General features: G+C 36.9%; 3 protein-coding genes and 2 long non-coding RNA genes across 7 annotated transcripts in view; 4 read left to right on the top strand and 1 right to left on the bottom strand.

Annotated features, from left to right (window-relative positions):
* LOC103406134 (ankyrin repeat-containing protein BDA1-like) overlaps nt 1-4285 on the bottom strand; it is a 9482-nt gene extending 5197 nt beyond the window's left edge. The window contains exon 1 of the mRNA XM_029089988.2: nt 3482-4285. Within this exon, the coding sequence (XP_028945821.2) occupies nt 3482-4129 (648 nt within the window). The 5' untranslated portion in view covers nt 4130-4285. The remainder of the gene's footprint in view (nt 1-3481) is intronic.
* A 10810-nt stretch (nt 4286-15095) lies between these two features.
* On the top strand, nt 15096-20652 carry LOC139190219 (uncharacterized). Its single transcript, XR_011574302.1, has 2 exons — nt 15096-15160; nt 20397-20652. It is a non-coding gene; the product is annotated as an uncharacterized lncRNA (long non-coding RNA).
* Nucleotides 20653-43252: 22600 nt separating this feature from the next.
* LOC114820237 (uncharacterized) lies at nt 43253-44305 on the top strand. Of its 3 annotated transcripts, none has more exons than XR_003767715.2 (4): nt 43253-43637; nt 43846-43927; nt 44022-44069; nt 44176-44305. It is a non-coding gene; the product is annotated as an uncharacterized lncRNA (long non-coding RNA). The 3 variants fall into 3 exon arrangements; XR_011574125.1 differs by having other exon boundaries at nt 44158-44299; XR_011574124.1 differs by having other exon boundaries at nt 44022-44299.
* A 13772-nt stretch (nt 44306-58077) lies between these two features.
* On the top strand, nt 58078-60636 carry LOC103450909 (heavy metal-associated isoprenylated plant protein 36-like). The gene is made up of 3 exons (XM_008390316.4): nt 58078-58889; nt 58980-59055; nt 59297-60636. The coding sequence occupies exons 1-3, from the start codon at nt 58815-58817 to the stop codon at nt 60448-60450; spliced, it is 1305 nt and encodes a 434-aa protein (XP_008388538.2). The 5' UTR covers nt 58078-58814; the 3' UTR covers nt 60451-60636.
* An 8860-nt stretch (nt 60637-69496) lies between these two features.
* On the top strand, nt 69497-70282 carry LOC103423549 (rapid alkalinization factor-like). The gene has a single exon (XM_008361636.4). The coding sequence runs from the start codon at nt 69720-69722 to the stop codon at nt 70080-70082; it is 363 nt and encodes a 120-aa protein (XP_008359858.1). The 5' UTR covers nt 69497-69719; the 3' UTR covers nt 70083-70282.
* Nucleotides 70283-72089: the final 1807 nt, after the last annotated feature.

The following is a 72089-nucleotide window of genomic DNA, read 5'->3' as shown; positions in this document are numbered from 1 at the left end:
ATAGAAATTCATAATAATTTGTCAAAATCCATATGGAATTGTAGAATCTATTAAAATCATTTGAAATTTGTTACTTAAATTTGAATTTTTTTAATATTCACGTGTGCCATATTGACATGTAGCGCTAAATCAATATCCACGTGAGTGCCGAGTCATCAGTTAACAGAGGTTCTTACGAAAAACTTAACGGATGTGTTAAAGTATCATAGAATTATGATTTTAGATATCAAATTGAAATGAAAAATACTTGATGTATCAAATGTTGAAAATTAAAAAACTTCAAAGTAGTAAACTAAGATTATTCCCATAAACTATGTAAAAAGGGAAACAAACAAAAGAAAATTTACATGTGAACATACCTAAACTACCTATTAATAGAACCCTAGTTGTCAACCAAAACTTTATGAAATTATTATTTTAACCCACTTATAAAAACTAAACAAAAATAAAAGGGTTAATCTCAATTTACTACTCTGAAATTTATTGGTTTCAACATTTGGTACATCAAGTTTTTTTCGTCTCAAAGTAGTACATGAAGTCATAATTTAGGAATATTTTCATATATCCGTTAAGGTTGTTGTTAAATCAGTTGCTAACTAGTGACGTGACATCCATGTAGACAATGACTAGGCACCATGTGTCAATGGGGCTCACATGAAAATTAAAAAATTAATAAAAAGTAGAAATTTTTTTTTTTAAAAAACCCATCGTCTTCTACCTTCCCTGATCCTACTCAACTATTCCTCCATTCTCTCATCTGCACTCATCCAAGCCTCTCTCCCTAAAACGTGCACGATCTAGAACCCTCATGGACCAGCGAAGATGAACAGGATCGCGGTGAGATCAGTGGTCGGCGGTCTGCGCGAAGCCGGGAACTACGCCGCTGCATTTCCATAGTTGTCGTTGTCACATCCCGACTCGGACCCTCACCACATCCTAGGCTAGACTCCACCGTAGCACGATATTGTCCGCTTTGGGCCCTAACCACACCCGTGCCCAGGCCCCCACCACATCCCGGGCTCGACTCCACCGTAGCACGATATCACATCCTGGGCTCGACTCTACCGTAGCATGATATTGTCCGCTTTGGGCCCCAACCACGCTTGTGCCCAGGCCCCCACCACATCCCGGACTCTACTCCACCGTAGCACGATATTGTCCACTTTGGGCCCCGACCACGCCCTCACGGTTTTGTTTCTGGGAACTCAGACGAGAAATTCCCAGTAGGTCACCTATCATAGGATTGCTCTTGCCCGAACCCACTTAACTTCGGAGTTCCGATGGAACCCGAAGCCAGTGAGCTCCCAAAAAACCTCGTGCTAGGTAGAGATGAGAAAATACATATAAGGCTTACAAGATCCACTCCCCTGGGCGATGTGGGATGTTACAGGCGTTGCTAGGCTGTTGGACAGCGCCGAGTTCCTGAACCACCGAAGCAACGACGGTTTTAGCAAATTTGGGGCTAGCTTTGAAGTTTCTGGGTTTTGTCTTCTTAAAACCAAATTGTGAAGGTTTTAGCTTCAATTGAAGCTCTGTCAACGACATGGCTAGGTTTTGTATTAGAGAAATTGAAGGTTTGGTTTGTTGATTAAGGGATGTGTGGCTATGATTCTCACGAAGGGAAGGGGTAAGGTAGGAGAGAATGAAGGATGGTTGGATGGGATTGCGGTGGGGGTGGGGGAAAGAGGAAAGGGATCCTCTCCGGATCCCTTCTTCCTAATCCACCAAATCAAGGAATCTATGTTGTTGAAATTTGATTCAACGGTTACAAAAATGGGCCCACTTTAAAAGTTATAATAACTTCAACTGTTGGATCAAATTTCAATGGTCCGGATCCCTTGATTTGATGGATAGAGCATCTCCAAAGGAGATGTCAAATATAGTATGTCAAAATGTTATTTGATGGTTGATGTGGCAAATTGAATACAAGTGCTAAATTCTCTTCTTTTCCGATAGATGTGTTAAATATTTATTTTATTATTTTATTGGGCCTAGAGTTACATTAACAATTAAAAAATAATCAAAATTACTTTTAGTTTTTATTCTATTGGTTGTTAATGGGATCCATGCATTAAAAATTACATTAAATATATTTGACTCCTTCTTTGTTTGTTGTAAAAAAAGGCAGCTAGAAAGCAAGGAGTCAAATAACTCACATGCCACATCATATATGTCATATTCACTGGAGAGCACTTAAATGCCTTTTAATCCTATTTGGTATATTTGACATCTCCTTTGGAGATGGTCTTAAGAGGAAGGGATCTGGAGATGATCCCGTTTTTGGGGAAAGAGATAGGAGACGGTGGTTTTTTTTAAAATTCCACGTGGGCGCATTTTGACACGTGACACTCTGTTATTGTCCACGTATGCACCACGTCACCAATTAACAGCTGATTTAACACTAACCTTAATGGATGTATGAAAGTGTCATAAAACTATGATTTCAGATAACACTTTGGCGGTGATGGAGTTAGAAATTTATGTCGGAGGGGCCTTTAAACTAAATGAAAGAAATTAAAAAAAAAAACATATAGTAATATAGTTAATTGGAGAACAATTAAAAGTTAATTTTTCTAGCCTTTTAGTTAAGGCCAGAGCTTTAAAATTTAGATAAAATTTAGTATTGAGATGATTATGTTATAAAAATAGAGCTTGTTTACAAGTTTTGGTAAAAAAGGATTTCAAGTAAAAATTAAGGTTATGACTAGCTCAAAAATATTGTAAGATATTTCTTTCAACATAACGTAAAAATTTAAGGTTTGGCTAGCTCAAAAATGTTACAAGATATTTCTTTCAACATAACTAAATCTTATTCTCGAATGTATAAACCTTATTTTATATGAATTGATAAAAAAGGTAGAAGGTTTTTGGCTGTGGACATCTATTATTGGGAGTTTTAAAAATCATTGGCGTCAGGAAGTTTCGACCAGCGGACCTCGTGTACAACCAAACTCTACTTAAACCATTACACCACATGCTTCAATTGTTATATTAAGTAGACAACACATATACGACTGCAAATTCCAGGATGGGCCTCGCCTTCTTGTGGCTCTGCCACTACACTTTGGGATGAAAAAACTTGATATACCAAATTTTAAAACTAAGAAATTTCAGGTTAATAAACTGAGATTAACTGAATATAATAAATTTGGGCAATTTAATAATTACATAAACATAAATTTTGCTATTTTTTACCGCAACCTCACATCCAAGTTAGTATAGCATGATGTATTTAAAACTCAAAAAAAAAATTGTTAAATAAAAAACTTACAAATAAAATAAAATAATAATAAAAAATTGCTCATCATTATACCAATTTTCGTAACTAATTTTTTTTTAAATTTTAAAAACTAGTTACACTTCATAATAAAAAACAAAACAAAAGAAAATTGTTCACACAGCGTGGGCATCTGCTAGTGTTAATTAATATAGTAAAAAACTAAGAATATCCAGTATAGAAAATGGAAATATATATACGTACCTTAATTTGCCTTAGCATCAAAGCTAAGTGCAGGATGGTCACACCACCATCACAGCCAGCTCTTGAGTTGAGGAACTCACCATTTCTGTCGTCTCTTTCAACCAACAGTCTATCAACCAACAGTTTCAAGCACTCGAACTGGTTGTGTATAATACACAAGTGCAAAACTGTTTCTTTCGATCTGTTTTTAACTTTGTCATAAATGGACTCAGGATTTTTACCAATCAACTTCTGGAGCACCTCAACTCCTCCTCTCATGGCTGCATAGTGAAGAGGGATTCTTCCATTTTCATCAAAATCCGAGCACGCACCAGCATACACAGATAACAAAGCTTCGACGGTCTCCTTGTGGCCCTTAGCAGAAGCCAAATGCAGGGGTGTGCGTCTATCGGCGTCCACCCCCTCTGCAAGTTTGGGATTGTTAGTGCAAAGGGCTTTGGTAAACTCAGTGTGGCCGTGCAAAGCTGAAACATGCAAGGGGGTTCCGGTTATGCCGGTCTGCAGGGATATTCTCCATAGAATGTCTGGGTCTTTTTCTATCAACCTATTTAGGGATTCTACACTCCCGGTCCGTGATGCCTTGTACACTTCATCTTCATCGTGTGATGCCTTGTACCCTTCATCTTCATCGTGCGGTCTGATCTCCATTATTTTCTCTCTCTCTTTGAACTTTGCTTCACTTAGAAGAAATTAAATGCCAAAACAAACGTAGACTACATGTAGCAATTGGAGTTGCCAAACCATGCAATTTTATAGATGAGAAACACCAGGGAGTCTCTCAAAAGTGAAATGCATAAACTTTCTATTATATCACAATTTAACATTGATTTCTGTGTCAACATTATAAAATATTATGCTAAAATATGAGGTGACACCGAGTTCATAAATTTAGTTTAAAAAAAATTGGTTTGCAACTTGATTTAAAAAAATTTGGTCTTTCTAGCATTATCTATAAATTTAGTCTCCTCAACATTACCATATCAAAAGAATTAGGGAGATTATATTAACACACTTCAAATTACTTCTCTCACATCTTTTTAATTTTGTTTGTACAATACTTGACCAATCCCGAAACTACTGAGCACCGGTCAACGTTATATCATCAAGGACCCAGAAGAGTTTCCCTCCAACCTAGAGGCCAATCACAGCGCGACACGTGTTGAAGTCTCAGCAGAACAAAACGCCTTTCTGGTTGTTAGAAGAGTACTTCTAAAAGTATCTCCAATAATGCTAGTTATATTTTTGTTATTGTAGCAAACTAAATGACTCAAATGTTAATTTGGCTAGCCACCACTTTCAACAATATTAGCTATTTTAGCTTAAGGTAAAATATTTTTAAATTTTAGGGTAATGCTAGGGTGTCCAACTATTTAGACCAAATTGTATAAATCATGTGACATGGTTGTTAATTATTGGATTATTATTTAAGTGTTAATTAACATGCTTATTTTCTATTTGTGGCATATCACATTATTTACAAATTTGATCTAAAAAGTTGGCCTACCTAACATTACCCCGAAACTTAACAACCCAATTAAGTCCATATTCTCCTCTAGCTAAATTTTGCTAGCTATGTTTTTTTAAAGTAGCCAAAAAAATCTCATTTAGTTAGGATGTTGGAGATGCTCTAACCTTTCCTAAAGAAATATTTTTTTTTAAACACTCAACCTAAGGTGATATGTGCATGCTCGCATGATTTAATACGTGTAGCTTTTTCAGAGGCAATTACAAAAAGACACTTTAAAGTGATTCGTGTATATCCGCACATGAACTTATGCTAAATTTCTAACCACTGAAGCTCATGCGGAGCTTTCAAATTATGGAGGACCAAGACCAGTCCCCATCCTGCATGCAAGTTGCCAAAATCTGATACGTACACGCAGCAAAATTATTTGTGTTTTCCGAGAAATTTGTATAGAATACAATAATGGTAACCGTATGTAGGGCAGGAGCGTCATCTCTTGAAGTCTTCCCAAGTCTTGGTTCGTAATGGCCCGCGACAGGTTACCCGAGCTGGTAGCACTGAGAGCACTGAGAGCACAGAGCATCTCCAATGATTTTCTATATTTTGTCCCTACAATCATATAAATGTCCGAAGCCTTCCAATGGGTTAGGAAAACGATCAGACATGGTATAAAAAAAATTCCCACAAATAAGGATCGGTTTTAGTGACTCAAAATGGAGTGGAGCCCAGATGAATTTTTGAGTGGGAAACAAGATCACCACGTGAAAACATGCGCTGATAAAGTTTTTTTTAGGGAAAATAGTTTTGAAATTCATATAACTCATTACTTTGATCTCTGGTCTCTGAATTTGCCCACCATTAATTATTTTAGTTCTTTCGTGAAAAATCTCTGGAAGTGGAAGCATCGGCGACGTTGTTATCGGATCGAAGAAAGAGCAGCGAGAGAGATAGAGAGAGAGAGCGGGCAACTCCATTTAGAAGATTTGATTTTGCTGTAAATTTCACTTCTTTAGGCTTCCACGAACACCATAATGCTTAGTAAAACGCAATCCTTAGTAAAACGCAAGTGAATTTTAGAAAAGCACATGAAGTACTTCCTGGAATAAGTATATGAAGCATTTCAAGTACTTTTGGAATTCAAAAATATTTTCTCTAAAAGCCATCTCATTCAATTTAAAAATATTTTCAAGTAACATTTTGATTAAAAAGTCCAATTCCAGAGATCATATGTGATAAAAACCGTACACACAAAAAAAAAAGAAAAAAAAGAGAAATTAGGTTTTAATATATCATTTTTCCAGCTTAGTAATGGAAACCTTAATCCTTTTTACACTTTTGGTCAAGGTCCTTTAGTTTTTATTGTGTCCTAATTTGAATAACAATAGATTACATGTTAGCATATTTAAATTTTATAATTAAAATTTCTTAAACATTTCCAAAATGTTACATTTGGTATATTTACTTGGTTAAATTTTGTATCATGTATTTGTATTTTTAATTTGCAACTATTTTTTAATCTTTACCGATTTTCTTGTTAATTTTAATTTGTACTCATATATTTAAACTTTTATTTATGCCCTTAATTATTTTAAATCTTTTATTTGTACTCATAGTTTATAATTCAAAATTTTCAAACATTTTTCATTAGTTTTCCTAAAAAAATATTTTTTTGGAAAGATCAGAGCATCTCCAACATCCTAGCTAAATGAGATTTTTTTTGGCTACTTTAACAAAACAATGCAGAAAACATAGCTAGCTAAATTTAGCTAGAGGAGAATATGGACTTAATTGGGTTGTTAAGTTTCAGGGTAATGTTAGGTAGATCAATTTTTTAGACCAAATTTGTAAATAATGTGATATGTCACAAATAGGAAATAAGCATGTTAATTAACGCTTAAATAGTAATCCAATAATTAACAACCACGTCACATGATTTATACAATTTAGTCTAAATAGTTGGACACCCTAGCATTACCCTAAGATTTAAAAATATTTTACCTTAAGCTAAAATAGCTAATATTGTTGGAAGTGGTGGCTAGCCAAATTAACATTTGAGTCATTTAGTTTGCTACAATAACAAAAATATAACTAGCATTATTGGAGATACTTTTAGAAGTGCTATTCTAACAACCAGAAAGGCATTTTGTTCGCTATTATAAATAATCGCTCTCTCAAATTTTTTTCTAAGTGAAGCAAACTTTTCACAGAGAGAAAACCGGAACTATTCAGTCCGGTATTTAAATCTTAGTTGATTTTTTTTTTCAACACGATTTTTTACGGTTTATTTTATCGCCGTTCAATTCGGTTCCACGATATTTACTCACACCTTAAAAGCCAGTAAAAGTAAGGAAACTTCAAGTTTGTTTTTAGCACTACCAGCTTGGGTAACCAATCGTGGGGTATCACGAACGGAAGATGATCATCTCCTGTGCTCAGGATGGGAATCCTCCTGACCCAATTGTTGGTTCAGTAATGGAAATGATGGTTTGTGTAGTGTGCTAGGGAGTGTCGGTGGGAAGGATCTCACTAAACCCAATTTAAAACTTTACAGAAACTTAACCAAAAACGGGTTCTCAAATCAATCATGGTCATTTCATTGATCTCTGTCTTTTATATTATTTAGTAAATTAGATCTACAATAAATTTTAATTGGCTTATTATATTAACACCCCACAAATTGTTGAATAAACTCCACATACTTAATACACCCACATTTATTTTTTCAATTAAAAATTATCTTAATACACCATACTTCCTTCCCCATAATACTCTCACACCTCACATTTTCAATATACACCTTATATTTTCTACATACACCTCACATTTCTCAAATCTTATAACACTCATTTTTAATTTTTCCGAATGATTTCAAACCTTCTGAACGTTAGTTTGCCGAATGAATTCAAATTGAATGATTTGAAAATAATCAATACACGTCAATTATTTGCTAAAAATCATCATACAACTCAATATCAATATTAGTCTAATACTTTAATTGATAAAGGGGGCGTAGTCTTATGCTCTGTTAGTCTTATGCAAATAATCAATAAAGCTTTTTATTTGGACAAAAAATGCCGACTGGATTTTTGGCAAAAGATGCCGCCTGGGATTTAAGCATATGTGGGCTTGTTTTCAATTCCACCATTAAAACCCATGTCATCTATTTTTAATATTATGTGGTAATTTTAGATGTTTAATTCTTCATGTAACTCATCGCTAAAAGATTAATACGAACATAGAAGCTTAAATAACACAGTAAAACCAAGATTAAATAATTATCGATGTCGTCAAAATCACTAAAACAATGAAAAATATGAAGTCTTACCTCATGTGAAGCTTTCGAAACACCGATTTCATATTCTATTTGTCAAAAATAATTTTTCTCAAACAACGTGTTTGTAGTTTCATTGGTTAGGGTTTTATTCAACAATGGAGGGTGGAAGAAGATAAGTAATACATTAAAAGTGATACGGGTTACACACCCTGACCGAGATCAAGGCATGTTGGCCATCACGTGAGAGTGATGTAGCCATGTGCACAGTGCGGAAGCAATAAAGATAAGAGTTATACGAATAATTAAAAACCAAATTAATTAAGTGCACTACAAAACAGGAAGTGATATGAGTTAGTTATAACGGTAAACACTCCTAATCAGAGCATAATAGTCTAAATGTTTTACAAAACCATTTCATTTATCAACATATCTAACCCCTCGTTGTAAAACATGTATAATTTTTCCCAGAATCAAAATATAAGCATATACATAAATGAATATGAAAATATATCAATTCAAATCATACTTCACATAATCATATGCCTATGTATGCCATTCCAAAATATAACAAAGTAAACAATCCAGGTAAGAATGATTTCATAGAAATATGATATGTTAGCCGGAACCTCTGTGGTAGTCTGTACGGCTGAATTCATAGCTCAAAAGTTAATCTAGCCGGAGTCACTACAACAACCTATACGGCAATATAATGCACATAAGTTGGAACCACTAAAAAGGGGTCTGTACGATAAGATTGGGTGTAATATAATTATGCTCAATTTTACTCTCTCATAATAGTCGGGCGATAAATCGTTAGTCACCTATGAGTCGGAACCATAAATAAGGTCTATACGACAAGACTGTGCACTTAAGTTGGATCCAATATGAGCATATAGTGCGGGAGGTGATATAAATAAACAGGCATGTACTTCATATCTCTGGCTAAATCACAATCACCCTAGGTGCAGTTTTATGAGCTCTCAACATTATTCAATCACATATCACATCATCGATGATTCACATAACCAAACATAACTTACATGAACTTACCTGTGCCTCCACAGCCCCACATTTATATATTTAAGGTATCACTAGGGGTGGAAAAAATTCCCAAAAATCCCGAACCGAACCGAAAAAATCCCGATCCCAAACCAAAAATTTCCCAAACCGAAATTCCCGAAATTTTTGGGATGCTATCCCGAACCGATCCAAAAATTTTGGTATGGGATTAGGGATTGGCTTCTCGAGATTTCGGGAATCCCATACCAAACCGAAAATATATATTATTAATTATTATATATATATATTTATACATATATATTATTCTTTTATAATTGATTATGGACTTTATGGTTTGAACTCATTACAGAGAATGAAATATGTTATGAATTATGATATGACGTAAGCAATGTTGTTTTATTTATGTTGAAACCAAGAATGTTGGATCAACTAGTTACTATGCTTGAGTCTCTTTACTGTTTACACCAATACATGGAGCTTGTTGGCATTGTAAATATGTATTTTACATATGCAGATTACTGGTAAATGGACAACAAAGCAGCACAAGGTAGCAATGCTTGTCAATTAGGTTAAGAGCCTTTAAGCAAAGTTTACAATTTGCAATTGAATGCTTGTGTCCCGATATGAGATTATATTTGCATTTAAACTAGCAAGAGATGTAATAGATTCTCAGTCTCAGACTAACCAGCCTACACAATCTATCACTTCCAAGAATGTGAATGAGACTTGCTTGATATGTTTGCACAATCTAACAATTCATTCAATGAGTTACATAAGCATAATATGTCAAATTTTAGTCCAAAAGCCCCAAACCATTTCGGGATTCCCGATTTGTCCCGAAATCCAGAAACTATTTCGGGATTCCCGAAAATTTGATTTGGGATCGGTATTCAAATTAGGATTCCCAAAAAATTTGGTTTGGGAATCGGGACAAGGGTTTCGGTATGGGATCCCATATTGAACCACCCCTAGGTATCACACACCAATTCATACATGAAACATAATTGTATATGCATGGCATTTATGGCATATTATCATTTAAACATATTTTTCTGGGAAAATATCAAGTATATAAATATATATTGAAAACCAAAAGCCCACTCATGGTATGTCAAAGGGTCGTAGCCCCCGAGTCGCTCGTGGATACGCTCGTCCTCGGGATAAGCCTCAACTATATGCGAATTAACTATAAAACGTTATTTTAAGCACATAGGCAAAAACTAGCTAATAACTTCTCATACAATGCTCAATTTGGGTATATAAATATACCACAATGACCTACACAACCTCAGGATCATCCCCAAATTTTCAAAATAATTTTCTGACCCCGCACGCGCCGGCTAAGGCACGGCAATACGCGCGGCCACGCGCAGGGGATCCTGACGGATTCTACAAACGGCGTCAGGAATATTCTGTTAAAACCTAACAATAACCGTCAATCCTAACTGACGGCGTCAGAATATTCCGTCCAAACTGACGGAATATTCTGTCTTCGTCTTCGGCGAGTTGCCGGTCGTCGAAAGGCTGGAAAAAATTTCTAATCGTCTATTCTTATTCGTTTTTCAACCATTTTCTTCGAAATTTGAACCAAATGAAAGCTTAGAGTGAGAAGAATGGTGTTATACATATTTGAAGCTTCAAATATCACGAAATCACGGTGGGGAAGCTTCGAAATTCCGACCAAACCTGCAACTCTTCATTTCTCGTGATCCCGATGTCCAAATTATTCAAATGAACTACCCCGAGACTCGTGAGGACCTCATTAAGCTTCCTATGAGCTTAGATTCCCCTAAAACACAAGGTTTTACGTGAGTATGAACAGTGCATGAAAATTGGGTTACGGGTTCACGAGTTTTTGAAGGATTCCTTACCTGAAATGGGTACAATCAACTCGTAGCACCACGAGGAACACAATGGTGCACTCAAAACGTTCGATCTGTGAAGTTTGAGATGATTTTGGTGCTTGTCCATACATATAGCAAAGAGAGAGAGAGAGTACGAGAGTGAGAGAGAGAAGGTGATGTGGATGTGTGTGTTGTCCTATTTGCACACCCACTAATTAAACCGATTATTTTCCTTACTTGCAATTGGGTCCAACATTCAAGGGACTCATCAAATTGGTCCTTAAACCAAAACTTAGTCACACAACGCCACCAACGTTCAAGGGCAATTCCGTCTTTTCACATCATCATGAATAAAATAATGTACATCTCCAGGACGGGCTGTGACATGGGGTGTATTTAGAATTTTTTTATTTTTTTTAAACCTAATAAGGTCAAAATTACCATTGCATAATAGGATAAATAAGTTATTAATATTAAATTTTAATGTGGGGTGCATTCAACATTTTGTAGGGGTGTTAATATAAAAAACCTTTTTAATTTTTTTTATGTTTTTTAATTTTGTACATCTCAACATATTAATATTAATGTTATGAAAGTTACAAATTATGAAATTCATAACTCCCTATTTTATGGGATATCCTTCCTTCTCTTTTTCTTTAGTTAAAAATATGAGATATATTATTTAAAATCCGCAATTAATTTCTGGGATATTAAAAACTAAAAGAAATTAATGTCACCCATATAGTTTTTATTGTCACTGACACACCCCGACCGAAGTCAAGACGTGTTGGCCGTCACGTGAGCGTGACGTAGCCTTGTGCGCAAAGCGGAAGCAATAAAGAGTAAGGAAATACGAACAATTTAAAACCAAGCGACTAGCAATCCCAGTTAAGACAGGATACTAGTGCTAGTCTAAGTGTATAAATACACTTTCAGAGCATTAAGAAAGTCTAGTTGCAGTCAAGTAGGACAATTACTAAGATATCACACCCGAAGGTGAATCCTACTTTTTCGGATTCTGTCATAACACCGTTGGATTCCTTGTGGCCACCAAACTCTGCTACCTAAAACCTGGAGGGGCGAAAAACAAAGTTGAGTGGGCCAGTAAAACATACTTACACGAAAACCTTATTTTCCTTTTAATATACTAACCCCTTGCCGTAAAACAAGTATATAGATACTTTCCCAGAAAATAGTATACATAAATATGTATATATCTCAAATCATGCTCAATAAATCAAGATTCATATTTGTATGTATGCCATGCGTATGCCATGCCCAATAACATAAAAATACTGAAAGTAAGCGAGGTGATGCAATTCACAATAACCATCTGCTAGCCGAAGTCACCTGACGTGATTTATACGGTGGAATTTAGAGCTCAACTCAATCACAACATCAATCTCATATCTCATCGTATAAATCATCATGTATATACATCACATATCTCATCATATCTCATCATGTATACACATATCTGCACACGAGTCGGAACCATCTTAAGTGGTTTGATCGACAAGACTGGGTGTAAAATAATAATACGCTCTAGTGCTACGATCATGTGAAGACTGTGCGATAAATCATGGGTCACCTATGAGTCGGAACCACTTATAGTGGTCTATATAACAGGACTGTGCACCTAACTTGGATCCAAGATGAGCGTGTGGTGTGGGAGGTGAACATCACGTGAAGGATTGTGCCCCTAACTCTGGGCTGAAACACTAACATTGGGGTGCAAGTTAATGAGCTCAATATGCATCACAACATCACTATCTAACTCATAAACATTACCAACATAAAATACTCACTTGTAGCTTACCTGGGCCTCCGCAGCACCATGCAACAATATGCATAATTATGATAATGCATATGCTAAAATAAAATGTAGGCATAGCATGGCATTTAAATCACATTTCCTTTATATATATATATATATACTGAAAATAACTGCCCACTCACTGATAAATCGAAGGGTCGTAGCCCCTGAACCTCCCTTGACTGCGCTCGTCCTCGGGATAGGTTTCGCCTATAAGAAAAACAACTAAATAAACGTCCCTTTAATGCACATATACCAAACTATGTAATAACTTTTCATACATAGCTTAAATTGGGTATATGAATATACCACAATGATCTACACAAACTCAGGATCGTCCCCATATTTTTAAAATAATTTTTCATCCACCCACGCGCCACCACGCGCCGGTAAGTGCAAGGCAAGACGCCCGGCCATGCGCAGGGAACCCTAATGGAAATAGTAATGGCAGTTAGGGAATATTCCATTAAATCCTAATAGATTCCGTTAAACTTAACTGACGGCGTCATAATATTCCGTTAGAATTGACGGAATATTCCGTCGTCTTCAACCTCAGACTCCGGCGACCGTCGCCATCGTCGGAAAATTGGGAATTTTTCAAATTGCTATAACTCACTCATTTTTCATCCATTTCCTACGAAATTTGCACCAAAATGAAGCTTACAACTTGAAGAAAATTTCCTTACCAATTTGAAGCTCCAAAAGTCATGGAATCTCGCCGGAGAAATTCCACAAAATCCGGCCAAGCTTGAAACTCACGATCCTGACGTCCAATTTCACCCAATGAACCACTCCGAGCTTCCTTAGGACCTCCTAAACCATGTCCTTAAAATTCCCTAAAAATCAATATTTTATGGGAGCATGAATAGTACCTCAAATCGGGGTTCGGATTTCACGAGTTTTAAAAGGAGTTCTTACCTGAAAATGGTACCTTTGAACTCGTATGGTCCTCACGAACACAATGGTGATCTTAAAACCTTCGATCTGTCATGTTTCAATGGGTTTTGGGTGTTGTCCGTACGAAGAAGGAAGAGAGAGAGAGTTTGCGAGAGAGAGAAAGAATACGGGAGAGAGGAGAGAGAAAATGATACTTTTGTGTGTGTGTGGTTTACAAACAACCAACCAATCACCACCAATTTCCTTTGGTTCCAATTGGTCCCCAAAACTTAGGAATTTAACATATTAGTCCACTTCTAATAGCATATCACACATAACACATCTCAACGCCCAAGGGCATTTTAATCTTTTCACATCAACAATAATTATTTCTCGAGACGGGCTGTCACAGTCACCCACACCACGGTCTTGTAGTTTTCTTCATCACTTGTAAGTGGGAGGTCTTGAGTTTCATTCTTGCCAAAAACGAATTTGAACCGCATTATTGCTAACTCATTTTGAGGATAAGTTCACCCTTCCCCTCAGCGTAAAATATCTTTTGTTAAAAAAAAAAGAATAGAATGTAGGCTGGAAAAAAATCCCAAAAATCCCAAACCAAACCGAAAAAATCCTGATCCCAAACCAAAAAAATCCCAAACCAAAATTCCCAAAATTTTTGAAATGACATCCCGAACCAAACCGAAATTTTCGGTATGGGATTCGGTTTTGCATCTCCATATTTTCAGTATTCCCATACCGAATCGAAAATAAATAATATATATATGTATATAGCATTTTTTAATTATAAGAGAATTATTTCAACAGTTCATTGTTTTGGATTTAATCTGTGCCGTTCATTTGTTTTTAGGTCAGATCTCCCATTTCACTTCCGTTCCATTGATTCAATCGAACTTGAAGCGTATCAGCCTCCCTCACTGATCCCTCATCTCATCTCTCTATATCGAATTCCGGCTAGCCACCGGCCCACCACCACACCATACTATCTCTTCTGACTCTCCAGCCTTCCTTCACCACACAGCCACCTCTCTCTCTCGCGATCTCTCTCTTTCAAGCGATTTTCTCTCACATCACAGAACTCTCGATCCAGCACCAGCACCAGCAACGAATAGTGCAGCTACATGTAATGTTACCCATTCTTTTTGTTACTTGACCACTAAGAAATTTTATAAGAATCGGATTACCATATTTTTGTTTTGGCTATAGAATCTTAGATACGTGGTCTTGCTTTAATGTTTGATAGCAAATCAAGTTTTGTAATTCTGTTTTCTTTGCAATTCTATATTTATTTTTTGGGTTGAGGTTACTTTTTATTGCTTGGAGGTCATCAGATTCTAAATCTTCCCAGAAGAAAGAAATTGAAGAAGTAAGTTTATTATATGTTTTCACTTTTTAGCCTTTATTTGATTTGTATTTATTTATGATCTCTACATAGATGGATGGTAAACTAACAATGCTTGGTGCCCATACTACCTAGTTTATGGATCATAATAATCAACGTTAGTTCGGATAAAGCAATATTTAAATTTTTTGAAGACTTGCTTTGATGCTTTTGAATGAACATGTGAATGAGGGATGTGGATGCAAATTTCCGCCTTCTTCTTCTTGGACAAAATTGTACCTACAAAACAATTAACACCTTAGGTCAAGGCCAAGAGCCTCACTCGCCCACGATGAATTGGGGGGGGGGGCTTTGGCCGAAGAACCTCCGTTGCCAAAGTTAGAATTTAGAGAGAAAAGTATTTAGAGAGTTTTTGGGAGTTTTGCAAGAGTGTGGACTTAGCTTTTTAGAAGAAATAGGGTGATATATATAGGAAATGGGGTGGTATTTTGGTGATTCAATTAGCAATTAATATATTAATTAGGTATAAATATATTAATTGGCTAATTATCATAATAAAAGAAATGTTTTGGGAGGTTTTTGGAGGTTATAGAATGAGGATGGATGAGACAAATTTGAACTTGTTACCTATTTTGGGTACTCCTAATTTGGTTGATGGATGATTCTCCATTGCTCGTGTGTAGGAGACCCGGTATGCCTCGAGGGTAAATTTGTCATCTTCACCAAAAAATCCACGTGTCGCTTTGTGATTATTTTTGGCTCCACAAATGCCCCCACACCTGCTGGTCTGCTCGTAGGAAAGTGCAGCAGGTGTAGAGATCTTCTTACTCTAGGAAACTTAAGACTGTTTCCTGTTTTGATGTAGATTCCCTATTTAATATGAAATTAGATCCTTATAGGAAAATGAAGTAAATTTCTCTCAAAGCCTATTTAAGTCCACCTTAAGTGGGTTATTAAATCAACTTTGGAGAGTGATTTATTCTACCCTACAAGAGAGAGAGAGCTTAGAGGATATTTGTTCCCCCTTCTCTAGCAATCTTCTACATCTTTCCCGTGCAAATGACCGTCTTTCGTAGCTTTCTCCGTCTTCTCCATGCCGCACCAATGTAATAAAAACTTAATTTCTTTTTGTCTTCTTATTAGGTTGTGCTGCCACGGGACAGTCATCGAGGTGGTGCGGCACGTCGATTGGGCAAGGGCCAGGAGTCGGCTTGTTATGGGCCAATGAGGTGGTGTGGCAGAGGCCATTGCTTATGCTGCTCGGCTTGATTGAAACCAAGGATTAGCTCGGCATAAGCCGAGGAAGTGGCGTGGCATGGGTAATGGTTTAGGCTGCCATGTCTGGGCTGCTTGCCAAAAATGAGGAAACTGCTTGAGTTTGATTTCTCAACTGCCGTAGATGGAGCAGTCAAGGATAAAGCTGCCAAGATCGGAGCTGCTGAAGATGAAGTGTCGGATGAGTGAACTGTTAAGTGCAAAAGTGGCTGCTACCCTTGACCATTTGCTGCTTAGTTGATTTTCAAGCGTTCGATCTTTTAAGCTATGTGGCCTTCTCACACTAGAGAGCTTACCCAGATGGGTGTCGAGGAATTAGTTTACCCTCTCACACTAGAGAGCAATTAGTTTACCCTATTGCGCTGGAGAGCAATTAGTTTACCCTCTCGCACTGGAGGGCAATTAGTTTATCCTCTCGCACTGGAGAGCAAACCCATATGGGTGCCAGGGAATTGGTTTACCCTTCCACACTGGAAAGCAATTAGTTTATTCTCTCGCATTGGAGAGCAGTCCATTTTGGGTGTCGGGGAATTGGTTTACCCTCTCGCACTAAAGAGCAATTAGTTTATCATCTCGCACTGGAGAGCAAACCCATATGAGTTTTTAGCAGTCATTGTGGATAGCAGTTAAGCCATGCTTATGAATAACTTCTTGAATCTTCATTAAGAATAAAGAAATAAATCAACTGTGTTGGAAGGCAGAAACTGCATAACAAACTAGATAATCTTCGGCTTGTGAAACCTTGTTCGTCGAGCTGCTTGAGACTTCGAACTTATTTGGCAAAGCCCAAACGAGGTTCAGGGGGTGATGGAGACTTCCCCTGTTTGTGTAGGCTGTTTCGTTGACCTATCAAGATACTCATCGCATCGACCCTCATTTGTCAGCTTCTTAAGGTACTGCTTCCACTTTAGGCAGTCGTTGGTAGTGTGGCCTGGTCCTTGATGGAATGCGCAATACTTTGTATGATCCAGCCTGGTAAGATCGCATTTCATGGGTGGCAGTAGTTTGAACCAAGGTTCGTTCTTGAGTTTGCGGAGAATTTGGCCGATTGGAACTATGAACTTGGTGAATGTTTTAGGCCCTGAGTCTTCTTTGGTCGAGAAATGTTCCATGTGCTTCTTTTCCGACTCATTTCTGTTAGACTACTTGGCCTCGTCCCATAATGCATGCTTTTCTGCCAAAGCATACGAAGTTGCTAGGGTCAGTTCTTCTCCCATGATTAGTTTTCCGAATAAATGATGTTCAGTGGGAAGTCCATTTCTGAATGCTGCAGTTGCTATGTCTTCGTTGCAACCAACAATCTCGGCCTTCTCCGCTTTGAATCTCCTGGCATAGTCGCTAATTGTCTCCCAATGGTCTTTTATGATGCTGAAGAGATGGTCGGATATCCTTTTGATTGAGCAGTTAGACAAATACTTCTTAGTGAAAATAAAGGAAAGTTCGTTAAAACTCCGGATCGACTGCGGCGGCAGAGTGTGAAACCAGTCTTGCGCCTCGTTTTGTAAAGTTGTGGCAAAAATTTTGCACATAAGCGTATCATTGTTCTTGTAGAGGATCATGGTACTACGGTAGTGCTTGAGATGTCGATCTGGATCTTCGTCTCCTTTGTACGAAATGAAGTGAGGCATAGTGAACCCACAAGGTGGATCTGTCTGCTCGATCTCATTCGTGAATGGTGATATGCTTATGTTGGTCATGTCTCGTCGAAGTGCATCATCAGCAGCCTCGTTATGTTGGAAATTATCCAATCGTTCGGTTATGAGTCTCTCAACTTCTTCTTGAATTTCCCTCTGCTAGGGCAGTGAAACTTTCGGCTACCTCCAATTGTGACCTATGGGTCTAGGCCGCTCTTCCCTATGCTCGACTCGTTCATGTCGCGATTGTGGCGCATGTGGCATGTACCTAGCAGGCGAACGGGTCGTTTGTAGGCTGCCGGTTGAACTTGAGTCGGATTGAGTGACTGCTTCTCTCCGTCTGCCGTGCTGCCTACTCCGATGTGAGGTGGAGAATGCTCATTGCGAGCCTAGTTGTGAATGAACATTTCGCCTGGAAGGTTGTCCATGTTGATAATCGGAGTGTGACCTCAACCGTGAACGTATGCTCGTCCGTGGGCTTGATTGGGAATGCACGCTTCTCTGCGCGCTAAGACGAGAGTATACGCTATCCTAATGACCCAAGCGGAAGCGTAAACTGCCAGAACGCTTGGAATGTGGCTGGTTAATGGGCTGTTTACAGGGACGCTGGTGGAGAGGTTCGTCTGCCCTTGTCTTACTTCGAGACACCTCGTCCGGGGCACGTTGGATATTGGTGCATTGCAAGAGTTGATTCACCAAGGTTGTCTGTTGTGCAAGGGCACTCATCAACTCTATGACTTGTTGAGACAAGTGTTGTTCGCCATTTGGATTGGAAGAGCTTAAAAGGAATGTGCCTCATTGAGTAGTGGAAGTGTGGTAGACTCCGGGTGCGAGATTTGAATTAGGAAATGTCAAATCCGCGGAGAAATATGGTGAAAATGCCCCCGGCTCGATGGTTGCTCCAGATAGTTGAGATATTCTCGGGCCAACTTGAGCTGCTTGGGAAACCATGGGAGGCAGGGCTGCGGGAGCAGGCTGGGTCACGGGAGCAGGTTGCTCAATACGTGGTGCATGCAAATGCAAGGCTTGGGCTCGGGCCCATGCAAGCTTGGATGGCATGGCTTGGGCCATTGTGGAACCTTGTAGTGGTGGTGCCACTCTGCTTACGATCGCATTTTGCCTCATGGATCTCCGCGATCCCATTTCTTGAGTATTGGAATTTTCACTTATGGAATTTTCTAAATTTCTAGCCATTATATTTTTCTTATACGTTTTATCAAAGAACCTTTGCAAATAAAAAATTCTAATAATAAGAACGTATGAAAAATATTCAAATGGACTAGAAAATAGAGAAAAAACCTTTTTTTGCCAGAGTCTTATACGAGTATGGATTTCAACTCTCAATGAAAGCACCAATTTATGGATGCAAATTTCCGTCTTCTTCTTCTTGGACAAAATTGCACCTACAAAAAAATTAACACCTTAGGTCAAGGCCAAGAGCCTCATGCGCCCACGATGAATTGGGAGGGGGCTTTGGCTGAAGAACCTCCGATGCCAAAGTTAGAATTTAGAGAAAAAAGTATTTGGAGAGTTTTTGGGAGTTTTGCAAGAGTGTGGACTTAGCTTTTTAGAAGAAATATGGTCATATATATAGGGAATGGGGTGTTATTTTGGTGATTCAATTAGTAATTAATATATTAATTAGGTATAAATATATTAATTGGCTAATTATCATAATAAAAGAAATGGTTTGGGAGGTTTTTGGAGGTTATGGAATGAGGATGGATAAGACAAATTTGAACTTGTTACCTATTTTGGGTACTCCTAATTTGGTTGATAGATGATTCTCCACTGCTCGTGTGTAGGAGACCCGGTATGCCTCGAGGGTAAATTTGTCATCTTCACCTAAAAATTCAGATGTCGCTTTGTGATTATTTTTCGCTCCACAAGGGAGGTCTTCAAAAACCTCCGAAAACAACCTCATCTATATAGTGATAAAGATTGCAAAACAACTTTACCTCAACTGTGCAACTGATAAAGTAAGATGATGACATTAAGTTAACTGGTGTCGTATGTTCAAAACTTTCCAGGCCATTGGTTTTCCCTTGAGTTAGCCATGAAAGTACTAGGCATTTACGAGAAGTGGGGATAATCTCAGAATTCAGAGTTGTTCTGAATTGACTGCCTGCATTATTCCTGATGTCTGATCACTTTTTATATCCTTTGGTCTTCATCGCGTTTATGAGCTTACAACATGAATTTTGTCCCTTTGCCAGTCTATTTTGTTATTTTTGCTGTCTAAATTTGTTTCCATGGTGTTGTACCTTGTAACTAAAAGGTTTTGATACTGCAAAGTGCGATTTCTTATTATCGATGTGATCAAGATTTAAGTTGTTCTGTGTGTCAATTAGGTACTTTCCACTTGACTTGGTAGGATTGTGCCAAACTTGATATCAAGGAAGCATACGAATAGTGCAGCTACATGTAAAGCTACCAATTCTTTTTGTTACTTGACCACTAAGAAATTTTATGAGAATCGGATTTCCATATTTTTGTTTTGGCTATAGAATCTTAGATACATGGTCTTGCTTTAATGTTTGATAGCAAATCAAGTTTTGTAATTCTGTTTTTGTTTCTCATACCATATGACTCTTTAATTGTAAACTACTGGATGGCTACATGTGTACATGTGAAATGTATACTTTCACAACAGTAAACAGAAAAGAAAGTAAGCAAGGAAGTGTTAGACTATGATGAACTGTCATTCTGTAGGATTTATTATAGACACCATGAATAGAATCATAGATCAGATTATTGAAGTATCACATTTTATGCTGTACTCAGGGTCAGGGAGACCATGCTATAAACTAGGACTAGACAGCATCATATGTCAAATTTTAGTCCAAAAGCCCAAAACCATTTCGGGATTTCCAATTTGTCTCGAAATCCCGAAACTATTTTGGGATTCCCGAAAATTTGGTTTGGGATCGGTATTGAAATTGGGATTCCCGAAAATTTCGGTTTGGGAATCAGACAAGGATTTTGGTATGGGATCCCATACCGAACCACCCCAATGTACCAATCTCATTTTGGTTCAAAAATAAAAAAAATAATCTACAATCTCAATAACGAAAGATAAAAATGCCAAGTACCCACAAAATGTACCCCAAACCTGATTTAGGGTACATATCAAAATTAAAAATTATGAGTGCAAATAAAAGATTTAAAACAATTAAGGGCATAAATAAAAGTTTAAATATATGAGTACAAATTAAAATTAACAAGAAAATGGGTAAAGATTAAAAAATAGTTGCAAATTAAAAATACAAATACATGATACAAAATTTAACCATGTAAATATACCAAATGTAACATTTTGGAAATGTTTAATAATTTTTAATTATAAATTTTAAATATGATAACATGTAATCTATTGTTATTCAAATTATGACACGATAAACTAAAGGACCTTGATCAAAAGTTGAAAAAAAATAAGATTTCAATTATTAAATTGGAAAAAATGATATATTAAAACCTAATTTTGTTGTGGTCTATTTTTATCTGACAAGGGGAGAGGGGCCGACGGCACAGGAGAGAGGGAAGAGAGATGTGTGTTTGTAGAATTGTAGGGGAATGTGTGTGTTTTTATACCTCCTACATTTTGCCTTTATTTATAGTAGTAAAGGGAGAGAAGATATTCCTTCTTCTCCAAGTAATACAAGTTGTAATAGGAAAAAATAACTAGAATAAAATCTAATCTAGTATTTACACAATCATACTTAAACTAGGAATGTTCACAGCACTCCCCCTTGAATATGTAAATACTCAAGGTAGATTCAGCATCATGCAGAAGTTGAGGAAGTCGACTCGTCCGCACTGATTCCAAGGAACAACGCTTATTCTTAATAAGGTAGGAACTTGCATAAGTAGTAAGTCTCACTAAAAAAACCCTAAGGTTATGGCAAAAACCCGAGTAGGGACAAAATCCATAGTCTGAGGAAAAATGTATGAGAAATGCAAAGTCAAAAGAAACGTCTACAGGACGTCATCAGGGATATGACCAGCCCAAAGTGGGTGCCTCGTTAAAACCTAGTTAGGTAGCAAAAACCCATTGGGAAAAATGTTCATAATCGTAGGGAAAAAGAGTACTTTTAAGATCAAACAAGTATCTACAGGATACTCCCCCTGAGTTTGACATAATTCCAAAGAGAAATAGCAAAGTTACAACTCATAAAGTTTACGCATACCAATTCGATGAACAAACTTCTGAAATGTCGCCTTCAGCAGTGATTTGGTGAAGAGGTCGGCTAGATTGTCTTGTGAACAGATTTGCGTGACTTCAATCTTTTGATGCTCTTGTTGTTGATGTGTAAAGAAAAACTTCGGCGCAATGTGCTTGGTGTTCTCTCATTTGATGTAACCCTTCTTGAGTTGTTCGATGCAAGCTGTGTTGTCCTAAAAAATCATTGTCGGGGCATTAACGGCGGGATGAAGATCGCAGGAGCTTCGAATATGGCCCACTACTACTCTCAACCAAAAGCATTCCCGAGTTGCTTCATGTAAGGCGAGAATTTCAGCCTGGTTAGACGAAGTTGTAACTAAGGTTTGTTTAGTTGACCTCCAAGAGATTGTGGTGCCTTTAACGGTAAAGACATAACCCGTTTGAGAACGCGCCTTGTGCGGATCGGATAAGTATCCAGCGTTGGCATAACCAACAAGGCGAGAATCAACCTGATGAGCATAGGGTGCGGCATCACTCGATGATTCATAGGGATAGAACAAGCCCAAATCCGTAGTACTCTTAAGGTAACTGAAGATGTCTTTCACGCCAGTCCAATGTCTGCGTGTTGGTGCATTGCTGTATCTTTCCAAAAGATTAACAGCGAAGGAGATGTCGGGTCTAGTGCATTGAACTAAGTACAATAAAACGCCTATCGCACTTCGATAAGGAACTTTAGGCTCCAAAATCTCTTCATTATCCTCCTTCGGACGGAAGGGATCTCGTTTTGCATCTAGCGTACGAACGACCATAGGAGTACTCGAAGACTTCGCTTTATCCTCATTAAAATGACGCAACACCTTCTGGGTGTAGTTCGATTGATGTACTAGGATTCCATCCGAACAATGCTTTATCTCGAGACTGAGACAGTATCGAGTCTTACCTAGATCTTTCATCTCAAATTCCGACTTCAGGTGCGAAGCAATTCTTGCGAGCTCTTCAGGAGTTCCGATGAGATTCATGTCATCGACATATACTGCAACAATCGCAAATCCGGAATGTGACTTCTTAATGAACACACAAGGGCATAGTTCGTTGTTCACTTATCCCTGACTAGTCAAATACTCACTCAGACGGTTATACCACATTCTTCCGGATTGTTTCAAACCTTAGAGTGAACGCCTCAGCCGAATTGAAAGCGTGTTCCGGGGTTTGGAAATATTTGAACCAGTCAATGTAAGTCCTTCGGGAACTTTCATATAAATTTCTGTATCAAGATCCCCATAGAGGTACGCGGTTACTACGTCCATCAGCTGCATATCCAGTTTTTCAGAAACTACCAAACTGATAAGGTAGCGAAAAGTAATCACATCCATAACGGGTGAGTAAGTTTCGTCGTAGTCAATCCCAGAGTGTTGTGAGAAACCTTGTGCTACAAGACAAACTTTGTAACGCACAATCTCGTTCTTCTTATTACGCTTCCAAACGAAAACCCACTTGTAGCCAACGGGTTTCACATTTGGAGGAGTAGGAACTACAGGTCCAAACACCTTACGTTTTGCAAGTGAATCGAGTTCGACTTGGATTGCTTGTTTTTAGTTTGACTAATCAGCTCTACGTCCACATTCATCAACGGAACGTGGTTCAATGTCATCGCTCAACATGATCTCAGTAGCTACTGCAAATGCTAATGCATCGTTGACAGTCATCTCATTTCTACACCACACATCATCTAAGCTAGCATAATAGATCAAAATCTCACGATTCTCGAGAGGAGGATTCGACTCTTCAAGGATGCTTCCGTAATCTAGAATTTCCTCATGAGTTGGGTAGAATGAGTAAGCGATAGTTGGATTCACGGTAGGCTCGTCAGGACCTTATGTCGTGGTTTTCTTTTTCCGAGGGTGTGAATCCTTTGAACCAAGGGGTTTGCCACTCTTTTGTGTAAAGGCAGATGATTGGCTAGCTGCTAATGTACGTGGATCACCAGAATTGGCGTCCCGGGCTTCCAGAAGGGCAGTCCGTCGTACATCTGGTACATCCATCTTTGCTGGGGTATTTGCAGCTGGAATATGTAATCTTGTCACGCGCGCTAGATCGGTGAAAACATCTGGCATGCTCTGAGTTATGCTCTGGAGATCTAATATGCGCTGCACTTCAGCTTCAAACTGAGCGGTACGGGGATCTAAATGAGATAAAGTGAGAGTCGTCCACGATAATTCGCGTCGTTCATTAGAAACGTTGACGTTCTTATCTCCCCTTAACAACGGGAAGACTGTCTCGTAGAAGTGACAATTCACGAAATGAGCGGTAAACAGATCGCCTGTCAAAGGTTCTAAGTAACGAATAATCGAAGGAGAATCATATCCGACATAGATTCCCATCCTTCGCTGAGGCCCCATTTTTGTACGTAAGGGTGGCGAGATCGACACATATACCGCACAACCAAAGACGCGCTGATGCGATATGTCGGGTTCGCATTTGGTGACCAACTGAAGGGCACTAATGGTTGTGTCGCAACAGGGCTCAGGCGGACCAACTTTGCTACGTGCAATATTGCATGGCCCCATGCAGCGATCGGGAGCTTGGTACGTATGACCAACGATCGAACAATCATTTGTAAGTGGTTAATGAAAGCCTCTGCCTGGCCGTTCTGGGTGTGAACATGGAGTACAGGATGTTCCACTTCAACCCCAACCGACATGCAATAGTCATCAAAAGTTTTAGATGTGAATTCTCCAGTATTATCCAATCGAATAGATTTGATCGGATAATCAGGGTGGTGAGCCCTAAGCTTGATAACCTGAGCCAACAGTTTGGAGAATGCAGCGTTCCTTGTGGACAACAAGCACAAGTGTGACCAACATGTAGAAGCGTCAACCAAAACCATAAAATATCTAAATGGTCCGCAAGGAGGTTGAATCGGTCCACAAATGTCCCCCTGAATCCGTTGTAGAAAAATAGGAGGATTCGAATGAATCTTGTCATAAGAAGGCTTAGTAATAAGCTTTCCCATAGAACCTGTTTGACATGCGATTTCATGGATCAAACCTAAGCTTCGGGTTAGTGGATGCCTGTGTGAAGATTTGAGGATACGTTGCATCGCTCTTCGTCCAGGATGTCCCAAACGATTATGCCAAAGTGTAATTTCGTGCGCGGTCCTTGTGGTAGGGCCGGCTATATAGTGGCATTCTATGGGGCATATGGTCATAGTATACAGATCACTCGGGATACGCTCAATCTTCTCGAGAATACGCTTCTGGCCATATTCGTAGGAAGTTATGCACATAAATTCAACTCCATTTTCTACGTGGGTTTCATCGTGGTAATTGTTATCTCTAATGTCCTTGAAATTGAGTAACGTTCTTCTGAAACGTGGAGAATAGAGTGCCTCAGCAATGGTCAAGATTGTACCATTGGACAACATTATACGTGTCGTACCAAATCCTTCTATCAGGTTGGATGGGCCTGAGAGGGTTGTCAGAGGTGCATTCTTAGGTATGAAGTTAGTGAAATAGATGCGTTCACGCAAAACAGTGTGCGTGGTTGCACTATCTGCCAGACAACTAACTTTCCCACTAGTCATACCTAGAATGAAAAATTAATTTGAATCGGTCACATGCATAAAAGTTTATAAAAACAAATATCAATTCAAAATAATTTCATTTATTCAAGGATTAAAACTTAATATCCAAAACAAATCGCCAACTAATAATCCAAAACATAAAGGAAAATTGTTCAAAATCAACAAAAAACAAGGGGGTTCTGCCACTAGGTGGAATTCGGCCCCAATGGTCTTATTTTAACTAGAAAATAAGTCAATGTATAAGATTCTAATCTTCCATGGGAGTGGTATCCTCCTGAAAGTCAGAAACCTTCATTTTTATAGTCTCCGGTTCGTCCACTTGCATGAAGTTTGATTCAAGCTTCTTACGACGAGAATGATATTCATCTACAACCTTTTTGGGAGCTCGGCAAACACGGGACCAATGGTCCTTTGAACCACATCAATAGCACATATCGTCATCCATGGTTTTGGGTGGGTGCTTTGCCCTTATTCTTAAAGTTCGGGGCCTTAGGAGCGAGGTTTGGGCGTTTCTGGGCTTTGTTTCCTCCTTTGGATGGGCCTTGGCTCTATTGACTTTTGTGGGATGGCTTTTGGCCTCCCCTACCACGCCTCTTTTGGTGTGTTGGGTGCTGATTAGTGCTATAATGTGCTTCAGGCACAACAGTAGCCCTAGTAGGTCGAGCTTAATGATTCTTCATCAACAGCTGGTTTTGCTTTTCAGCAAGAAGTAAAACAGAGATCAAATCTGAGAACTTGGTGAACTTCTGAGCTCTATATTGTTGATGCATGACAATATTAGAAGCATAGAAGGTCGAGTAGGTCTTCTCTAGGAGATCCTCTTCAGTCAAAGTGTCATTGCAAAACTTGAGAAGTGATCGGATTCGACAAACTTCAGAATTATATTCATTCACAGACTTAAATTCTTGGAAGCGCAAGTGCTGCCAGTCGTGTCTTGCTTCAGGCAAGAATATGTCCTTTTGGTGATCGAAATGATCAGCCAAAACGACCCATAATGCACGTGGATCCTCCTCAGCAAGGTACTCAGTTTACAGAGCGTCATGGATATGTCTTCGGATGAAGATTATAGCAGTGGCTTTTTCAGCTTCGCCAACAGGTTCATCTGTTGCTTCTTCAATAGTAGGATGCAAGTTCTTTGCAATGAGGTGGAGCTTCATATCTTGAACCCACTTGGGGTAGTTCCTTCCAGAGACCTCTAAAGCGGTGAAGTCGAGTTTGTTTAAATTCGACATGTTCCTATCACAAAGTAGATGGACAAGATGTGCTAGTGTAATGGAGAAAAATCAATCCATTCACATAGGAGTAAAACATACAGGTTCTAATAGACATGTATTGGTTTAATTTTGCATGAAAAACTTCGGGTTTTCATGGGTGATATGTTTAAGTGAAAACTTCAGGTTTTCAAACAAGGCATGTTTATAAGAAACTTCAAGTTTCAAAGTAATTATGAACTTCAGGTTCATATATTCCTGCATGCAAACGCAAATATATATGCAAACAAATATGCAAGAAATATAACTTTAGGTGTATAATTATAATTGAATTAATTATTTGGACTGCGGGCCAAATTAAAGTGTGGGTGAAAAATATAAAAACCCAAATTATTTAAAGATATAAAATCTCGGGGCCTAAAGTATGGGCAAAGCCCACGGGTGGCTCATGGGTGAGCTGCAGGCTCACGGGGAGACATGGCAAGAGAAATGGGCTACTGTAGGTAGCAAAAAAAATTTCTTTGTGTTTTTTTTTCACACACAAGCTGCTTCAGGCAGGTCCAAGAAAAATCAAAACAAAAAAAATTTCCTTTTTTTTCGAGCTGGGCCGCTGCAGGCGAGCCCAGAAAAAACAAAAAGTTTTTTTTTTTCACCAGGCCGAGAAGAAAATGGGCCAAATGGATGGGCTATAATCGGGGAGCCCAGATGGCAAGGCTTCAAGCAGAACACCAAAGCCCGGAGGCCTGGTGTTTGTGACCGTGTCCATCTAAGCCCTAATAGGCTCGGGGCTGAACCAAAAACGCCCCAACGTGTGCTGGGTGTGTATCACAGGGGAAGAACATCGATTTTGATCGACGGCGCCACTGCAGGTGGTCGTGTCGAGGTTGTTGGGGCTCGGAGTGAGTCACGGTTGTCATGGATAACCACGGAGATAAGAGAATCTCAACGTTTCAACAACTATAAAACCCTAAAAATTGAAATCGAATTTTTGAGAAAATTCCGACGAGATTCTGGTGAATCTCAGTTTAATTGTCGACATGCGACGACTTCAGGTCGTCGGGAATTTGAACCAAAGGCTCAGGGTTATGGCTGCAGGCCATGCCATGGTCGGGGACACCATGAAAGGTGTCGGATTTCTGGGTTTTCTGGAAAGAAAGAGGGCTGCATGCTCTCGGTTTTGGGTGAAGGAACCCATATGTAGGATGGTGGTCACGGGTTTGAAAGAACCCTAGGTTCCCAAAAATTGTTTTATATATATTTTTTTTTCAATTCAATTCAGTTAGATGCATATATAATTCAATGAATCACATATTTACTTTGATGCATATGCAAATAATAGTTTCAATGCATGTACATATGTAAGATTTAATTCATGAAAAATATCAAATTCACATAATTGCAGCAATTTTGGTTATGAGGCATACACAATTTATGTAGAATCTAAAATACGTTAAACGTAAAGTTGGGTCATACATCATGGTGAATGTTCATATTATCATGGCTTGCAAAATATCGAGTTAAAAGTCGTTGTTTTGAAAGAACCTGATTGCGTGATAATATGGATGAACTGGTTTGATGCAGAAAAAAAATTCTCCAACGTCAGATTCCTAAGCGCAGCGATAGGAGCGTGCTGATAATGTGTCGTGGTCTATTTTTATCTGACAAAGGGAGAGGGGCTGACGGCACAGGAGAGAGGGAAGATAGATATGTGTTTGTAGAATTGTAGGGGAATGTGTGTGTTGTTATCCCTCCTACATTGTGCCTTTATTTATAGTAGTAAAAGGAGAGAAGATATTCCTTCTTCTCCAAGTAATACAAGTAGTAATAGGAAAGGATAACTAGAATCAAATATAATCTAGGATTTACACAATCATACTTAAACTATGAATGTTCACAACAAATTTCTCTCTTTTTTTTTTTTTTGTACAGTTTTTATCACATATGGTCTCTGGAATTGGACTTTTTAATCAAAATGTTACCTGAAACAGAAAATCCATCAATTTGGTATTTGAAACGAAACCAACATATCAAATTGATCGTTCCGTCAAATTTTTTGTTATGTGTTAATATAACACACGAATGGGTTCTACATGTCCATTCATCTCAATTAACGTGGATTAATAAAAACCAAACTTTTATAAATATTTAAAAACTAAAATTAACAAAACTACTCTCTCCCTAGGGTAGATAATATCGTTTGTTAAAAAAAATTAACAAACTAAAAAAAATATATATAAAAACTCAAAAGAAAAACATCTTCTTCTTCAAGGTACCCTCTCCTTTTAAGTGACTGACAGTTAAAACTTAGGGTTTTTTTTTTTTATCTTCGTTACCGATCTAAGAAGAAGGCTCTTGAGAGTCGTTAGATCAAAGATACGGTACAGTGAAGCCGAAAAGCCATACGGGGAAGGATTTTGCCACCAAGATCGATGTTGCAACGACGAACCGCGACAATAGGAAAGCCGGAATAGCTGACTGAGGATAAGAAAATGAAGGACACACGAGATTGATAAGCTCATATTTATATATATTTTACATCAAATTCACTTGTCTTTTCTTAGTTAGTTCCTTATATTTTTGATCTATTTACTTTGTTTGTGTTTTGTAGGATTTGTCAAGCACAGAAAAGAAAAATAGCATAAGTGAGATTTTAAGTAACAAATTCGTCAAAACTGCTTGTGCAGATCAGCTGACTTTGGAAGCAATTTACGAACAGCTCATAATGAATTAAGGAATTAGCCTTATATGCTTGGAAAGCTACGGATGTCTATTTTTTGAAGCATTTCGCGGATTGTTAATATCGTTTTTCTAGAAGAAGTTATGGACCTTTTAACACTGCAACGTTACCAAGAGGTTGAGCAGTTTGTAACTGCAATGAAAGCAATAAACCCAATAAATGTAGCAGCCGAAACTGATTCAGCCAAGAATAAGGCAGCTGACACTTATTCAAATATAAAAGGGAATGGAATTAAAGATGAGGATTAAGAGGGAGTAATTGGCATAAAGGCTACTCAAAGAGTTACAATTGTTTTACCATTTCCTCTCACTTATTGTCATCACTAAATGACTATCTTTTGTTTTAACTTAAGGATTGTGTGTAACTAAATTTTTAGTAGTTAGGGGCTGTTTTGAAGCCCCGAATATGATTGCAAGTTTGTTATGACATTTCGTTTGAATTACTTTTTGAATGGATGAAAATTGGTTCACTACTTGTCTCATTGATGAATTCTTTGTGTTTTCTACGGATGCATACTTAGTAAGCATATCTAGGATTCTAATGCTATGAATACGTGTGTGCCTACCTTTGTCGAATGAGGACCTACATATGTTCTAGAGTAATACTTGTTAATTGCAATTAACATCTGAACCAATTTCTAGGATAAGTAAGACAACGCCAGTACTTATGATGACTCAAACTCTTTTTGTTCTTAATGATTTCTACTTGTTAAATCTATGAATATTCCATTCTAGATTGCATGCTAGGGACTAAGTTAAGTTGAAAACGTCATTCTCTTAACATACTACATAAGAAAGAGTAATAGGTTGAGTTCTAACATTGAGCCAACTTGAGCATCTTCATTTGGAAATAAAAGGAATTTGAATGAAACATAACATGTTAGCATGATTATATGGTGGTGGATAGCAATTCCCCTAACTCATTTTTCTTAATTTGTGAACTACTTAAAATCTGTTTCTGTCCTGTTTTCATTCGATTTAATTTAAATAGCAAATCAACTCCAAAAATCCCAAATATTTGTGTGAGTGTAACTCTGTGTGTCTAGTGTGTTCATATAAAATTTCGTAGACTTTAGGTAAGTGTTAGTCGGTCTAATAATTATTTTTCGGTGGCTGGTCAGTAGGGACAGCAACTCAGTTTTTGTGACATTTTAAGTAGTTAGATAAAACAATCTTCTACAGGAAAGACCCTTATTTTCATATGCTACAATTGACAAATCTTAGTGTTAATAAAGAAAATCAATAGGACATTTGTGTGCTGCTTTGTGGTGTGCTTTTAATCCTATCAGAGATTGAGTGCTCGCACTGCAGCATTACGACATCCGTGGAAGCTTGAAGAAGTAAAATTTACAACAAAATAAAATCTTCTAAATAGAGTTGGGCGCGCTCTCTCTCTCTCTTTCTCTCTCGCTGCTCTTTCTTTGATCTGACAACGACATGACCGATTTCACTTCCAAAGAATTTCCGACAATGACATAGCCGATGATTTCACTTCTAGAGAATTTTCACGGAAGAACTAAAATAATTGATGGTGAACAAACCAAAGACTAGAGATCAAAGTCAGGAGTTATATCAATTTGAAAGACAATTTTGTTGGATTTTTGGATTGCCAGGCCCGTCCCACTCTAATGACACCGATACTATTTCCAACTTTACCACCTGCCCAATCCGTCGGGTATGAAATTTTACCATAAAAAACGTCGGTATTAGTTAGAGTAGGGTAATTCTATTTAAACTTATTGAGTTTCTTTGAACCCCCCATGTGGGACATTTAACAAATTTTACCTAAAAAAACCTTTATCAGCACATGATTGTCACATCTTTCAAAGCTGCAGAGCAGCTTCCCATTCATTTCACGTGGTGATGATCTTGTTTTCCACTAAAAAATTCATCTGGGCTCCACTCCATTTTGAGTCACTTACCAATCCTTATTTGTGGGAATTTCTTTTAGGCCTAATCGGATAAATAGTCCCCGTGGTCATAAGGTATTCAGATGATAGCCCATGTGGTAAAAAAATTCGGATTTAAACCTCTGTGGTCACAGTCTGTTAGGATTTATGCCCTTTTGTCATTCCTCCATTAGGTTTAGGTTGGCCAAATCGGATAAATGGTCCCCGTGGTCATAAGGAATTCGGAAGATAGCCCCTGTGGTAGAAAAAATTCGGATTTAAACCCCTGTGGTCTAAGTCAATTAGGATTTATGCCTGAAATTAGAGGTTCTGTCATTCTTTCGTTAAGCTTATAGGTGGAGCAGAGTTTCTCTGAGTATCTATAAATAAAAAATATCTTACAATAAAAAGAGGGGGGGGAAGAAGATTTCAGTTTATGGTAAAAAAATTCATTCATCTCAGTTATTTCACGAGAAGAAAAAGACGAAAACAGAGGATCTGTTGAATTTCAAATAGTTAGTTTCACCAATAGGATACGAAGACTTACTTCACATTTACAATTCCACAAAAAAACTATTTATCTCAGAGAGGTTTACGTAAAATTCTGGGAAAACTCTAACGATTACTGTCTTATTTGTCAAAGAAAAATAGAATATGTTATAAAGAATTAATTAATCGGTTGGATATTCGGGAGTAAAAAACTCGTTAATTTTATAAAGGCATTTTGAATTATTTGATTTACTAGATCTTGAATTTTAATGAATTATGTGATTTATTAGTTCCACCTCGTTCTGTCGCGTCTCCTCAGAGAAACTCTGCTCCACCTGTAAGCTTAGCGGAGAAATGATAAAACCTCTAGTTTCAGGCATAAATCCTAACAAACTTAGACCACAGGGGTTTAAATCCGAATTTTTTTTACCACATGGACTATCTGCCGAATACCTTATGACCACGGGGACCATTTATCCGATTTTGCCAACCTAAACCCAATGGAGGAATGACATAAGGGCGTAAATCTTAACAGACTTAGATCACAGGGGTTTAAATCCTAACAGACTGTGACCACAGGGGTTCAAATCCGAATTTTTTTACCACATGGGCTATCATCCGAATACCTTATGACCACTAGGACCATTTATCCGATTAGGCATTTCTTTTATATAGATTTTCTGACCCATTGGAAGGCTTCGGACATTTATACGATTGTAGAGACAAAATATAGAACACCATTGGAGATGCTCTCAGTGCTACCAACTCGGGTAACCTGTCGTGGGCCGTTACGAGCCAACACTTGGGAAGACTTCAGGAGATGACGCTCCTGCCCTACACACGACTACCTTTATGGCGCGTTTACGTAACTGTAATTGGATTGAGGAGGAATTGAATTGAGAATGAATTGGATTGAGGAGGTGTCAGAATCGAATTCCTGTTAAAGCTGTTTACTTAAATGTTCTGGAATCGGAGTAAAAATGAAACAAAATTCATATAAGTTGTTTACTAGTTCACCTGAATCGGAATGAAAATTAATATGATTACTAAAATACCCTTAATCTAAATAATAGAAAAATTCACAAGTTTTTAATACAATTTCACACTCACACACTGATGCGATGTAATTTAAGCACTCAAATTAAACCTTCTTTTGACAATTGTAGTATATGTATAAGTAGGGATCGTTCTGGACCGGGGATTAGGAGGGCTTCCTAAAACCTTTAAATTGACTCAAAAAACATAAAAACAAAATTAAAAACGTTTGAATAGACTCAAGGGACTCAAAACAGATTCTAAAGATTCAAAACAACTTAAAAACACTCAAAATTGCCTAAAAGCACAAACTAGGCAGATTTGGACTCTAAATCAACTATGGACGAATTTAGTGTTTTGGCTTGAATCAAAACACTCAAAAACACAAACAAAACAGAAATTTAACACTTTGAAACAAGAAAGTAAAAAGGGGATTTTGGTTTGGATGAATTTGAAATAAACAAGCAAGTTATAAAACTAGGCAGATTCTAAAATGAATTTGAGAAATAAAATGATGGATGGATTAGTTAGAGGTCCGTTCTTCACACATGACACTCTTGTACATGAATCGATTTCCAATTGCTTTTCAATAAACTATTATGCTCAACACCCCAGATTAACCGTGATGCACAAATTAACCCTCAGATTTTCCTTTACTCATTGAATTGGATGAATGCATGCGACAACCCAAATCATTCTCTAAAAGTCCTCTATATGAATGCATAATAGAGTTACAATGAGAGATCATTATGTTCAATGAAAATCATAAGTGTTGACGAGACAATTATAACTATGAATGCATGATACAATTGCCAAGAATTCAATTAATGCGATTGTGATAAACAACCTTCACTACTCATGAATATAAACTTGTAACGATTAGGTGAAACTCATTTATATTCTAGCATCTAATTTATTCATGAAAATTAAGTATGTATCCTTAATAAACATACAAGAATCAGTTATGAATAAAATAGATAATTGAATTGCAATCACAACTTATCAAATCACAATTGGAAGAAATCAATTCATATCTCAAGCATGTTCATGGCTTCAAACTTCCCCCTAACTAAATGGGGGTTTAGCCACTCATAATTGCAACAAAATCAGAAAATGAATTTAACATTGGAAACAAAAGAAACAAAACACCTAAACGCTCCAACGATCCAAGTTGACATCACGCACGTCCAAGCACTTTCCTTTCCTTCCTTTGCTACGGCACAAGGTGTTGGTGAGTGTTTGAAGGTTTGTTTGTATGGAGGAACGGATGTAAATATGAATGGATGTGTTTGGATGAAGGTTGTATTGAAAATGGGAGTGAATGATCTAAAAAAATATATGAACTAAATTTATGTTACACACACTTCCTTTTATAGAGGAAGTGCAAGGCAATGGAGGGGGACATGAAGTGGTGTTGAAATGATTCAAAGGTGAAAGTGAAGTAATGATGCAAAGGTGAAAGTGAAAGTGAAGTAATGATGCAAAACATGGGTAAAATGGAGTGGTGTTGAAATGATTCAAAGGTGAAAGTGAAGTAATGATGCAAAGCATGAGGGGTAAAATGGAGTGGTGTTGAAATTATTCAAAGGTGAAGGTGGAGTGATGATTGATGCAAGAAATTTGGAATGATGGAGGGAACAAGGGTGGTGCTAGGCAATGAGTGAATGAAATAGACAAGGAATGTTGTTGGAACTTAGGGACATTGAGGATTTTGAAAGATTAGATCAAAATAAGGTAATCTTGACTCATGTTTCTTCTTTGGTTGCTGAGCTCTTTGTCATTAATTATTCTTTCTTTTTAACACATTCCAAGCCTCTTTAGTCTTCAATTTCGTCCATCCACCTTGCTCCATGCATGTGCTATCCATTCCAAGCCCAAAACTGCTCCAAAATGCACCAAAATGCACCTTATTGCTTTATAAGGCTTATGAACCTACAATCACACGAAAATAGCTTAAAATACATAATTAACTAAGAAATAACAACATAAATGCATGAGAACAAGCTAACTCACAACAACAACAACAACAAAGCCTTTTCCCACTAAGTGGGGTCGGCTATATGAATCCTAGAACGCCATTGCGCTCGGTTTTGTGTCATAAATATGCTCCTATCACACACACACACACACACACACATATATGTATAGTTTTATTAAAATATTAACCATTCCCGTTGGAAAATATTGGAATATATTGGTTGGCACACCATCGGAGTACATCATCATTTTTTTTTCTATTTTTTTCAGTCCCTTTTCGCTTCGTTCTCTCCGTCCGTTCTCTCTAGCTCTCTCTCTCTCTCTCTAGCTCTCTCTCTTAGTCTCTAGCTATTTCTCATTCTCTCCGTCTAAGCAGCAAACCTTCCATAAACGCAGCAGCATACCCAGAAGCATACAGTTCAAAAGATCTGAGGGGTGGAATCTGAACTTTCAGTGGAGATTTCAGACGAGCCGATGGGCATTGTTCCTATGTAGCTTCGCCAGTGGGTGATAGGTCTTGGTAGTTTGGGAGGTGGTGCGGTGGTTTGCATTGGTTAAGGGTGGGATGGGTGTGTGCTTTGGGTGGTTGAATCGTGGGAGGTAGATGGGAGGGGAGGGCAATTTTGGTAGAGAAGTTTGATTCCAGATGCTGGCTTTCTTCCGGAATTCAATTACCACCTTCAAGTTAGTATTTGGCTTCCGGGAATATCAAGAATCCGATTACTGATTTTGGGTGGAGCCCACTAATTTTTTCATTCCCAAAATTTGGTAAACGCCGGAATCACTTGGATTGGAATTCGATTCCCTTTCTTCTACCTCCATTCCGGTTTGGTAAACACGCCATTATTGTTTTAGGGTTGTGATATTCACACATCCTTAACTACTTTTTCCACATTCTTTCAAATTTTTAATACTTAATTGGTATCCTACTATTTAATCTTTCATATATACCCTTCTTACTTTTTGCCTTTTGAAAGTTGTTTTTTATTTTTGATTTTACTTAGAAAGAATCAACAATCAAGATAAACTCTCAGACTTCTCTCCTTCCTCTGTGCCTCCGTTCCCCTATCCTCTTTGCTTTCATTCATACCTTCCATGAAAAGCCAATATATTACCCTTCTTTATTCCTTCTTGTGAAAACCACAATGGATGACTTGATAATAAGTAGGGTCGGCCCTGAGGGTAGCCCAAGTAGGCGCCCGCCTAGGGCCCCCACTTTGAAGGGCCCCCCAAATTTCTTTATATCATGTAAATAACATATAAATATAGAAAAAGTAAGAGATATCATAATTCCTTTGTTGGCGCAGTGGAAATGTTCAGCTTTCTTTTTCTTTGGGGTGCTGAGCTCAAAACATGAGATGCCTTTTTTAGTCATTAAATTTTTCTTGTTTTTCAAATTTACTGCCAATCCATCTGTCCAACTCCCAATCCATCTATCCAACTGTATATAAAGTTATAAAACTCAAGTCCCTTTGCAATCTTTTTTTCTTTCAACTTCCCAATCTCTCCATTTCTATCGAATTTTTAAACCAACTATCATATGGTCTTGAAGATTGTACTTTAATGTAATCAAAACTTTGAATTTATATTTTGCCTTTCAATAATTTTTTATTCAATGGATTGTTTTAGTATTCGATTTGTTAGTGTGATGTTGATTTTACAGGAAAAAAAACACAAGAAAAACAATTGGCGTTGTTGAATTTATTACACACATCAATCAAGTTTTATTGTTCTTTACTCCCTCGATCATCAAGTTTTATCGTTATTCACTCTCAATCTTAGACTCTTGAGTACAAACATTTAGTACATTTGCATCTAAAAACATGAGCCGTGTAATGTTTAAGTAATGTTACTGTGTATTCGCTTTATTTAATTACAATTTAGGTATGATGGAAAATTTTAAATTTTATTTATGCGTGTTTCATTTTTTCCTTCTCAGATGTCAATCTATCGGTTTTTGGCTGGTGGAGCTATCGATTTGTTCTTTGGATTTTACAATTTCTACACGTGAAGGTAAAAAGAACTATGAATAACAAAAGGAATCAGATGCTACAAAATGATAGTAATTTTGGCACTCCAATTGGAATTGAAATGTTTATTGAAAATGTTTGTCGTACTGATTATGAGCATATGTTACCTGAAAGCCTTACATTTGACGAACAAAGTTTTGTGATGCAACAAGAGTGCGATTCTATCGCTTCAGATATAGATAGCCTTAAAAAAATTTCTGAAGTCCAAAACAAAAGAGAAAAAAAAAAAAAAAAAAAAGCGCATCCTGCAGCAATATGAATACAGCTGAAGCAACTGTAGATGAGATCTAATTTGACAATTTTAATCAGATGGATAGAGGTGGTCAAGCCTTCTTTCAGAGAAGCAGGGTAAGTATGTCATCTTTTTCGCTTACAGTTTCTCTATTAACTTATAATTGTTTTGTTCTATTACTGATAGGTTTCATTTGTTTTATTATATTACTTAAATTCAGTTATAGTAGTTTCCGCTTCATACAATTTAATCCAACTTAATATTAGTCGACTTTGAGTAGGTCCTAATAATCCAACACGTAAATACTTAATAATCCCACCTTTAACTTACATATTTGTTAAAATCCTTTCGTTTTGTAGAAATATAAGTACAAGGTACACAATTTATTCTTCATTACAAACATTTAGTTCAATCCAAAACTAAAGAACATTACTATCTTGACTTATGTATCTGAAGCTAATGTAATGTTGAATATTTTCTTTTCCAAAATTAGGTTTGGATGCTACTTAAACGTAGGAGATTGAAAAAAGGATATTCAGTTGCTGTGGCCTCGCTGTAAGTTTGGACAAACTTTAATTTCGACTCATATGAACACTTTTATATACTAACAATATGTATATTTTACTTTCACGTTTGCAATACAATGAGCGTATTTCAATCCACCATTTGGAATCTTTTTACTCGAACAAGTAGATTAGAAACCGAGTGCGATGAAGTTGGAAACCCAAAGTAAATGGATCTCGTAATCAATTTGGTGGTTTCCAGTGCATATTGCTTTGCTTGAATGGTCAGAAAATCCTTTCATTATTGTTGAATTATAAGTATTTGAGCTGAAAAGTTTTTTAGAATAAGTTTCTGTTTTGAATTGGTGTATTCACTTGTGCAAATGAGGCAAAGTGTAAATGTCTAGTTTTGTAAAAAGGCCATGAGTGCCATGTGTTGAGTGATCCATGAGATTAGAAAGATGTGTGTCTAGGATGAAATGTAGTGTATGTGTGGTCCCAAGTGCTAGGCCATCAGTTATGTAAAAGCATGTGCTTCGTGTTTTTTCATTAACACAGAGAAATATTCCTCTGCAATTTGACAGAGAGAAGAAGAAAACTATTCATCTTCCATTGTGTTCTTCGGTTTGTTTTTGCTCTTAGTTAAGCTTTCTTTCTTAAGTTTAAATCTCTTGAATTCAGAAACACTAACATGGCCTCAGAGCCTGGTTGGATTTAACAATCTGGGCGTAAATCTGTGAAGTTGTCGAGCTCAATCGAAGCTCTCTTGAAACTCTGTGAAGGTTGTCGATTCAGATCAAAACCATGTCTGGATCTGGAGGCTCGGAAGTGAGGACTCCAATCTTCTCCGGTGAGAACTACGAGTTCTGGAGAATCAAAATGGTGACAATTTTCAAATCGCATGGGTTGTGGAATTTGGTGGAGAAAGGAGTTAAAACGTCGGATCCGAAGAAGAAGAAGTCTGAAGGATCGTCGGAGGATGATGGAGATGAAGAAATGTCAGCTGTGTTGATGCAAGACGCAAAGGCTTTGGGAATCATTCAGAATGCAGTCTCGGATCAAATCTTCCCTCGAATCACCAATGCCGAGTCAGCGAAGATGGCATGGGATTTGTTGTATGGAGAGTATCATGGTGGTGATCAGGTACGATCTGTGAAATTGCAGAATCTTAGAAGAGAATTTGAATATGCTAGGATGCGAGATGATGAGTCTTTGTCTAGCTATCTTACACGGTTGAATGATCTAATAAATCAGATGAGAACATTTGGTGAATCGTTGTCGAATGAGAGACTAGTGCAGAAGGTCCTGATAAGTCTTAGCAAACCTTATGATTCTATCTGTTTGGTTATAGAAAATACAAAGTGCTTAGAGACTGTGGAATTGCAGGAAGTAGTTGCAATCTTAAAGAGTCAAGAACAACGGTTTGATTTGCATATGGTTGATGCAAATGAGAGAGCATTCTCTTCACTCTCAGTGAATCCAAAGGAGCAGAACAAGAGTGGTGGTCATTCGAGTTCATCTAGAACTCAGAGAAATTGGAATTCTAAAGGCAAGAAATGGGAATCAAAACCCAAATTTCAGCAGAAATCTCCTCTGCACAATTATCAGAGTGCAAATGCACCTCAGTCTGTGGGTCAGGAGGTTGCAAAGCCTCAGTGCAAAGTGTGTTCTAAGTATCACTTTGGTGAGTGTAGATACAAAGGGAAACCAAAGTGTTTCAACTGTGATAAATTTGGGCATTGGGCTAGGGAGTGTAATGTAGGCAGGTCAGTGCAAAAGGCAAATAATGCAAGTCAACTGGAGATGACAGGAAATCTGTTTTATGCAAACAACACTGTCACAGAACCAAAGGTGAATGGAGAGTGGTATGTAGACAGTGGTTGTAGCAATCACATGACAGGAAATGTCGATTTGCTTGTTGAGGTTAGAACCAATGTAGCTGGTAAAGTCCAAATGCCAACTGGAGATCTTGTGAATGTTGCAGGAATGGGATCTTTAGTTATTGATACAAATAAAGGGAGAAAATATGTTAGAGAAGTAATGTATCTTCCCGGGTTAAAGGAGAACTTACTCAGTGTTGGTCAGATGGATGAACATGGATACTTCTTGGTGTTTGGAGGTGGAATGTGCAATGTGTATGATGGTCCATCACTAGAATGCTTGGTTATGAGAGTGAAAAAGAAAGTAAATAGGTGTTATCCACTGACTTTGTTCTCTGAAAATCAAATGGTGCTGAAAGCAAGTGTTACTCACTCCACTGAGATTTGGCACAGGAGATTTGGACATCTACATTTTGGTGGTCTCAAACAATTGAGAGACAAGGAAATGGTACATGGTTTACCACAGCTTGCAGAGTACAATGGAGTCTGTGAAGGATGCCAATTTGGTAAACAGCACAGAGAAGAATTCCCTAGAAATCAGGTGTATAGAGCAACTGCTCCACTTGAATTGATTCATGTCGATTTGTGTGGACCTATGAAGACTGAGTCACTTGCTGGAAATAAGTATTTCATGCTGCTGATAGATGATTTTACCAGAATGATTTGGGTCTATTTCTTGAGATATAAGTCAGATGCGTTCAACTGTTTTAAGAAATTCAAAGCTATGGCAGAATTACAAAGTGGTTTCAAGATTAAAACATTGAGAAGTGACAGAGGAGGGGAGTTCAAGTCTGCAGAATTTGATCAGTTCTGTGAGAAAGAAGGTTTACAAAGACAGCTTACTCTTGCATATACTCCACAACAAAATGGAGTAGTGGAAAGAAAGAACAGAACAGTGATTGAAATGGCGAAATCTATGTTGCATGAGAAGAGGATGCCATATTTTCTCTGGGCAGAAGCTGTGCATACATCTGTGTATATTCTGAATAGATGCCCCACAAAGGCCTTAAACAACATTACACCTTTTGAAGCTTATTCTGGTAGAAAGCCAGGAATAGCTCATCTGAGAGTATTTGGATCTCTGTGTTATGTTCATGTTCCAAGTGAACAGAGACATAAACTGGAACCAAAAAGTCTAAAAGGAGTATTTGTGGGGTATGCAACTTGTGAGAAGGGGTATAGGGTGTTTGATCCATTATCTAAGAAGTTGTTCTTGTCAAGAGACATTGTGTTTGATGAAGAAGCTGTATGGAATTGGGAAGAGAACTCAGGGTCAACATTTCTTAATACTGGAAGTTTCATGCACAGTGATATAAGCACAGAGAGTAATGACAGAATGGTGTTGTCCCCTACATCACCTATTCTATCTCAGTCTAGAAGAACTCTTAATAGTGAAGACTATGAATCTGAATCAAGGTCACCTATCTTAGGTGAATCTTCAAGCATGTCAAATGCAATTGAAGGACAAAATCAAGCATTTGATAATACACCTTTGAAATGGAGAAATCTGAATGATGTATTGGCTCAATGTAATCTGTGTATCATGGATCCAGAGAAGTATGAGGATGCCAAACAAGATGAGTCTTGGTTAAAAGCTATGAAGGATGAGCTGTTTATGATTGAAAAGAATAGCACCTGGAAGCTTGTTGACAGACCAACTGAAAAGCCTGTCATAGGGGTTAAATGGGTTTACAAAACCAAATTAAACCTTGATGGTTCAGTGTTGAAGAATAAAGCCAGGCTGGTGGCAAAAGGCTATGCACAAAAGCCTGGTTTGGACTACAATGAGACTTATGCACCGGTTGCTAGGTTGGACACCATTAGAACCTTAATAGCTTTGGCTGCACAAAAGAGCTGGAAACTGTATCAACTAGATGTGAAATCGGCTTTTTTGAATGGAGTTCTACAAGAAGATGTCTATGTTGAGCAGCCTGAAGGTTTTGTAGTAAAAGGCAAGGAAGAAATGGTGTACAAACTTCATAAGGCCCTCTATGGTCTAAAACAAGCTCCGAGAGCTTGGTATGGAGAGATAGACAGTTATTTCTCACAGTGTGGTTTCAAGAAAAGCTTGAGTGAACCAACACTGTATATAAAAGCAAGGGGAGAGGATATTCTGATTGTCTCTATCTATGTAGACGATATTGTCTACACTGGCAATTGCAAACCAATGCTAGAAGAGTTCAAAGAAGATATGAAAATGAAGTATGAGATGACAGATTTAGGTCTCCTTCACCACTTCCTTGGGATGGGAGTGATACAAACTGATTCCTGCATCTTCATTAATCAGAAGAAGTATGCTAGTTCTTTACTGAGCAAATTTGGTTTAAATGAAGCAAAGACTGTCTCAACTCCTTTGGTAGCTACGGAAAAATTGTCTAAAGATGATGGAAGTGGATCTGCAAGTGATGAATTGTATAGGAGCATTGTGGGAAGCCTTCTATATCTCACTGCTACAAGGCCGGATATAATGTATGCAGCTAGTTTATTGGCAAGGTACATGCACTGTCCTACCAATAGACACTATGGGACTGCAAAGAGAGTACTCAGATACATCAAGGGAACTCTGGATTATGGCTTGGAGTATGTGAAAGGAAGAAAATCATGTTTAATTGGCTTCTGTGATAGTGATTGGGGAGGTTCATTGGAAGACAGCAAAAGCACATCAGGATATGCATTCTCCTTTGGCAGTGGTGTGTTCTCTTGGGCTTCTGTCAAACAAAACTGTGTGGCATTGTCCACAGCAGAAGCAGAGTACATAAGTGCATCCGAAGCCACAGCACAAGCAATATGGCTGAGATTTGTCTTGGAAGATTTTGGAGAATTACAAACTGTAGCCACTCCTCTTCACTGTGATAACACATCTGCCATTGCTATCACAAAGAATTCTGTGTTCCATCAAAAGACAAAACACATTGATAGGAGGTATCACTTCATTAAGGATGCACTGCAAGAAGGAATCATTGATTTGATATACTGTCCCACTGAAGAACAGATTGCAGATATCTTCACAAAACCTTTGGCTAAGGATCGGTTCAACTTTCTCAGGGATATGCTTGGTGTGAAATCAGCTCAAAACTTAAAGGGGAGTGTTGAATTATAAGTATTTGAGCTGAAAAGTTTTTTAGAATAAGTTTCTGTTTTGAATTGGTGTATTCACTTGTGCAAATGAGGCAAAGTGTAAATGTCTAGTTTTGTAAAAAGGCCATGAGTGCCATGTGTTGAGTGATCCATGAGATTAGAAAGATGTGTGTCTAGGATGAAATGTAGTGTATGTGTGGTCCCAAGTGCTAGGCCATCAGTTATGTAAAAGCATGTGCTTCGTGTTTTTTCATTAACACAGAGAAATATTCCTCTGCAATTTGACAGAGAGAAGAAGAAAACTATTCATCTTCCATTGTGTTCTTCGGTTTGTTTTTGCTCTTAGTTAAGCTTTCTTTCTTAAGTTTAAATCTCTTGAATTCAGAAACACTAACAATTATACTATCTATATTCAGTTATAATACTTTCACTTGCGTATGATGCAATGAAATAGAATATTAGTTGAACTAGAAACGATTCTAATTATCCAAACATCAGCTTGGGTGCCACTTTAAATGTAGGAAAATTGAAAAAAAAGGATCTTTGGTTGCTGTTTTTGGATTTGACAATATTGGCTTCACTGTAAATTATAACAAACTTTAATTTCGATACATAAATGCACATATTTATATACCAACAATGTACATCTTACATTTGCAATTCACTATTTGAAACCCTTTCAGTCGAACAAGAAGTTTAGAGTCCAAATATGAAGATTTTGAGGCCCAAAGTAATCGGATCTCATGATCGAATTGGTGGTTTTCTAAGCATATTACTTAATGATATGGTGAGAAAATCGTTCAGTTATACTATCTATGTTGACTTACAGTACTTTCACTTTCATATAGTTGAATACAAGTCAAATAGAATATTAGTCGACTTAAAACCGATTCTAATTATTCAACGCAGAGCTACCTAATAATCTTACGTGTAACATACATATTTATTAAAACCGATTCTAATGTAATGCTGAATTATGTTTTTTACAACATCAGGTTTGGTTGCCACTTTAAATGTAACAAAACCGAAAAAGAATCATCAATTGCTCTTTTTTGACTTGGCTCCGGTGGCCTCGCTGTAAGTGAACAAACTTTTTTTATCGCAAATACTTTATTATTAATGCTTATATATGCTTTGTTTAGATTGCTGAAACTGCAAGAATTTTGTGCAGCGTCACAAATGACTCGGCTTGACTTCAATCCCAAGAGGTTTAAAAAAGGTATTTATGATGTTGTCATATTGATTCACCATGATTTAACAGGTAAAACTTGGAAATTAAACAAGCACAATCTCATATCAGGATTTAGTTTTGAATTTCTGTGCAGGTGCATTTGACCACATCACCAACAGCTACTACAACACGTTAGGGACAATTAAACAAGCACGTTGTAGAATCCATAAAAAATCATGTAAATTGTATATAGTTAGGAATTAGAAATTAGCTATTTTGATGGTGTACGTAGGCTCTTGATGAAAATCCAATAGAATCTAGATGAAACTGAAAGACTTATTATATCATGTGAATTAAGTTGCTTTGATTAATTTTGGAATTATTTAGAAGTGGTTTTGATAGATTGTGGGTTATGATTCCAAAACCCGCTGCGAAGCGCGGGCATTTTTGCTAGTGATAATTCTATTCATACCACAAAGGATTATTAATACAAGCATGCATACTTGACAATTAAAGATTTCTACAAATCAGAAATACAATCAAAATCAAGTTACAATATTAATTCCTAAACATTAAGAGAGATTATTTCCTTAGACAAGACTACTTCTCTAAGTAGCTACCATCCCGCATCACTGACAACAAACACTTCCACTTTGCATAGCAGATGGATTATTTATCATAACTAAGCGACGTTCCTGAATTACCAACCCAGTAAAGATCGAGAAAGCGTCATTGACGTAGTTCATTACCCCAAACCCTAATTGCTACATGCATACAGGGTGTCTGACCTAGTTAATTATTTTCTCAAGCTAACACACCACGGCAGAGTAATTACACAAACAAGAACATGATTTTGACCTGAAGAACATGCGCCGCAACCTCTTCGTCACCCAAATAAGAAACCGAATAGTGTGCATTATACCGACTATGCCCAGCAAAGCAGTCCAAGTAAGAACGGATATCCGGTATAGGTCAAAGGTTGTAGCTGTAGGTGAGTGCCAGGAATGTGAGAGTGACGCATATGGACATCGATAGGAGCCACGTGCAGAACCGATTGTGGAGAGGAAATCCACTAACGAGCAAAAGGGTAACACTCAAAGAAGCAAGGAACGAGATGGTATTGGATGTTAGGAAAGCGGCGAAGTAATTGTAGACGTCATCAGTACCGTAGCTTAACACTGCAGTTCCAGCTATGCATGTTCTCTCTTCACTGCAAATTGGTCTGTTATCATTGGTTCCAGAATAATAAATGGTAGTGTTTGTATTATTGGTTTCCCAAACACCACCTGGTGGGTTGACTATGGCTTGAAAAGTCATGGTCGAGATCATCGTAGCCACAACCATCAGCATGCCACGTGTCTCGACCACCCAATTACTCGGATATCTCAACCATTTCATCAATTTTATCCAGCACCACCTTGCTGGTTTTGATCCCATTTCCGATGGTGCTACTTGTACAACAACAGCAGCGGCGGCAACATCTGAGTTAGGTTTATCATTTTCATTATTTTGTCTTCTGATTAATCCTGCGTCCATCAAAATCTGTTGAATTTCTAAGCTTCTGCTAAAGTCCTCTCTGGCAACGCTGCTGTACTCTAAGATATCTAACATGGTCAGAGACATCCCATTCACACCAGTTGCTTCTGCTCTTATAGCATCAACGGAAAGCAGGTAACGTATAGTCTGCAAAATAATATATACACTTTATTAATTTGGTGGAAATTATGCTCCTAAGGGGAGCAAACAAAAGAAAGTACACATAAATTTGGGTTAATCTCAATTTACTACTTTGAATTTTCTTGATTTTCTACATTTGATATGTCTAAATTTTTTTTGTCTCAGTTTGATACTTAATTAAAGTCATAATTCTAGAATAGTTTTACAAATCTGTTAAGTTTTCCGTCAAAAGTTTCGTTAACTGATGATGTGATTCTCATGTGAATAATAACTAGACGCCACGTATCAATATGTGCCCAGATGGTTATTAAAAAATGAAAAAAAAAACTAAAAGCCTACAAACCGAAAAACCTAAAAGGGTGAAGATCATTTAAAAGAAAAAGGAAGTCGTGCAGCTGACCATGAAGGTCTCCGACGACCACCACGGTAGATTCCAGGCCTAGCTGATCGACGTTTGCCTCTTTGTGAAGGATCTTGGATGTGCAGTGGACCAAGCTATCGACAATCTCTACGGGAAACACGTCGGGCAATTGGGTTGGGTCCAGATTTCTAGATGCCCAATAAAAAACAAACCTGAGGTTCCTAACCCATTCGAGACTAAGCTTTCCGTCCGTCGGCCAGCCAACTGGGGTTTTCGGATTAGGCTTTGACTACAATGGGTTGTCTTCGGATTCGGAGTTGGTGATAGCGGAAGATGCCGAATCGATGACCGGCAACAGTTCTGCTGCTAATACTTCTTGCAACTTTTTGAGATGCAGATGGACGGAATTCTCTTTTATTCCAGTTGAAAGGGAGGTAAGGGAAGGGAGTGGATTGCAGATCTGCGGAACGGAAACCCATATGCAGCACAAAAAGGAGTGGATTCATTCTACCGCTGCCCCATGTGCAGTCGGGAGATGGAGGCGTTTTTTTTATTTTTTTTTTAAGGAAACTAATAAAAAGGGTTTGAAAAGTTTTAGTTTTAATAAAAAATCATGTTATAATTTTTGTTTAATGATTAGTACAACGTTCATATTAAAGTAGTCCAACTAAAAAATGTTCAACTATAATAAATTATGATTTGTCGATTTTACCCCTAACTTTATTAGGTTGAGTTCCAGATTTTCGTTGTTAATGGAGTTCATCGTTGTTTTGCAGACATTCTTCTTTTTCTTGGAAACAAAAATATAGATCCTCATACTATTTAATTTATATTTTGTATTATTTCGTTGAAATGTGATCGTTGTTATTATTCATAGTGTATTCGAGGTACATTTTTTCTTCGTCAGTGGAGTTCATCGTTTGTTTCTTCAGAAAATAAATTTGAGATCTGCATGCTATTCAATAATAACGATGGGTCATTGTTTTTGGAATGTAAAAATAAACTGTTTCTGGAATCTAAGTCACTGTTTTTGGAATCTAAGTTACTATTTCTAGAATCTAAGTCACTGTTTCTGGATCCAAATGAAATAGACACACTGTTTCTTAAATGTAAGCTAGAAAATAAATAGTGAAATTCACTGTATTTGGATTCAAAGCAAAATAAGCATCATGTTTCTTTATAACCAACTGATGCATGAAAGAAAAGAAACAGTCAAAGGTTAAAATATAGACTGTTTATGGAATCTAAGTCACTGTTTATGGAATTTAAGTCACTGTTTTTGGATTTTGGTTCTTTTCTTTCCAGATACAGTGTTTGTTTGTGCACAGACAAAACAAACACTATATCTGATTTTTTTTTACAGAAACAATGTTATGTTTTGGGTTCTCCAGAAACAGTTTTATGTTTTGGTTTTTTTTAAGACATTTTTTCGTCGATTTCTGCCATTAAACTTCTTTGAACTTGTTTCGGTGGCTTTGTTCCGATGAATGCTTCCCTTTTTTAACTTTGATTTGGTTGTTTTTGAAATGGGGGAATTCAATTTGATAGGAAGACATAAAGTTATTATGGCTGTTTTATGCTGGGTTGAGGTTGGTGAAGAGTTAGGACAATATGAAATCATTTAGGGGTATTTACAGAAGTGTAGATTTGTAATGGTTGGGCTTGTAAGTTTGACCTATGGACAATAGTTTTGGATGTTTTTTTATTAAACTTTGAGCCATTTTGGTTAAATAACATTTTGAGATGGTTTTTGGTTAAATATTTGTTGGTCCAAACTCTTTTCATTAAAGCTCCCTTGTTTTTGGTCAAAGGGAGATAGAGGCTCAAATTTGGTCATTTGCGATTCCTCCTCAATGTTTATCAGATAACTTATGAGGTGTAGTCAAATGAGGATTTTAAGGAGTAGGGATTCTCACCCCTTTTTTTTTCTTTCCCTTACCTCATCTACTATTTAAACGGTGACGGTTAATCCATGATGACATCTTATATTAATTTTTTGTAGAAACAAAAAGATAAAATAAAGAATGTGAAAGGAGAGGATGGAAGGGGATGGAAAGAGGATGTAAGAGAATCCTAGTCCGAATTTTAAAGCATTTTAAAAGACTTTAAAATTATGGTGTAGTCAACTAGGATTTTAAAAGATTTTAAAAGAATTCATTCAAATACAGGGGTAGTCAATTAAAGAATTTTAAAAGACTTTAGAATCATAGTGTAGTCAACTAGGATTTTGAAAGATTTTTATAGAGTCCATGCAAATCTATCGGTATTAAAAAATTCATAAATTTTGAAGGATTTCTTTCAATAAGAGATTTTGTAGGATTTGAGAAGGGATTATAAGCATAACAAAATCCTACCTCCACCCTAGGATTTCTTTCCAATCCCCTCGCTCTTTCTCTCTTTCTTCATTCCGCAACTTGATCTTTCTTTCTCACTCTCCATTTTCTTCCAGACATAGAACTTGCCAACCTGATTTCCTTTCACGTTCATCCATCACCGTCCCAGTTGCAAACTACAACATTTTTTTAAATTTTTTATTCCTTTATTTTGGACCGTGTAATATTATTTCTTGTAATGCTTTGATGGGAAGTGTTAATGGCTAATAACCGTTCTTGTAATGATTATGGGGAAGTGTTAATGGCTGCTAATCGTTCTTGTAATGATTATGCGTTCTATCTGAAGGTGTTAATTTTTTACCGTGTTAATTGAACTCTTCGAAATTACTACTAAGAATCTTATTGTCAATTCAAGCTTTCTGTTCTTTTTTGTGTAATCATGTTAGTGTAAGGGTGCAAGCATCTTCCAAAGCCTATTTATATTCGTATTTATATTGGTAGTTGTAATTTGACTGAACAACACATTATGAACTAATCAATTGTTGAGGAAAAATGATTAATTTTGAGACATTTGATCTAAGAAGCATTACTTGTTTTGGTTAGTTAAAATTATTTTTCGTAAAGAAATCACAATTCAAATGAGAAAGGGAAAGAAAAGACATATTTGATTGGTTTATATTTCCATATCTACACACACACACACACATATATATATATATGTTTATGTTTTCTTCAGATTGTGCAGCGAGAAAAGAATTTATATTGTATGAGTCAAAAAAGAAATCCTAAGAAATACATGAAAGAAATCCATATAAATCCATAAAAATCTATAACAGAAATTCATAATAATTTGTCAAAATCCATATGGAATTGTAGAATCTATTAAAATCCTTTGAAATTTGTCACTTAAAAAATTCACGTGTGCCATATTGACATGTAGCGCTCAGTCATTATCCATGTGAGTGCTGAGTCATCAGTTAACAGAAGTTCTTATGAAAAACTTAACGGATGTGTTAAAGTGTCATAAAATTATGATTTTAGGTATCAAATTGAGACGAAAAATACTTGATGTATCAAATATTGAAAATTTAAAAACTTCACAGTAGTAAACTGAGATTATTCCTATAAACTATATAAAAAGGGGAACAAACAAAAGAAAATTTACACGTGAACATACCTAAACTACCTATTAATAGAACCCTAGTTGTCAACCAAAACTCTATGAAATTACTATTTTAACTCACTTATAAAAACTAAACAAAAATAAAAGGGTTAATCTCAGTTTACTACTTTGAAATTTATTGGTTTCAACATTTAGTACATCAAATATTTTTTTTGTCTCAAAATGGTACATGAAGTCATAATTTAGGAATACTTTCATACATCCGTTAAGGTTGTTGTTAAATCAGTCGTTAACTAGTGATGAGGCACCCACGTAGACAATGACTAGGTGCCACATGTCAATGGGGCACACATGAAAATTAAAAAAATAATAAAAAGTAGAAAAATTTAAAAAAAAAACTCATCGTCTTCTACCTCCCCCAATCCCACCCAACCGTTCCTCCATTCTTTCATTTGCGCTCACCCAAACCTCTCTCCCTAAAACATGCACGATCTAGAACCCTCATGGACCAACGAAGATAAACAGGATCGCGGTGAGATCGGTGGTTGGCGGTCTGCGCAGAGCCCGGAACTACGCCACTGCATTTCTATGGCGGTCATTGCTAGGTTGTTGGACAACGCCGAGTTCCTGAACCGTCGGAGCAACGACGGTTTTAGCAAATCTGGGGTTGGCTTCGAAGTTTTTGCGTTTTGTCTTCTTAAAACCAAAATGTGAAGGTTTAAGCTTCAATCAAAGCTCTGTTAGAGGCATGGCTAGGTTTTGTATTAGAGAAATTGGAGGTTTAGTTTGTTGATTAAGGGATGTGTGGCTATGATTCCCACTAGGGGAGAGGGTACAGTAGGAGAGAATGAAGGAAGGTTGGCTGGGATTGAGGTGGGGGTGGGGGAAAGAGGAAATGGATCATCTCTGGATCCCTTCCTCCTAATCCACCAAATCAAGGAATCCGTGCTGTTGAAATTTGATCAAACAGTTACAAATAAGGGCCCACTTTAAATTATAATAACTTCAACCGTTGGATCAAATTTAAATGGTCCGGATCCCCTGATTTGGTGGATTAGAGCATCTCCAAAGGAGATGTCAAATATAGTATGTCAAAATTTTAATTGATGGTTGATGTGGCAAATTGAATACAAGTGCTAAATTTTCTTCTTTTCCAATGGATGTGTCAAATATTTATTTTATTATTTTATTGGGCCTAGAGATACATTAACTACTAAAAAATAATCAAAATTAGTTTTAGTTTTTATTCTATTGGTTGTTAATGGGACCCATGCATTAAAAATTAAATAAAATATATTTGACTCCTTCTTTATTTGCTGTCAAAAAAGGCAGCTAGAAAGCAAGGTGTTAAATGACTCACATGCCACATTATATATGGCATATTCACTGGAGAGCACTTAAATGTCTTTTAATCCTATTTGGCATATTTGACATCTCCTTTGAAGATGGTCTTAGGAGGAAGGGATCTGGAGATGATCCCGTTTTCGGGGAAAGAGATAGGAGATGGTGTTTTTTTTTTTTAAATTCCACGTGGGCGCATTTTGACACGTGGCGCTCTGTTATTGTCCACGTATGCACCACGTCAGCTGATTTAACACTAATCTTAATGGATGTAAGAAAGTGTCATAAAACTATGATTTCAGATACCACTTTGGCAGTGATGGAGTTAGAAATTTATATCAAGAGGGGCCTTTAAACTAAATGAAAGAAATTTAAGAAAAAAAACATATAATAATATAGTTAATTGGAGAACAATTAAAAGTCAAATTTTCTAGCTTTTTAGTTAAAGTCAGAGCTACAAAATTTAGTATTGAGATGGTTATGTTATAAAAATAGAGCTTGTTTACAAGTTTTGGTAAAAAAGGATTTCATATGTTAGATTCAAGTAAAAATTAAGGTTATGACTAGCTCAAAAACATTGTAAGATATTTCTTTCAACATAACATAAAAATTTAAGGTTATGACTAGCTCAAAAATATTACAAGATATTTCTTTCAACATAACTGAATCTTATTCTCGAATATATAAACCTTATTTTATATGAACTGATAAAAAAGGTAGAAGGTTTTTGGTTGGGAGTTTTAAAATCATTGGCGTCAGCAAGTTTCGAACAGTGGACCTCGTGTACAACCAAACTCTACTTAACCATTACACCACATACTTCTATTGTTATATTAAGTGGACACCACATACGACTGCAAATTCCAGGATGGGTCTCGCCCACTACACTTTGGGATGAAAAAACTTGATATGCCAAATTTTAAAAACTAAAAAATTTCAGGTTGATAAACTGAGATTAACCCAAAATAAAAAATTTGGTCAATTTAGTAATTACATAAACATAAATTTTACTATTTTTTACAGCAACCTCACATCCAAGTTAGTATAGCATGATGCATTTAAAACTCAAAAAAAAAATTGTTAAATAAAAAACTTACAAATAAAATAAAATAATAAAAAAAAACTGCTCATCATTATACCAATTTTCGTAACTATTTTTTTTTTAATTTTAAAAACTAGTTACACTTCATAATAAAAAACAAAACAAAATAAAATTGTTCATGCAGTGTGGGCATCTGCTAGTATAGAAAATGGAAATATATATACGTACCTTAATTTGCCTTAGCATCAAAGCTAAGTGCAGGATGGTCACACCACCATCACAGCCAGCTCTTGAGTTGAGGAACTCACCATTTCTGTCGTCTCTTTCAACCAACAGTCTATCAGCCAACAGTTTCAAGCACTCTAACTAGTTGTGTATACTACACAAGTGCAAAACTGTTTCTTTCGATCTGTTTTTAACTTTGTCATAAATGGACTCAGGATTTTTATCAATCAACTTTTGGAGCACCTCAACTTCTCCTCTCATGGCTGCATAGTGAAGAGGGATTCTTCCATTTTCATCAAAATCCGAGCACACACCAGCGTACACAGATAACAAAGCCTCGACGGTCTCCTTGTGGCCCTTAGCAGAAGCCAAGTGCAGGGGTGTGCGTCTATCGGCGTCCACCCCCTCTGCAAGTTTGGGATTGTTAGTGCAAAGGGCTTTGGTAAACTCAGCCCCAGTTTGGGGTTAAGTGATTTTAAAAAAAGCTCCTATGAAAAAAAGCTGTGAGTGTTTTTGGTGTTTGGTAAACTAAAAAAAAATAGCTTATTTTGGAAGCTGCTGTGAGAATAAGCTGAAATCAAAGGAAAAAACTGAAGCTGCCATTTGTAGCTTTGGAAAACTGGTTTTTTTTCAAAGCACACAGAACTACAGTGCTCCTTTAATGAAAAGACCCACTATCAGACTGTTTTTTTTCTTTCTAAAAGCACTTTTACAAAAAAGTTTACCAAACACTCTGCTGATTTATTTCACAGCCGCTTATTCTCACAGCACAGCCGCTTATTCTCACAACAGCTTTTTTTCAAAGCACAGCAATACCAAACCAGCCCTCAGTGTGGCCGTGCAAAGCCAAAACATGCAAGGGAGTTCCGGTTATGCCGGTCTGCAGGGGTATTCTCCATAGAATGTCTGGGTCTTTTTCGATCAACCTGTTTAAGGATTCTACACTCCCGGTCCGTGACACCTCGTACACTTCATCTTCATCATGCCGTGTGATCTCCATTGTTTTTTTTTCTCTCTTCCTACGTCGCGCAATATTTATCTAACTGCTATAATTTTAAGTGGGGGTAATGCGGGAAATCAAAAGTTTAAACAAAATTTGTAAACCAAATAATGTAAGTCACCAATAAGAAGCAAACACGTTAATCGATACTTAGTTAATAATCCAATCATCTACAATCACATCATTTAGTTAAAAAAAATTAGTCTTCCTAGCATTACCCTTTCAGTGGTTGGATATTTGAACAATAAAATTTCCAACTACTTGTATTTATGACACTTTGTGTATCAAACTGTGTTTCCGACACACATAAAAATTTCTCTGTGTTGGTGAAGAATTCAAATCTTTGATTAATGTTTCAGGTTGCAGTTTATCCGGGGAATGTTTTGGCCCTGCATCACTACTGGGCAATATATCTATGTGAAGATATCTCCCCATTTCAATGGTAATTTTCGGTACATATAGTTTTCATCATCGTTAATATTTAGTCTTCGGTACTTAATTAGTCTCCATATTTTTGGAGGAAATTTTAAACTCAAATTTTATGAACGATAATTGTTGTTAAAAAACGTAAAGCTGACTATAGTGAGAATTGATGTGTGTTTTATAGGCATCCCTTCTCGGTTACTTCGGCTCCCGGAGACAACTACATAAGCATTCATATTCGAACAAATTTTCTCTAAAGTAATTTCATGTGTATAAACATCACTGATTTGGTTGATTTCTTGTACATATTGTTGGAAAATATTAGTATTTTAGGTATTATATTGTTTGAGTTTTCTTATAAGTTTAGTTTAGGCCTAACCTAGTAGTATTAGGATTATGTTTGTTCGTTATAAATAGCATGTTTGTTATTCAGTCCAGAATAAGTTAGCCAATATGTAGTCTCTTACGGTTTCGTAGCTGTTTCGGCATTCTTGTTTATTAATAATATTCTTATTATTTTGTAATCTTGTTTGTAGCACACTCTGATATTCAACTTGGTATGTTTGATCCTTTGGAGTTGAATATGTTCTTGGTAGCTAGTTTGTTTTTTAGTTTGCTTGGTATCAGTTTTGTTAAGGTTTTGTTTAAAAAAAAAAAGGTTTGCGCCTGTTTGCCCCAGCCTACTAGTACTGTCGGTGCTGCTCAACCCGCACCAACCTGACCACTACCAGATCGACCCACCTCTGACCTACACTGTCGCTCGCCTCATCGATTCTTGCATGTACCACCGCTGTTGCTCGACAACCACAAACCACCACTTGTTTTTTGACGAAGTCCAGACCCGAGAACCACAAACTCAGATCGAGTTCGTCTTCACCCTGCACTTTGCCGTAGGCTCGTACCCGCAGTCGACTCCCATGAGTCGGATCTTTCGAACCACTGCAATCATGCCGCTGCTAGTTTGAAAACCTTATTCTTGCTGTTTTTTGTTGGTCCGATGATTGCATTGGAGTTCCAATGCCGTCTGATGATTGCTGCACTAGTTTGCAGTTACACATAAGAGAAGGAGAGAAGGATAAAAAGGTCGTACCCAGTGCACAAGGCTCCCGCTTTACGCAGGGTCTGGGAGAGGTGAATGTCGGCTAGCCTTACCCCCATTTATGGAGAGGCTGCTCCCAAGTCTCGAACCCGAGACCTACCGCTTATGGGCGAAGACAGTTGCCATCGCACCAAGGAGAGAAGGATACAGAAAAAAAAAACAAAAAACAAAAAGAGACATGTTGTTTGAAGAAAAAAGAATGAGAAAAAAAAAGTAGAAAAGAAAAAGGGAAATAAATGGTTAAGTTTGTTTTATGGCCACACGAGTTGTTGGCTTGTTTGATATTGTTTTGTGACTGTAATTCGAGTGCTTGGAATTATGATCACTCGAGTGATAGTGTTTGTGTTTGTTCGTTCATTGCTACAATTGAGATACGGAAATCTCATGAATATTGTATTTTGTAGGTGTGTCAGCTTCCATCTATCGAAGGCAGTATCAAACCTAGGTAATTTTGCAGTACTTGTATTTAGTGAATAATAAAGTCTGTCATTCTTGAACACATAAATTTCAGAATTTTATCTGTATATTATATCAACGACTGAAAACGGCACACAATGACTATCAATTTTGTTGTTGGATTTAACTTAAGCATGTATTAGCAGGATGCCTGGACTCCTGATTGATGGTCCGTATGTTGCACCAGCACAAGTCTACTAAAAATACGAAGCCCTCCTACTTGTAGGCCTTGGCATTGGTGCCACTCCACTAATAAGCATTCTCGAAGACTTGCTTAGCAACAATATTAAGCACCAAAAGGAAGTTGAAGATAATCAAGGGATCAAAGACAACAAAAGGACTTTTGTCACCTAAAGAGCTTACTTCTACTGCATGGATCACGAGAGAGCAAGGCTCGTTTGAGTGGTTTAGGGTGTGATGAATGAGGTGGCCGGAACTGATATAGATGGTGTAATTGTGCTCCGTAACTACTGCACAAGTGTGTACGAAGGAGATGCTCGATCGGCTCTTACCACAATGCTTCAATCTCTTAATCATGCCAAAAACGGCATCGACGTAGTTTCGGGTACGAGGGTTAAGACTCATTTTCCTAGATCGAATTGGCGTGACGTTTTTAAGCGTGTCGCAATTAAGCACACTGATCAACAAGTTGGTAAGTACATTTAATATAACTTTAATGGAACGTTTTCTGGTTACACTATCTGGTAATCATGGGGTTTAAGTGAATTGAGATCATTAATTATATTAGTTCATGCTAAAACGTATGGTTTTACCTAACATGTGTGTTACTTAAGCATTATCTTTTTACCAAAATTTAACAAAAACAAGGAGGTTAAAAATTGTTTTTCTTGCTTTGCTTTTGGAAAAGTGATTTCCGCATATTTCATATTCTCAATTTCTCCTTTGTGTATCTTTTAACTTTTAGATTGAACAAATGAAAGAAAAATTAACATACAAAAATCAACAAAGATGTATAGAATGAGAAAAAACGTGTGCAAAAATTATTTCTCTCCCTTTTACTGTAAATGTTCAAAGTATTAAGTTGGTTTTCATATGTCCTTTTGCTGCAGGTGTATTTTACAGTGGTGCACATGGATCAGTAGGGGAGTTAAAGAGGTTAGCTCAGGATTTTTCCAGAAAAACCGAGACCAAGTTTGATTTCCATAAAGAAAACTTTTAAATTAACTTCCTTATTGAACTTCCCCTTTTGGGTATAAACGTAATGGCCAAGCAATTAAGTAATGATCTCAGATTCATATAAATTAATTCTATATTTTTATTATTTTTAATTTCAATTTTCCAATTGTATGGTTGCATTTTGGGCGTAATGATCCTCATCCATTCGGAGGAAGATAGGTGCTTCGCACGTGACCATTATTGAAGAGTTAATCTCATCTAATTTTTTTTTAATTTCATTTGAAAGATAATAATAATAGTATTACGCATGATGAAGTTCTATTTAAGTTTTATACTTGTAAGTGAAAAGTCTTAGATTTGATTCTCATCAAATATGAATTTGAACCAAATTATTGCTAGTCTATCGTGAGGTTTAGCCGACTCCCGACCCACCCCCTCAATGTAGATAATATCTCGTATGTTAAAAAATGCTTAATTCTTGCATTATTATGATAAACCGTTGGCAAATTAACTCTAAACAAATGTTTTGGAAAAGCAGATTTAAAAGGCATTCTCAGTGCCATCTGAAAGTTGTTCCTACAGCCCATAGGTACCAAATTAAGCAATTCATGTTAAAAAGCTTCTTGTTTTATTTATTTGTTTGTAAAACATAGTATCCTTTTCTTCAAGCTAACCAATGGACCACTAAAATATGAGATAGTGACTTATATGTAAAGAGTTCACTGTCACCGTGATATCTGATCAGTCCAACAGTAAAATATTATGTGTGAATTTATCTCCTCGTGACATTGCATTTTTTGAATCAAGACGCTACATGACAATAAATGCGTTTAATGTAAGTTTCTCTCCAAATCTAAGGAGTTTGGTGTAATCGAGAGATAATTCCAATAATATAGTATAATCTCTTTAAAGAGAAAGACTTTCATGAAACAATTGTCTCAAACCCGACATGGTGGTTATGTATATGTTAAAACACATGGTGACACTGACACGTGAAAGATTAGAACAATATCACATTGACAGTCATGTTTTATATATATAATCCACCCTACTCTTATAAGCTAGATCATCAAGAAAGATTTCACTGTAAAATTATACTAAACTGTATCTCTATTCTATCGCGTGTGTTGTATGAAAAGTTAAAACCCATAACCTAATTAACACAAAATTTTGTAGGACACTTTGCCAATGGCCATGGAGAATCAAGTTTCTACCCGGAAGAAAAAGGAGGATTATCTTCCCTCTTTTTTTTCCTTTCCTTCCCTCCCCTTCTATTTGAACGGCCACTGTTAAGCCACATCAGCATCTTATATTAATTTTTTATAAAAAATGAAAGACAAAATAGAGAATATAAGAAGAGAAAATGGAAGAGGATGGAAAAAGAATGGAAAAGAATCCTAGTCCGAAGAAAAAAGCATGCAATTGACCTCCATAACCAAAAAGTGTAACTTGGGTTTGATGATTTTACTAGTTATCTACAGTCCAGCATAATGCTTCAGATAATTCTTACTAGTTATCTACAGTCCAGCATAATGGTTCAGATAATTCTCCCCAAAAACCAAAGACCCAATTGATAGAATCTTCGCAACCGAGCCAAATCACTCCATTCTTAATCTCTGATTAAAGTTTTAATTGCAAAAAAGAAAGATTTGGTAAAAACATTGAATGTTTTATTATTCTGAACCTTCCTCATTTCAATGAGAAGTAAGATGATTTGGTATTAAAATATAGACAAGTACTGACTAGTAAGTACCTAATTTACTCACTATAATTTGTGATCCAATAAGATTATAACACCTGTCTATTTAATATTTTCCCAAACCTTTTGCTATGTTGATTACCCCTGCCATGGCAAATCTGCAAACTCGAAGCCCTTAGTCGATCCCATCGCAGCCTTCTCCTCCAACCTCCTCCGTCGAATCCACCCTCGTCCCCTCCACCCAACCTTCTCCCTCATCTCCCTTCCTCTGAAAATCCCACGCCTTCGTCTGCAAATCCCTACCAAACCAGCACTGACCCTCGATTTGCCGCGGAGAGGGGTTGGTGGATATATTCGGGCTATAATCGACGGAAATCTTGGAGGAAGGAGTATGCGTGCGCTCACGGAGGAGAGACAAAAAGGAGTCTGAGGTCTGTCACGTTGGCAGGAAGGGAGGAAGAAGAAAGGTTGTGTTTGGCCACAGGTTTAAGAAAAAAGTTTGTGTTTGGTGACAGTGATGTGAGAAAGTATAAATAGACAGGTGTTACAATTTTATTTGGCCACATGTTATGGTGAGTAAATTGGTTACTTAGTCAGTACCAAAAAAGTTTAAAATTTTAAAATTACAGTGACACCCCACCAAGCACCAACTTCAAGGGATCACACCGTAATTTCCACTGTGCAACTCAATTCCCCCTCAGCTACTAGATCTTTCCCCTCCATCATAAATCCCCGTCCCTTCCTTCTGAAGCATTCTCAGTTGCCACACTCATTGCTAACCCCTCTCTCTCTCTCTCTCTCTCTCTCTCCTCTCTCTCCAAAAACCAAGATCTCTCTCAAAAAACCAAGAGTTGCTTACTCTCTCGGATTCTGTCCAATGCCTACAGCTGAAGCTAAACCAGAACAACCGAAAGGAAGTGAAGAAGTTTTTCAACCCCCTCTCAACTACAAAGTAAATAGAAATTCTAAGAACACCAACTTTGTTATTTTTCAGAAAAAGATTTCAACTTTCAGATTTTCTAACTTCTTTTCTGTTTTGTAGATTTGGGTTTTGAAAGTCCCTATCCACTGTGAAGGCTGCAAGAAAAAAGTCGCAAAAATCTTGAAAAAAATCGATGGTAATACCCTTAAAATCCCTCTGATGTTATAAACCTGTTTTTGTAGTTTTTTTTAATCGTACGGTCCTTATTGATTCGATAGTTTCTGATTTGCATGTCTCGTTTCATCAACCTTTTCAGTTACAGACTTACATTCAGCTCAAATTTCTCGATTTTTACAACATGGGTTTTGATTTTTAATGTGTTCTTATTGTTTTAATTAAAAAATGTGATTTTTACTATTTTTTTGGTGGGTTTTCAGGGGTTTACAAAACAGAGTTTGACGGGAACATCGGAAAGGAAAACAAAGTTACAGTGACTGGAAACGTGGAGCCGGAGATTCTGATCAAGAAACTGGCTAAGGGAGGAAAATATGCAGAGATGTGGCCTTGTCAGAAGGCTAACAACAGCAATAATTCAAATGACAAGAAGAAAAATAAGGAGAAGAATAAGGAGAAGCAGCAAGGCGAAGATACCCAAGGGTCCGAGGACGGCAACCATGGCGGAACTGGAGGCGGCGGTAGTTGTGATAATGAAAGGGAGACGGTTGAGGCTGACGTTGTTCAAGTTCAGGATAATCGTGGTAAGAAAAATAAAGGTGGTAGTGGCGCGGGTGGGAGTAAGACTCCCGAGGGGGTTAATGCTGTGAAAGTGAATGAGGGGGATGGTGCACCGGCGAAATCCGGCGGCGGTGGAAAGGGTAAAGAGGTAAAGCTTGAGGTGGTGAAGCAGGGGAAGCCTGTGAACATGTCTGGACAGCCGGCTGCGGCGGAGAAGTGTTTTGGTGGGGATGACGATGAAGATGACAGTAATTGTGAGGTTGATAAAAGTGGAGGCGGCGGCGGCCCTAGTAGCAGTGGAACTAAGAAGAACAAGAAGGGGCCAAAGGGGAAGGCCAATGCTGATGATTCAGATGAGGTTGACCAATGTGGTGATGCTGCTCCTCCACGCACTGGATCACCACCAAATCAAGGCAATGTACGACGTGGGCCTCCTATGCCTCAGGGGCCTTACATGCTTCCATCTGGTACTCAAGGCCCTAATTTTGCTCCAGCTCTTGCTCCGGCTCCGGCTTCAGCACCAGCTCCAGCCAATCACATGGCTCCACATCAGCAGATGTATGAGTACCAGTATCCCAGGCAGAACTACAGCGGGCTTCCCCTCCAAGCTATGAACTTCAATACGGCCTACCCCGCCAGGAGCTACGGTGCATCCCAGTATGCTGCACCACTACCTCACGCACACTCTTACACTTATGCGTCTCAAAGTGTGGCTGCTGAGAGTGAGCTCAGGTCCTATCATTCGGACTCGTATCCGCAGTATTACCCGTCGCCGCCGGAGTATAATTCGCCGCAGCAGTCCGATTCCTTCGTGATGTTCAGCGACGAAAATCCGAACGGGTGCAGCATTATGTGAAGCATTGTGTTACTTGTATAAGTGCTTTTTGAGAAGATTCTTGTAGTGGTTTAGTGGGGAAGGATAAATGGGTTGTTAATTAGAACAACAATATTACTTTCACTTCAGTATCCTATCACGGAAATATACATTATTGTGAATATATGGAAAGAAAAAAATAAAATAAAGATACAATAAATTACAGGAGATATGAAGTCATACTCTAACAAGAAGTAGAAAACTATTAGAAACAAAAATCAATTAACGCAACTCCTAAGATAAACAAAAGTTTGAAAGCTCTGAAAGATTATGAGCAAAAGCTGCAACTGTATAAGGCAGACAAGAATCCTGCTGCAACTGTAAAAGGCAGACAAGAATCCTTTGCCAAATGTGAGAAAAACGAATATATATGGAAGAGAGAATGGTCCAATAATTTGTCCAACCAACTGATAAACGTCAAGGTACCTTAGAGATCCGTTTGAAAGAAAATGCACTGTCAAAGAAGAATCACACTTAATTCAAAGAGAATGTCAACATTTCTTCAAAGCTATAAAACAGCATGAATAATAGCTCTAGTAGTTCGTCTATTAGGGTTTTACTAGTAGTTGGTCTTTATATCCAACTCTAGTTTAGCTATCTACTAGGGTTTCAGTATCCATATTAAAAAAGCTGTTAATTTGCAGATAATGTTTTACCTTAGCAGTAGAAAATAATTATGCATGTGCATCCTGATTCGGGTTTTACCGTACGCATGAAGAGAAAGAGGTAAAATGGATTTCGACCATTCGAAATTGAAACAAAATTACTTTGACCTGTCTAGTTGCACACAAGAACCCTTTCTAGGTTTCTTTGAAGCAACAGCTACAACACATTCGAGGAGAAACTTATCATATGTCATTGTAGTGATTGATATGTTTTAAGTCTATAATGTATTGACGTGTTTTAACATTTTTGCATGATATAGCATATGATTAGAATGGAATAATGTAAGCAACATTCTTTTGCATGTAAGTTATATCACGTATTGACATTAATTTTAACATTTTTAGATGGATAAATATGATTAGTTTTGAATATGATCATAGTGATATTTTTGTTGCATGGAAGTTCTTGGGTCAACCCTTTCAAGCAATATCCATGGTCATGGGCAGATTCATAGAGAGACCAGGGTAGTCACGGGAGCACTCGAGGTATTGGAAAAACATAAATGGACTCATAAATTGAGTGAACATATATATATTTTTTATATAAATGACCTTACTAGAAAAGGGCCATGATTTAGATTTTGTAACTTATAATATTATTTTTGAACCTTTTACATTAAACTCCCCGGCCTTAAATTTCTGAATTCACCATTGTCCATGAGGCACTTTTTCTTGGTTAGTTTGTAGGACCATTTCAATCTTTCAATATTTGGAAATACTCTCTTAGTGATTCGTAAAGCGGAGAATTATAATGGAGAAAGTGGAAAGATTAGTTAAAACTATTTATTAGAGATGTCCTTCAAAGGATGCTAATCACATTGTTAACTGGAAAGAAATAATTTACAATTGTGTAATGCCCTAGATTAATTTTGTCTCTTTCTAAGCTGTGGAAACCCATTTCTAGATTCCAATAAAATATCCAAAATATCGAGCTAAGGTTTTAGAGATTTTCTTTGCTGGTTTTGTGAAAGAAGAAAATGTTTAAATTGAAAAAGTCTCTTGTTCTTTAATTACTATAAAACTTGAGATATTAAAATAATTTATCTCCTTTGAAAGTTTTACTTTAAAAAGCAATCTCTTACTTCCATCCATTAATCCTTTGGAGTTTGTGGTGGACTGTCCTCTTTGTTTTAGTTTTCATTTTTTTCCTTCTTTTATTCTGTAGACTACTGCTTTTGGATTAAAAGCACTTTTTTTTAGATTAATTTAAAAGCAGATTTGTACGAGTAGCATGTAGGCCTTTTCTTTAATTATTGCTTTTGAGACATGCCTCCTAGGGCAAGCAACCCCACAAGCAAGCAAATGATGTTCAGGATAGAGTCGGAAACAGGAGCAGGATGCTTTTGCTTACTAGCTAATGGTAAAAGTATTTAGACGGTTTCATAAATGTGCATAACTCTTTATTTTGATTTTTAAGATTTAAAATCGATATAATTGATCTATGAGTTTGTTCATAATTAATCATTTTAGTCATTCCAGGAAAACTCTCCATAAAATAAGGATAAAATTATAAAAATATCCTTAATTTTTATCAAATCATTTTGACTTATTGTTTATTATATTGAGGGTAATTTTGTCATTTTGATCCATATTTAACATAATTTTTCACCGAGGGACCATAATGATTGATGATGGACAATCTCAGGGATCACTTCTATTCATTTCAAATCTCAGGGACCAAAGTGAAGAGTTAAGCAAATCTTAAAGATCATTTTGGCTAAAAAACCTATTTAAACATGTAAAATTAATCATATTGTTAACACATTCTCTAATACACTTAGATTTTTACATAAACTGATGGAGTTTACCTGTGAAAGATTTTGCTTTAGCAATGTGATTAGTTTTAGTAATGTTATTTGAACACGTAAAATGGAAACTCACCACATTGATGACATGCCTTAGTTTTACATGCAATGATGGGGCTAGTAGGTAGAGTATCAACAGTGTCTCTTTAAAAGGCAACTATGTCCCATAAACTTTGCATTATATAGGATTTGAGCCACATGGTATAAGTTGGTGTAAAGGTATAAGAGTAGTTAGTCATGACAAAGACATTCACTTCGGATTTTTGTATTCGGAGTCCAAATTTGAATCGTTCAAGAGAGAGAAAAAGAGATCCAGGCCATCAAGTATTTAGGTTTTCGTGAAGTAGATCGTGAGATTGAAATTAAGTAACCTAAATCTTTTCCAGAGCTTTGGACACAGAGATCCGGAGTATAAAACGAAAAAAAAAACATCATAAAAAAAAAAAAGATATAAAACGAAAAAAAAAATATATATATATATATAATGAAAAGTTGCACCTTTCACAACCTGAGACACTGGTTCAAAAGAAGCAAGTAGCTCGAAATGAATGCAGGTTGTAACTCTAAGTACATATTTAACTAATGCAAGGTTAGTATCATAATGCCTGCGACAAGTTTGATGGATATCGATTCTAGCTAGTACCTACATATTACGAGTGTTTTGCTGCCGGTAGTTGTTTACACGCGAGGACATGCCGTTAACATTGAGAACTTATATTAACTTGTCACGAACTCACTATAAAGCATGAAGCTAATAAAGCGCCAGAAATTTATAATTGTGCTAGTTTTATGTGCACGGACAACTGATGCTAATATATCTCTCGTAAAATCAAATAACATAATCAAACCCCACCTAACAAATTGTTTGATAATATTCATATGTTTGTATAGCTTTATATGCCTAAACAAGCAAAAGCAAATTTGTCTAGTAAAACACAAAATTTGAGCCGTAACATTTCTATAAAAACGTCAAACAACACGCCGTAGTGCATAATTTGTGTGGAGAACGACCCGAAGTTAGTGATTGATATTGTTTCAGGATCATGCAATGTTCATTGGCGCTTCATGTCTATCATTGATAATATCAAAGATATTGCAAAATTCTTTGATTTTATTTTTAGGACGCATGTGTTTTAAGAAGCGAAGTTTTTTACGGGCGCTGTTACAAGTACTGGCTTTCGTCATAATAGCCTGAGGAGTGTGGTTCACAGAACCTTTTTATTTGATTGTATAAGAACTGGTTGTAATCGTGGTCATTCTATTTAATTTAAGTGTTCTTTTGCATATAAATAAATAAGTAGTTGGAGGCTTGCGTTTGCTTGCTGTGTTGAGAAATGAGATTTACGCAAAGGTAATGGACCACTGAGGAGTTGAAACAGCAGCCTCATCACATTCAGAATCACATAAACGCAAAGGTCAGGAATCAAATGGGCCAGCTTCCAAGTTAATAACAAATCGCATCATTGTTACGAGTAACTTATATAAAATAAATTTACTATTATTGTATTGACATGTAAAGAAAAACTAAGTTATAAGATTGACATATCATGTGATGGTACACTGTTTTATATAAGTCTTCTACGATAAGTTTAAGTATAAATACTTTTGGGTGGGTTAGTTTCGTATTGCCGTCCCCCCAATTATTTTCGTGGTTTAGGTTACTCTCAATCATTTTTACTTTGTTTCTTTTAGCTACTAAGATGTTTAAGTTGTAGAGTTTAGTCTCAAGATGATTACTGAAGTTTGTCAATTTCAACTCATACGATTAAAACTTAAAGGGTATGCTACGATCAGTCGCTCACGCGTGTGTGAGTGACTTTCAACGCTTAAACTTTAACGGTTGATACATGTGAAACCCTTGATGAATCAATGATTAGGTCGCGGGTGCAAAATGTTCGAAAAATTCTAAAAACTGTTCTATAGGTTTCTAAGAACTATTCTCCTTATAAGAATTATAAGGATTTTAATTAAATCTAAGCTTGTAAAGTTTTGTAATTTTTTTTTTCTTTCAAAATCAAATGCAAGCTTTATAAAGTGAGATGGGCCTATAACCCAACAAGCCCAACTAAGTAAATACCCACCTGGGCCTAGTAACTCCCGCCCAATTCTCTTAATCAGGGTCAAAATCTCCTTCTTTTGGTTTGTTTGACATGGATGTTTGTATATAATAGCAGCGGGTTTTCGAAGAATCACATATCAGGTGTTTCTTTTGATAATCACTCTCATTTTTTTGAGTTGGTTCTTCATTAAAGCTCTTATGCTAGAAGTGATTTTGTCGTAAACAAAGTCATTGCTTGACGAAATATTATTCTTCATTTGATTTCAAAATCATTCTCTTGACTCGTCATTCTAGCTGCCACCCTGAAGAAAATGATCGCATGGAAGAACCTAGAGGTATGTAAGAAAATATTTAGGTTAATCTTGCTTGTTTTATACAACTGTAGTAACTAAAGCTTTGTGCAGTTTGGTGCTATCAGAAGGGTCACAAATTAACGGCGGTGGTTTTTCACAGCACCATCCTAGTAACTGGGTAGATGCAGATGAAGACGACAGTGATGAGGATGAAGAGAATGACCTTTGTATTCAAGCAACACCACCGTACCACAGTAAGATTCGTGGCTGCAGACTGCAGTGATGGTTGGCCAAATTTCTTTTCTTTCTCATGTTGTAAGTCCATCTTTCTTCTTCAACGACATGCTTTATTGGCTTTACTTATTGAGCAAGGCTGCTTTGTGCTTTTCTTTGAGTGATTATCCTATGTAAATAATATGAAGTCATCCACAATTAGATCAGAAACGGTAATGTCATTCTATTCAAACTGTGAAACGATTTCTTGGTGTCAAAGTTACCGAACTCGTACGAAATAGGTCATAGAATTGGTGGGGTTGGAACAAGAATTCACGCACGGGGACTTTGATTCATCACTATCACGCAGCAGCTTATAGGACCCCTAATGAATTTCTGTCTGTCTTGAGATGGTTTTTCCTGACGACTGGTAACGAAGACGATAGGAAAGACTCAGTTGCAGTGATTTTCTGCCTTCTAACTGCAATATTGCTGAGACAACCGATAGAAATGCCAAGTGGGAATATCTTATTCATTATTCATTATTCATTTTACTCGTGGCCATGAATCCATAGAGGACACACAATACATGATGTATAAACTCGGTTTAAAAAGTTTATTATTAGTTTGAAATACTGTCACTGTGACATCTGAGAAGTCCGTCTCCAATTTAGGACCTTAATTTCTTTGGATTGCTCATTCAATTTAGGACCTTTCAAAAGTTGTTGATTGTGAAATCTTAAAAAGGGGCAGGTAGGACACACTTACACCTAGTTGGCTAGTTATCTCAAGGAGTTTGGGGTAATTTGCGTTTTTCTCGTTAATGTCAGCATGATTCCTGAACATATAGCTTACATGCCAGGATGTTATTATTTGCTCTTTCCTTTTGATCTTTCGGCGTGTATGGAATGCAGGTTGTGGATTTCTCATGTGCTTTTTAGCACCTGGACCTGGACCTAATTTTAGATATTAATTATAAAAGAAAAACTTTAACGAAAAGTTCTCTTCACTTTAACGAAAAATCATATTTTTACTAAAAAGTTAATCTTAATACTATTCACTTTATCCTTTATTTTGTCTTTATCGTTAAAACTCAAAATATTCAAACATTTTTCATTAATTTTTCTTTAAAAAAAAACCATTGATAATAATTTGGGTTTTCATCTCCGTGTGGGTAAAAAAATATCAGGATACTTGAGGGCACTTCTGTCCATCTGTGAAAATGTCCCTTGTCCTTTACAACCTTTGAATTTGTTTATTAAAAAAATGTTGCTTCAACAACCACAAAGTCTTACTTTACTAAGCGCGGTCGACTGTATAGATGCTAAATCCTACTGAGTTTAGTTTTGCGTTCGGTATTCCGTTAGCTTCAAGTACTTTATATCTTTTCTTAAAGTCACTTTCCAAGTCTTTCACGATCTTCTTTGCCCTGAGACTACTTTATAATCGTATTTCTTAACCAGAGATCATGTAAGTCTTCATTTCACATGTTCAAACCATCTTAACCTATTTTTTATCATCACTTTTACTTTTACCCGAATATCCTCATCTTATCTTTTAACTACAACTTTTGAATTTGTTTACTAAAAAAACGTTCACTTCTAGAAACAAAATTAAAAAATGACGAGGGAAGATTCATGAATCGTAAGGAAAGAGGGCTTTAATTATAAAACTGCATAAATTATTTATTAGAAAAAAAAGTAGAATATAATAGTATACTTAGGGGAAAGAAATCTCTTAAAAATATGGGGTTAGGGGGAACAGATTGGTAAGGGACCAGCTGGCTTGAGGAGAACTGATGAGGATCTGGTATTGGGACGCGCAAACACCGTCCTCGCGATCTGCGGCGGGCCCACGACCTATCTAACGGCTATGCACGTAGCCGCTCATTCTAACGCCGCTTATTTAAACACACTATCCGTTGCTCCTTTCAAATCCCGTAGCTCTATGATAAAAAAGCGCGGGTATTTAATTTAAAACAATAACAAACGTAGAATCGAATCTGCAGAGCTTTATCGAAAAGAAAGGAAATAGTGCTTAATTCAACTTTATTGTGCTATTTGATCCTCTCTGGACATTATTGTTTCGAGTATATGGATCATAAAATACTGGTTTTTGGTTTGTGTAGAAGAGAGTTCAGAATCTTTATTTTGAATAAGAAGAGTCAGCGTAATAAGTTAATAAGAACCGTCAGTTTCAATTTAAATGGTCTTGATTGACTAGTCATTATGTTCTGAACAGTAAGATCTAGAGAAGATTTATGCCCTTTATTATGAACAATAAACTTAAGAGTACGGATTGAATATATACTCTTATAAATTAGAAAACAAACAAGATGCAATTGAACACAAAACCTTTGATGCATAATTAAATATTCTTAATCAACTGCGTTGCAATCTGCTCTGAGTAATAGCTTTCACTTTACAAATGTCAATGGCATACGCATGAAGAAAAACTATTTCAACCTTTGTGCGTGGATCCAACCCAAATCTCTTTTTCTTTTCTCCTTTAAGTTGGAAGGATTCAACTGATATATTGGATTTGGTAAATTACATAATGGAGGAAAAACAAGAAGAGTAAAATGGGGGACGGTTTTGTTAGAACCAAAAAGTAATACATACAAAGTCAGAAAGGGCAGAATAATGAAGGATGACGCTTATGTTCATAAAAAAGAAGGATGACGCCAACGGGATGGAGGAAGAAGACTACTAGCTAATACTCACTGATAAAATAATAAATAAATTAACTACCAAATAAATAAAGGGGTGTCGGATTTGTGACATCACTTTTTTTATACAGTTTTGACACAATCTTTTGTGGGACTCACTCCATTATGTATTACAACAATCCGAACAATTTATTTTTAGAACATCATTCATAAATCGTACGTCTTTGCAAAAAATTAGACATATCAAAAATCGCAAAACATTCATTCGTAGTGAAAAAATTAGACGAATACGATTATAAAAAGAAATCCTAAGCCCTTACTCTAATTGTCATATGATTTTAAATTTGGATGTCATAATATTTAAGAGAAGACTTAAAAAAAATGATTCAAATTATTGAAATACATTACAAAATAAATCATACAAAAATTTGTGTAAAAAATATTATAAATCTGCGATGCCACGAATCATCAAGTAAATAAATAAATAAAGGAGAGAAATAGGTAGGATAGAAAGAAGAAAACGTGTATAGGTTAACGATTCTTTGACGGAGTTGCCACTTGGGATAGGTGTAATGTAAACCCTAGATGCCGTGTTCCCTCTTGGGCCTCTTCCATATTATATTTTATTAATACACACCCACTCTCTCTCTAATCTCCATTTTTTAAGAGTGAGATAGAGACAAGGGCACAACCAGTCAACTAAGGTTGAATATTAATTAGTAGGTTGGTTTATGAATGTGCATATGATTTTACTTATAATTACTATATTTCCCATTGGTTTTATGGATTTGATTTAAAATGAATTATTAATATTTTTGTACTGTAACTCAGTATAATAGTATGATGATAGTCATTTTACTTGTAGGTAAGATGTTTTATGTTCAAATTTTGTAGATGACGAATTTGATATCAAGTTCGGTTGCCGATTATGTGGCTTAGTTGAACTCTCACTCTCTATAGAGGCTAAAGAAAAGCTGTGCTACAAGCCTACAACTACTGTCTAGTCAAGCAATTAGCTTAAATTATTATGGTTGTTTCTAGTATGTTTCTGTCTCGTAAATGGCTTTTAATTCAATGCTGAATTCGAAAAAAGTATACATGAAGATAGCCACATCGGTCAGGACGAATAAGCGCACGAGGGCGTCTATATACATCCGAATTCGAACTCTCTCCCGTAGTTTTAGTTAAAGGTCCGCTTGACATTCTGCCAGGAGCAAAAATAAATAAATAAATAATCATCAAAGGGGCACCACTGTAAATAAGAACCAATACCAATGTCATTTGTTGGCAACTGTTATAAGTTCTTAACTGAGGTTTAGTCCTTGTCTAGTTTGCTTTGTCCATTCTCTCTCCTTCTCTCTCTCTCTCTCTCTCTCTCTCTCTCTCGGCTCACTGGTGAAGAGAATCAACAAACAAAACGCAAACACAGATCAAGAAATTTAAAATTGAAATACAAAGATTATTAAGGAGCTGAATCAGGAAGCATTGAACTTTGAAGAGAAGCAACAAAGAAATAGTGAGAGTGAAAAGCTTCTTGTTTGGGCAGCAATGGCTAGTCTGCACAGTTTCTCTCTCCTCCTCCTGATCTGCGCCTCAATATTGGCGGTGGGTTCGTCAAGTGAGGACCACCACCACCTCTCCTGGATACCCGCCGCCGCCTCCAAGTCAGCCTGCAAGGGCTCCATAGCCGACTGCGCCTTAGCTGCAGGGAACGATGAGGTGGAGTTTGACATGGACTCAGAGATCAGCCGTCGCATCTTAGCCACCAGCAACTACATCAGCTACGGTGCGCTGCAGAGGAACACCGTGCCTTGCTCCAGGCGCGGCGCCTCCTACTACAATTGCCAGCCCGGGGCCCAGTCCAACCCCTACAGCCGCGGCTGCAGCGCCATCACGAGGTGCAGGAGTTAATTTTTAACCTTTTTTTGTTTTTTTTATTTTGGTTCATTTGGAATTGGAGGGGATGTGTCATTGTTTTTTTTATTAATTAATGGAAATATGGATGTTATCAGATCATATTTTGCAATGTCTCTTGTAAAACTGAACAATTTGGTATCTTTTTCTTCAAATTTTATAGATTTTGGCTATCGAATGAACCCTTATTGATATATTAGTCACTCTTGGAGGGAGATGTGGTGAACAATTTAAGCTCTAATTAGTTTTCTAGAGTACCATATGGTTTAGATAGTCTCGCTATGGAACGAACGTTCTGCACAAAAAATTTGAGACGATTTAGATTGAAGTTAGTTGTCAAACACAATGTTGCTTGATTATCCCCCCCCCCCTCCTCACATTTTTCATGTCCAACAAATCCTTATCTCGATAGAAAATTATTCAAGATGATGGATCATATTTGTTCATAAAAGTTTGCATCTTTTGGGGACTTTGTGTTTGATTGGATGTAGTGCTAAGAGTGTTAGTACTCATTTAGAAACAACATGATCCTCTCCGGATCTTTTTGGCGAAGATTTTAGGAATTTGTGAATTATGTCTGTTCATCGTATATCGTACGATCAGTTTTTATCAAGTACTGTTTGTATTTAATTTTAAATAAAAGTATTTAAAATGATTTCTGATCGTACGATGTACGATGAACGGACACAATTCACGGATCTCTGAGATCCTCACAAAGAGGATCCGGCCTGGATTCCATTTATAAATGCTTTTAAGATGACTGAAAGTATTTATAAAAAAAAATGTTTTGGGTTTCAAATGTTCTTAAGATGATTGAAACATCAGTTATAAACTTCGTTTAGAAAGTGCTTTCAGTCATTCTAAAAGCAATTTCGAACTAATCTTAATTATAGAGAAATTCTCTTTTCAATGTCACTGCTGACTTCTCCTTTTGTTCTCAAACAAGAAAAAGGAAAACCAAAGAATGGGGGCTTATATTGAGACAAAAACCAAAGCAAGTGACAAAGTAAATTTGCAAAAGGTATAAAAATTCATATATAGGTTCAATCTAATGGTGGAGAATTTTTTTTGTTTTCTGTTTGCCTCTGGTCCCTTTTGCAGGATCTCTTTTGATTTAAAGTTGTTTTTATGAAGTATTAATAACTTGATATTGCACACTGTTTTTCCTTATTCTTTCGAGTTCTTTGCTTTGAATGGTATTCAAATATCAGCGCATGATAGGTTTGAAATACTTCCACAAAGTTCTCAAATTTCATACATGGATTGCATAAGCTCTTTCGATTCAAACTTACCAACCAGAACGTTGGAGATATCTCAAGCAAATCATGTACTACTATTTGTTGTAGTTTTATTTCTTTACGATGTGTTGTTGACTTGAAATATCATCACTTTAGAGTTATCTTTAACTGCATTGACAAAGTAGATTCTGTACTTGAGTACAAGGTCTACAATCTTGTCCAACCAATAATAATGGTCTCATAACTCATAAGTCAGAAGGTCATAGTTGCACCTATCTGTTAATTTGAAGCTGCAGATTAAATTCTTCCAAGTAAGTGTATGAAAGCAATTGAAAATTTTAGCTTAATTGTTATGGGAGCTATGTCATCAAAAGATGATATGATCCCCATGATTTAAAATTTATGTTTTGTAGGTGTGTGTGGTGTTCTGTTGGGTTGTGAAATGATTTTAGGTCCTCCATCACATCCCTCACCAATAGGTAAAAATTTTCAGTGTGTTTGGAACATTGTCCGGCACACTAAGTGTTATAATATAAGTGGTGAAATTTTTTTTATCGAGTATTTAACCACTTGTGTTATAACACTTGTATATCAAACCGTGTCCCAACACACTACAAAAGCCTCCAATAGGACAAATGATATCTTTTTTTCACCTGTTCACGGTGGAAAAAGGGGATTCTTTTGGGACAAATTGAACAGAACAAGTCTCCAAAGTTTTATTTTGAATTGTAAATGAAATGGTAAATAGGTTTTTTTTGTTTTAGTT

This window comes from Malus domestica, chromosome 12 (assembly GCF_042453785.1).
Source record: "Malus domestica chromosome 12, GDT2T_hap1".
NCBI classification, from domain to species: domain Eukaryota; kingdom Viridiplantae; phylum Streptophyta; class Magnoliopsida; order Rosales; family Rosaceae; genus Malus; species Malus domestica.
Note: the sequence above shows the minus strand (reverse complement) of the source record. Positions and strands in the feature narration are given on the sequence as shown.

Bases quoted from the DNA above. Each gene is read 5' to 3' on its own strand.
- LOC103423549 (XM_008361636.4), top strand. From the start codon at position 69,720: ATGGCTAGTCTGCACAGTTTCTCTCTCCTCCTCCTGATCTGCGCCTCA.
- LOC103450909 (XM_008390316.4), top strand. From the start codon at position 58,815: ATGCCTACAGCTGAAGCTAAACCAGAACAACCGAAAGGAAGTGAAGAA. The intron at 58,890-58,979 runs GTAAATAGAAAT...TCTGTTTTGTAG, and splicing joins AACCCCCTCTCAACTACAAA to ATTTGGGTTTTGAAAGTCCC. The intron at 59,056-59,296 runs GTAATACCCTTA...GTGGGTTTTCAG, and splicing joins AATCTTGAAAAAAATCGATG to GGGTTTACAAAACAGAGTTT.